This window comes from Neltuma alba, unplaced genomic scaffold (genome assembly GCF_004799145.2).
Source record: "Neltuma alba isolate B1F8T4 unplaced genomic scaffold, ASM479914v2 tig00011414_pilon, whole genome shotgun sequence".
Taxonomy (NCBI): Eukaryota; Viridiplantae; Streptophyta; class Magnoliopsida; order Fabales; family Fabaceae; genus Neltuma; species Neltuma alba.
The window spans coordinates 220,488-292,576 of record NW_021636098.1 but is presented as its reverse complement, the minus strand read 5'-3'; the positions used below and the strand labels follow the sequence as shown (position 1 = coordinate 292,576).

Here is a 72,089-nt window from a genome sequence, read left to right as displayed (position 1 = left end):
CACGTGGGACCACCTGACTGGCTGTCTCCAGACAATTCCCATGGTCACCGACGGCTACCGCCCGTTCCCCCAAAGCGACGACGAGACAGAGACTCGCCCGAGTCATAGTGGGCCCCACTCCCCGAACGTGGCCACGTCAACCTACACTCGGTTACACGTGTTTCCACGCGCTCTTGACGCAAAGTCGCGCTTCCACGTGTCCCTGCGTGGGATCTGATTCACTTCGGCTTTCATAAAAATATGTTTTTTAAGTCTTTCGGAGAGGAATGCACGTATGAACGTGACATTGTCAAACCCCTTAATTGCATGCATTTAGCTTAGCTCTCTCAGCACGAAATTTAGATATATTCCTCCTATCATTAATCTAAGACCTAATTGTTGAGTTAGTTTTGGTTCTAAATATAAAACCTATTTCTCATATTTATCAATTTTCTCTAAATTACCCCTATGGATACTTCCTCAACCATAATCAAATAGAAGAGGGAGATGGAGTATTAAGACAGATGATTATGGTGTTTTAGGAAAAATGTGTCACTTTTCTTATGATTAACCAACTTACCTAACTTTCTTAATCTAATCAAATTAGTTAAATGGGTCTTATATTAAGGATCAGAGGAGTATTATATTATGAAACTACACACAATTTTTCAGTAAGATATATATATATATATATAGCCAACTTTGTGAGATATATATAAACGGTATGATAGATATTAATAATGATAAATTAATATCAAAATCAGTATGAATAGAAAATGTATAAAAAAAAAGCTACATATCTCCGGACAATGATCGAGATCAACCTAATTTTTCTTTTATATTAAATTATTTTGACTCAATTTTGAATGATTGCAATAATTTAATAAAAAAATCATATATTGTAAATTTAGTTTCAAATTCCAAATGTTGTGACAAAAGTTTCAGCTATGGTATAAATTTATTAAAAACAAAACACACAAAGTTTTGATGAATTAAATACTAAAAGCTCGTTCAAGTTTGTTCTATTAATTTATTATATTAAACACAATTTTTCATCAAGTATTTGAATAAGAGTGTGTATATTTATAAGGGTTTAAAAATATTTTTAAGTAATATATGAATTCTAATTATAGGGTTGAAAGATAATTTAATAATGAATCTATTTTCCATTCATTTTTTTGACTAAAATGATTACTATAGTAATTTAGTAGCTGTTTCGATCAGTTCAAATAAATATTTTTTTACTTTACTAGATAAAACTCTTTTCACATATTTAATTAATTCAAATCAGCATTTAGTTGTGATTTAATTTAACAATAACTATGAAATATTATATTAAAATTTAAAATATAAGTATGTAGAGTACAATTATGAGGATAATCTAATTTTTTAACGGTAATAACAGCATTTATCATATTTGTAAATTATTTAATGCCTTTAGACCCCTAACTACGACATTTATTTATTTATTTTTTTGCCAGCCTAACTACGATATTTAAAATCTAGATAATTTACAGGTTGAAGAAATATCTTTGACTAAATCAATCAATTATATACACATTCTTTCGAAATTGATTTTATTTGATGTGACGTTAGGAAAAAATCTTTTTTTTTAAAATCATATTTACTGATCATAACAAACATAAAAATAAAAACTGAAGGGTAAAATTGTAAACAGATTTGTAATAAACAAAACTCTCGGGGAACTTTGGCTTATTTATGCAAGATATGTTCTTCTAGAAGGATCTCAAATTCACCAGTTGACCTTCTTAACCTTGGAGGGATTTAGTTTTATTCTTTCCTAAGGATGAGGTGATGTCCTAATGATGATAACATCTTGCAATTTAATAGTGTTAATGGAACATTCAGTTAAAAAAACAAAGTTATAACAGTCAATTATCGACTAGACTTTAGAATAATTTAACATAATTATTATTTTTTATGCCACAATATTTAGACCAATCACATTGATTTATTATTAATTTGTTATATATTCTGTTGGAGTTATAAAATTTTTTAAAAATTGTCAGTTTCACCTGTGTCTTTTGTTAACTAGATTTTTGTTTTGCAATTCATGAATAATGCAATGCATTTTTATGAAAATTACAGGATAAAAAAATCTAATAATATGACAGAAAGGACAAAGTGGGAAAATAACAGTTCGAAACATAATTAAATAATTAATGTTAAACATGGATTTTGACAATAATTAAATTTTTAGCTTTTACTACCCAACATTTTCTAATTGAACGTTTCTACTCACTATTAATATTTTTTCCGATACGTTAATAGAAGTACTAGTATACTGCCTTCTCTCATTAATATAGGAGTTAATTTGATTTTCAATTTGGTCCTAAATATAAAACCTAAATTTATTTTATCTTTTATATTTACCTTTTTTTTTCTCTCAAAGTTGTCCTTATATTATGATAGTTGTATATGTTAAATGTTCTATCAAATAATAGTTTTAACTAATACACATGATTAGCAAGGGTATTTTAAAAAAGATAACACATATTTATTATAAATAACTAACTTAATTAATTTTCTTAATTTTTTCAAATTATTCAACTAGATCTTATATTAAGAATCGGGTGTAATATTAAAGTGCTTGAATTGTAGAGGCCTCCTAACACCTTCCAAGGAACAAAAAATCAGATCGGATACTAAACTGGTTGAGATCATGGTTCAAGGGTCAGTTGGTCAAACCAAGATTAACTCAGGGTCCAACCGATCATATTAAAATAATATAATTTAATTAAAAATAGCGAAATATAACAAATTAATAATCAATAATAACAAAATATAAGGAAATATGACAATAGTTTGAATATGACAATAACAAAGTATAACAATATTGAAAATTTTGATCTTTATAGTTCATCATTAACTAAAATTAATAATTATTAATACCAAAATTATCATTAAAATTCATTTAAATCTATAGGGGTTAAAATATTAGGAGCTGAATGAAAAAAAAAAAAACCAATAACAACCTAATAATCCAAACTAGTTTATTACCGGTTCATATCGGTTTTTTACCGGTTTTCATCAATTCACATCGATTTGACCGGTTCGCCACCAGTTCAACTCCTCCCTAGTTTAATATCCAAACCGAACCGAATCACTGATTGGTTCACCAGTTGAACCGGCTGGTTCAATCCGGTTTTTTGTTATTTGATTTTTTCCTACCTTTACTATCTGTGTTATAGTCTTGAGAGGGGATAAATATGTTAATGGGTAGGAATTCTCTTCACTTTCTTTTTCATTCTATTCCTTTTCTTAACATAATATTAATATTTAAATAATTTATATTTTAATTTTAATTTTTTATAATTTAATATTCTAATAGTAATTTTATAAAAAATAAATTTAAACCATTTAAACATTAATATAAGGATCACAAAAAGAGAAGAGGAAAGATGGGAAAAGTATTAAAAAGAAAAAATTACTATATAGTTTCACATAAACAATTTAATTACTAAAATGTCTATTGATCATAATCTTTTGTGATTTCTTACATCGAATTTGTTATGCTATTTACTTGTGGAGAAATTTCTTAGTAATTAATGCTTTTATAGACTGCACAAAGAAAAAAGAGAAAATGATCGCTTCTTTTTATTTTTTTTTTAATCAAAGACACGTATACTAATGACTCAAAGTTATAAGGGATAACAAACTCACAATTTTTCGTCTAGAAACAACTTTTATAATTTCAAAAATATTAATAAAATTAGTTAATTTAATTAATTATAATAAATATGTATTATTTTTTTATAAACTATTACATTTAATTATGTACATTAAAACTATTTTTTGATAAAATCCTTGCAATAAATAGGATATTTCATATAGAACATAAATTTGAAAGACAAAATCGATTATAATTTTATACTTAGAATCAAATTTAATCTCAACTATCGATCTTATATCTATATAAAATAGCATTTAAAAGTAATTATAAGTACATTTTATATAAATTGAGACAAAATTCTTCTTACATAATTATCTCACATTACCTTCGTTTCTGATTATAAAAACTCATTTATAGTACCATATTTTAAACCCCTCACTCCCCATGACCATTATTTTTTTTGTTAAAACATAAATATTTTTTTATTAGAAAAAAATTTTATTCAAGTAATGGCCCAGTTTCTGGGTGGAGTGCGGTGTTTCCATTTTAACTAGGCCTTAGGTGTCATCCTCCTTGGGAAAGAGAGTGGTCAGTCAAGGCCCTTACGCGCTCAACCAGGCCCACGGTGGTCACGCGCTCTCGCCGTTGGCAGTTGGGACGTAAATTCACGCGCAATGGGAAGGCTAAGGGAAAGGAGGCTAGCAGGGATTGTTTTGTCATTTTTTATATTTATTTTTTAATATGCTTCCAAATTCAACAACCGGTGAACGTTTCCTTATGGAGCACGTTTAGTGGGAACCGAAACGTTATAAATACCCTCCATTTCTGCGTTCCATCCTTCTTTCTTCTCCTTTCTCTACCTCCTCAACGTTTTCTCGCTTTCTCTTCTGCGCTTCCTTTTCTCTCTCTGACAGATTTGCCGCTTCATTGCTTTCCTTTTTCACACTCTGCCCCCTTCTCTTTTTAAGCTCTGTTGTATTTCTCAGCTTCATTCTCATCTTCGTTGTTCTTGCTCTTACTCGGCCTACACATTACCTTCCTTTCTCTCTCTCCGTTTGGCCGCCTAGAAAATTACCGAGAAAAAGAGATACTGTAGCTGAAATATCCTTACCAAACAGTCAGTGCAATCTTTTTTCTGGTTGCTCTGTTATTCTGCTGGCTGTCGAACTATACATCGGTTCGTGCTTTACTTGGTGTTAGTTTTGTTACTGGTTTGTTTCGTTTCTGAAGATTTGGCTCCTGGAACCTGCATTCGGAGGATTATGAGTTTTCTCATTTCCTTTTTCTTCTGTTTGGAGCTCGTATATTAGGTGCGTTATGAATTTATGATTAACTTTCTTCATATTGCCGCTTTCTCTAATCGGAATGCTTTAAAAAATTTAGATTCTAAGAGTCCGGTGAGGATTCGTGTTGCTTTTTTTTTTCCCTCTTTTGTTATGGTCTGATTTTGACGGCGTAAATTGCTTGCCATGAGGAGAGTTCGGTGACGTGGAATCTTTCCTCTTGCCTTGCAGTTTAGAAGTATTCGGTCATATTTTGAATATTAGAAGCCGGTCAAAATTGGGCTTTAGTTCTTAATCTTCGTCGGCCTACACATTTCCGTCCTTCCTCTCCCTGTTTGACTGCCGGGAAAGTTACTGACATAAGATTCTTTAATTGATTATTCTACCAAGCTGTCCGGGTATCTACTTTTTTCTTCTGGTTATTCTGTTGTTTTATTGGCCGCCGAACTATAATCAAATCGTGCTTTAATTAGGTATAAGTTCTTGTTTGTGGTTTATTCCCTTTTCTAACGTTTGGGAACCCGGAACCGGCACTCTGAGGATTATGAACATTCTCATTTCCTTGTTCCTCTGTTTAGAGCTCCTATATTATGTACGTTACGAATTTATTTAATCATTTTTTCATCTTATTTCCCCTTTTTTTGCGCAAGAATGCTTTTCAAATTGAGATTCTGAACGTTTCCTGGTTAAACTTTGTTTTTCCCTTCGGGTTATCGTCCGATTTGGACTGCGTATATTGCTTTGCGATTGGAGAGTGCCGTGACGTTTTGGCCCATGGAATCTTGCCACTTACCTCTGCAGTTGATGATTATTCAATTATAATTTAGAAATATTAGCTTGTCAAAATCCGGGCCACCTGTCTTAATTTAAAGATTATGAGTAGTATGCTTCCTTTTTCCCCCCCCCCTTTCTTCCCCTATTCTAACATATAATCATCTTCTTTGACTGGTCTTTAATTGATTGGTTAATTCAGTTTTTTTCAGTTTTCCGACCACAGGATGGATACTGTCGAGTTTGGACAAAAAATTCTGATGTGTCTTCCTTGGAACTATGTTTGATTAAGCTGATGTGATTTGTTGATTGTTTTATGCTTGATTTTTTTCTTTTCGAAGTCTGACAGTTCCTTGTCCTGATCTCGTAAAGTATTTTGAACCATTTAAAAGAAAAATAAATAGGGAAAAGTCAATTTCCGTGAACTCTATATCTTTTCTTCGTCTACATCCTAGTGTTGTTCCCCCCTAAAATAGGGAGCAGTTTCATTTATGCTGGGGGGGGGGGGGAATTCTGGCCTTTGTGTTAACAGGCTTCAAAGAACCATTACATACACAATTGTGGATTTTTTTTTTCCCCTTCGGTTGTCATGATGCTTATTTGGGATCACAACAGAAGTATGGTGTTCTATATATAAATGGTTACTGGTGATAATCTATGTCAGTTGTCTTTTTTATTGCAGAATCTTTATTTGTTGGGTCCATATGTATTATTGAGTCCCATGCTTTGTAGGCCCGTAATGTGTGGTTGCATAGTTCTTTCCTGTCCACTGCATGGGGTAGGACAGCTTGACAATGTGTACATAACTATTATCTGCTTAGTTATGTTTTTCTAAGGAAATTTCACTTGCTCACAACGAGCACAATATCTATTTTCATTGTCTTGATGGCCTTTTTTTCTTTTTTTTCTTTTTCCTTTCCTTCATCCTTTACTATTGTTGATTTTTAGCTTGTGGTGTAGGTGAATTTTAGTCCTGTGTGATTCCTTCTTTCTGCTTCATCATGTTCTAGTCATTCTTGCCAGTGATTTTTACTTTGTTTTGCTGAGCAAGTTGATGGCTTAGTTATTACTTATTAGGAGAAGGTTACGCTTTTCCTCTGCCAAATAGCTGGAGATATTGGGTCATTTGTTCTATTTAATCGCTATTTACTATATGATAATTAGATTTCATCGACTTTTTCCACTTTTGAACCCTTAACATTATTCATTGTTATCATTGTGAGTATATCAATCCAAAAATTTTTCAAGAAAGTAGAAACCCTTGGTATCAAGCATGGAAATCTCTGTTATGAATTTAACATGTTTTCTAAAACTGAATTTATCTTCCCTGGAGTTGGGAATATGAAGTTTATTATAAAATATATGAATTATAGAAGTAGGCGTACCAGTGTCATGCGCAATATTAGTAGGGTTCAGTGAAACTTCATTTGAAAAATATTTATTCTTATCCTTTTGTTCTTTAGCAGCCATATATATTGATTTTTAGAAATAACAATAGAGAATAATTACTTAGAATGTTTAATTTACTTTAACCTTCAGCATAATATTTATATTGTCATATGGGACTGCAGAATTTCTTTACAATGGATTAACTGAACTGTGATGGTACGTACTGTAGATGCATTTTTCTTGTTCAAAGACAGATAAACTACTCAATTATGGTTCAAGGTGAGCCTCAATAATATTGAGTTGTCCATTAAGGTCTATGCCTAGTCTGTGGATTTCAAATCTTAGGTTTACTGCTTGTAGGATGAGATCCTTACTGTCCTCATTTGGATTTTAGTGAATTGGACAGTTTTAAACCAATCAATTAAGCAAGAACCCATGCAACTTCCTTCCTTTTTTCCTTTTCTTAATTTTCTTCCTTTGTGTTTGTTTTTACATGGCCAAGTGGATTCATGCTTTGCAATTATTCTTCTAATAATAGAAGTTCCAGTACCTGTCTTCTTTACTTTTTTTTCATGCTCCCCACTTTTTCTGGCTGCTTCATATGTTCCATAATATAATTGTCTATGCATGTCAAGCGTCTTTGTCATTTATTGGTTTGTTGTTGACAAAAGCATTTGCATGTGCACTTTTTGTAGTCACATCCGCTGAATTTTCTAGCTGCTTTTCTATGCCTACTTGAGGCTGCATGTATTTAATGCCCCAACCAAATTCCTCTCTCAAAATATATGTCTTCTGGTAGGAGTCTTCTTTAATTTTCTTTTTTGCTTATGGTAAGATGGAAAGGTAAACTTGAATGCTGTTTGTTTCAATAATTCTGCTGCTTGTGATTCAATGAGTTCATAGAAAATTGATCATATGATCATTGCTTTCAGGAGCTTGGCAGTTGATGGACTGTTACCCTAAGAGTAGTGACAAGAAAACATTGAAGAAGTGGTTTTTTATTGATAAAAGAGTTGGTTGAAGTGAAAATTTGATATTGGCTCAATTGCCGATCAATACGCTACTAGTTTCTTAAATTCCTGCTGCTCTACAAATTAATCTACAAAACTGGATCCAATGGACCTGAAGTCAAATCATACTCCTGTTCTTACTGATGCTGCACCCATAACGAAATCGAGATTGGGCGTGCATTCCAGTCTGTTGCCTTATTCTCCAACAGGGGCAGCTTTTCCATCTGCCCTGCTTCTGACAATCCCTAGGAAGAAGGCAGGATTTCTTGATGATGTTCGTTCTAGTGGTTGGCTGGATGCCATGAAATCATCTTCTCCTACAGCCAAGAAGATAACAAAGGATATTAATCATGGTTTTGCATCGTCTGATGCTGATAGCGCTTACGCTACCTGGCTGGTATTTCTTGTTTCTGCAGCCTATTGTGTTTGATTTTAGTTTCCATTTGTATAATTCTGGATGGGTTGTTTATTGTATTTCATTTTCTATGCTTTTCAATATCACAGCTAAAGTATCCATCAGCACTTACGTCTTTTGAGCAAATTGCAAACTATGCAAAAGGCAAGAGAATAGCATTGTTTTTGGATTATGATGGAACTCTTTCACCAATTGTGGATAATCCTGACTGTGCTTTCATGTCTGACAATGTGAGTAATCTTCTCCAGATTTTGGGTCCAGTATTTGAATTGGGAGCTACTCTTCAATTGTTCTTATTTTGCTGAATTTGATTTGGTAACTTCTTTAGATGCGTGCTGCTGTTAAAAAAGTGGCAGAGCTTTTTCCCACTGCAATAATTAGTGGAAGAAGCCGTGACAAGGTATTTGGCTTCTCTTGAACAGTTTATTGCAATTTTCTTTCTCTTTTTATTCTTCTGTAGCTATATGCATATTTGTGCTCATGCGGAACATTCTAACCTTCTCCACACCACAATTTGCTCAGGTATATGAATTTGTAGGACTAACTGAACTCCATTACGCTGGTAGCCATGGGATGGATATCATTGGTCCTGTCAGACAATCTGTATCTGATAACCATCCTAATTGCATTAGGTCTACTGACAATCAGGTACTAAGGTTCAATCAAAGTTTTGATTTGGTGTTAACTTTTACACGTTATTTTCTCTTGTCTTCTCAAAAAGGGCCTCTTTTAAGATCTTTGAAAAATAATACAGGGAAAGGAAGTTAATTTATTCCAACCTGCTGCTGAATTCTTGCCCATGATTGATGAGGTGGGTATATTTGAAAAATCCTACAGTGAATCAGCTTCCAATCGTTTTCTCTATTGGACTATGGCATTCTGACAAACTCATGTTTGGGCAGGTGTTTAATTCCCTTATTGAATGTACAAAAGACATTAAAGGTGTAAAAGTTGAGAGCAACAAATTTTGTGTCTCTGTACACTATCGCAACGTAGAGGAGAAGGTAAAGGATCCTGTTCTTATGCTTAATATTTTGCTTAGGTACCTATTGCTTTTCATAAAAGATTAACTGTTCTTAATTAAAATGCAGAATTGGAATATGGTGGGGCAAAAAGTCCATGATATTCTGAAAGACTATCCACGCTTGCGATTGACCCATGGGCGCAAGGTACCAAATCAAACTATATTGAATTATGAGTAATCACACTTACCTTGAATGCTAGATTTTAGAAAAATTGGACTGCTATACTATAATTAAATGAGCAAATATTTGGTATTTTATTTTGTTTGAGAAATAAATTGTATGCTAAAATATGGTAGTAGAGTGCAAAACAGTGATAAATTAACTTAAAAGTTATGAAGATGATAATTATGATGGAAAATTTTAATTCAGTTGTGGAATTTTGAAGCAATCTATCCTATTTAGATTATTCAATAACCTTTATCAATAACCTTTATTCCCTATTTTTCAGGTTTTAGAGGTCCGACCAGTGATCAACTGGGATAAGGGCAAAGCTGTCACATTTTTACTTGAGTCACTTGGTGAGTTCATTTCCTATTTGTTTACCTCTGCGTCACTTTATGGAATGTCAGAGATATCTTTGTTTTGCAGCAAGTGACATTGGAAATATATTTACAGGGCTTAGCAACTGTGATGATGTGCTCCCTATATATGTTGGAGATGATCGGACTGATGAAGATGCTTTTAAGGTATGACACTTGACATGCACTAATTTATGTCCCCGAAATGTTTTTTGCTTTCGCCCTTCTTTCTCTTCCCCCCTCTCAATTTTCCTGATCAACTAAATTTTAACAGGTTTTGAGGGAGGGGAATAAAGGTTATGGCATCCTAGTTGCTTCTGCACCGAAGGAAAGCAATGCAGTCTACTCTCTCCGTGATCCATCAGAGGTATTTCTCAGTTTCAACATAACAGCTTAGGAGGAGGGGGGGTGTGTAAAAAGAACTTGGGTCAAAATCGTATAAATTCATCCAAACTTCTCTGGCAGGTATTTTGTGCTCTTTCGGTCCTAAATATAAGACTTATTTTATAGTGTAATTTACACTATAAAATGATTCTTGCATTTAGGACCAGAGGGAGTATTTTATCTGTAAGGAATAGGCTGCTAGCAAAATACACTTGAAATACTACATAGATCTTTAGGTCAAGCACATTGGCATTTGATGTTGGACAGGATTGAAAAATAAAAGGGCTGAACAAAGCTGATCAAAATCAAATATGACGGAGATCTTTTTTTTCCAGCCATGCTTTCCCATTTTAATCAAAGTGGTCATTTTATTTGATGATCAGACTATGTATAAGAAACATACTTAAAGAAACTCTGATCTTACTCATGCCACCATGAAATATCCTTACGCCTGAATACTGATATTGTTTACCCATATAAATCTTAAATTAGTCAATTATTTAAAAGATTCATAAATCTCAAAAGATGACATGATTATCATCATCATCATATAAAATGATAAATCATCTATAATCTTATCTTCACGCAATGTCGCCTTAACTTCTTCCCTGATGTTTATATTTGCAGGTCATGGAATTTCTCAAGTCTCTTGTGTTTTGGAACTCAGGCCTCCTTAAAAGTTACATATAGGGAGGAGAATATAGTCTACTATATATCTAATAAAGATAGTTTTATGTTTCAAGATTTTTGGGTCTCCAAGCAAAGTACTCCAGGAGGTTTCTTGGAGCGGATTTCAGCACAGAAGCCTCTCATGGAAAAGCATAGTCTCTGCCTGTAGTAACTGTAAATTCTTGGCTCATAATTATTTCATAAAGTATTACAGAAATATGTGCTGAGGGTACTTTCCTATCAGAGTATATTAATGTTCAATTCATCTCACTTTCTTTGTCAATTTTGGTCATTTTCTCTGATTGTTCATTCATGGGTTCCACGAGAAACTACTCATTTGTTAATTCTTTTATATGTAGAATGATATACATAAATTACATTTTTAAATAAGCTTAGTGGCCATTGCGTGAATGTTGCCTAAGTAAGGGCTCCCCTTTACCCACTCCCATCTCTTTTTATGTGTCCCTCTGCGATAAAATTACTAGGGTAGACTTTGGCAAAAGAAAATTCTTCTTCTTCAGATGCTTTCAAATAGCTAAACTCTCTGAACATACTTCAGCGTTATGCTAGGTCTAACTTTGGTAATGACTATTTTCATCTATTAATTAGTACTACTGCTATCTTTGAAAGAGCTAATTTTGAAGAAACACAACATCAAGCTTATTGTGGCTTTCCCATTTTTCTTCGCTCACGTTTTTTGGTTCCATCCATTTTTGTATTGTACGGTTGATTGTAGAAATTTAGTTGTCTGCCTCCCCCCCCTCTCTTTCGCGGGCCAAAAGTAGAACTATAGAAGAAGGAAATGAATACCATTCAGCCTGTCAACTGACGCCTCATCAATTGGGGGAGGGAAAAAAAAACCTCCGAAAAGTGTCAACCTCCACTAAGTAAATGGTATTGTCGCAGATTATATGTCTATCGAATTTAACTTATAGAGATAAAAATATCTTAATAAGTAGGAGAATTATAGGAAATAAAAATTTAACACAGGGGATAAAAAGAAAATAAATCATAATCTTTGACGAAAAATTTAAAAAAAATATTTAAAATGACAGATCTGATTTTAATAGATTTCGTACAAAAATATTCCAAACCACTACAAGAATAATTAGCATTATATATTTGTTATTTTGAAATTTAACAGGTATGTTTTTGTCATTTTCTCAACTTTTTTTAAATAAGTTTTATATTTAGGATTAGGACCACAAGTATATAGGAAAAAATGATGTAATAACCAATAGTACTTTCCTAATCCTAAATGTAAAACTTATTTTATAATATAATTTACACTATAAAATGAATCTTATATTTAGAATTAAGGAGTATTTTTTTACTTTTCTTTTTAAGTGAAGGGGTCTTGAACTAACCAGAACCTTTGCCTTCCCTGCTTCCCAAATCCACATGCTTTACAATAAATTCCAGTTACTAACAAGATATTAAGTCCCTTTGAACCAATACACACATCTAGATATATTTACTTTTATTATATTAGAGAATTTAAAAGCTAATCAATTTCCATAGGTTCTACCTTTTTTGAGAAGGCAAAATGATTATCATTATAGTAAAATTAACAGTCTACATCACAATATTAGTTACTTGAAAAAAAAAGTATGAAAGAAACGGTAAAAAAACCTATAATCATTACACTTAGAGATAATTACTCTAGAAAACAAAAACAGGAGATGTTTGTTCACTGTCCAATCTCCCTTTCGAGGCTTTACGAACATGAGTGAGATCCACGAGCTGCTTCTTGAAGCAAATCAAGATGAGTTTAGAACCTTCCTTGAACAAGTCTTTTCCCATGTGTACTACCCATAGCAAGATCTGCCTCAAAAATTGGTCTACCTTCCATAAGTTCTACTTACTACTTTTGCCTCATAAATTGATCACATTTTTCTCTAATGGAAAAAAGTAACTCTTGATTGGTATAAAAAAATTAAAAAAAGAAACAAGAAAAAGAAAAAAAAAGGTTGCCTTTTGTTTCCAAACACAGCTTAATGCATGGGAATCATGCAAATACCTGTAAAAGCGATTAAATCACGAGCATAATCATCTGATTGGCGTGAAACCCAGCATTTCATGTCCTCTTGATCTCCCTCGTTTCTGTTCACAGTTTCTAGAATCTCGTAATTAAGTCCCACCTAAGAGAATTAAATATAAAAAAGTCATTTGAAATTATGAAATTATTCTGAATTTTCAATGGACTTTTTTGTAATAAATTTTATTTCTTTGATTATCAAATTGTCCTTATTATCATTTTTCTTAAGTTTACATTGACAACTGAAAGAGTAGTCGTTGACAACTTAAGGTACAATGATTGACAACTATCGCGGTAGGCATTGACAACACATTTTCTCAGCACATCATAAAATGTAATGCATGAGTTGTCAATACCTCCGTGAAGTTGTCAATCCTTGCACCTTAAGTTGTTAATCACTGCTTTTTCAGTTGTCAATACAAACTTAAAAAAAAAAAGAAAAGGTAATTTGATAATTAAACAAATAAAATTTATTGCAATAAGGTTCTTTGGGACTTCAGAATAATTTCAGAATTTTAACGAATTTTTATATTTAATTCTCTTGGATGAGACCTAATTACAATTTTTCCATCTCTTTAACCAATTTAAAAAACTGGTCAATTCAATCGTATAGTCCCTTTGGGTCGTTCCTACGGTTCTAGAATGATTTTGGGGTCCAGGATAACTTCTTGAATGTAGATCCCGTCGGGAGTTAACTTATTGGATCTCACAAGAAATTGTAATGCTTTCCAAAATTATACTTGTTAAATTCCCAGAAGACCACAAATTTCCAAGAAGACTAAAATGTTATTTGATATTTAATTTTAACAGAGGGTTAACTGGGAAAAATTGATATATAATATTAAATAAGACATATATTTTGGGACAGGAAAAGTTTAGAAAAAAACGACTTATATTTTGGGATGGAATGAGCATTTTGCATGAGTTTTTGGGGTATTTAATGCCTTTTTCCCGGGGGTAAAAAAAAAAAAAACACCCTCTTGCAAATTTCTGATAATTATATAGAGAAAGTATTTGTCTTGTTAAATTGGTGTTGATTTGGGGTAACAAAGATAAAAACATTTTCAATTTCAAAATCATTTTAATGGGATACTAGCTTTTCTTAATTCCAGTTAATTCTAGCGAGAGTGGTGAAATTAACCTACATTTGTGGGCAGAAGAATATATAGTCGATAAATAATTTTGATTAATATAATTTTTTGTTTCTAAAATTTAAAATCAATAGTTTTGATTTTTAACATTTCACCTCTTTAGGTTTGGTCTCTGAAATTTGAAACTCAGGTCTTGATTCCTAAAATTTAACTTTATTTTGTTCCTCTTAAAGATTTTTAATTTCTGGAACAGTGTTTTTTAAAGACCAAAACTATTGGTCTTAAATTTGAGGAATAAAAACTAAAGTAAGATTACATTTTAAGGATCAAAACTGTTGGGTTCAAATTTCAAGGAATAAAATCAAAATGAAACTAACAAATTTCAAGGACTAAAGGTATTGACCCATAATTTCATGTACGAAATTGTATGTGTGTGTGTTATACTTTTATCAGCCAAAAGAGTGTGCATGTCTATATTCATATACATACAAAAACACATTTGAATTTTTTTTCATTTTATTTATGTTATATCAAGAGAATTTCACCCCCGAATTTTTTACGCATACATCACAAATATGGAATTAACCTTAAGTGACTCTCTATTTAATATTTTGATATATATATGTGTGTGTAAATTAATCCTTGTTCAGTTGAAATACAAGTTGTATATCATGGATCTACATGTCCCTTTGGTTTTATTTTATTTTTTTGTTGGAATTTATAGTAGGCATTATCGAAAGTTTCATGCGGTAAACATTTCATCTATTTTAAAGATTATATTTTTACCATTTCAACTGTTAATTTAATAATACCACTCTTTCAAGTAAATGTCATTGAGAACATCATTTAGTTTATCAAAAAAATAATTTTAACTTATATATTTTTAAAATTTTAATCATATTTCAATTTTTTTATTAATTAAATTTATTTATTTAGTAATATTTTAAATTTGAATCACATGTTACTTAAAATAATATATCTACACATATGCATAAAAATCAATTATAAATTTAATATAATGAAAAATAAAATATTCAATATAATTTTTGGTTTTTTATTTCAAGGTAAATTTTATTTATTTAAGTATAATATTTTTAAAATGTATTTAAATATTATTTTGCTTAGTTAATTGTTTCAAGTGATTGAAATTAAAGAGTGGGAATACCTAAAAGAAAAAATGGCATAAAAAGAAGTTAAAAATTGTAATATTCTAATTTAGGCATCTAAGAAGTCAAAATTTCAAAAGAAGAAGTGATGCATGGTCTGGTATTTTACAAATGTAGTTAAATGACAAAAATATTCTTGTATTAAAAAGTTTATTAATAAATTATGAATTAATAATGACAAATTTGAACAATAAATGAAAAAATGTATTAATAATGATAAGTTATTTATTAATAAGTTATGAACTGATAATGACAAGTGTTGGACAACCAACGACAAGAAATATACTGATAACGACATGTTTGATATATTTTTTTTAAAATCTGATACAAGGATATTTTACTCATCTGACTATATTTGTAAGATATCAGATCAATCACCATTTTTTTTCCTGATATTTTGGCTTCTTAAGTCTTTGAATGGGAATATGGTAATTTTCAATTTCTTTTTTTATGTCATTTTCCTGCTCCTGATGCTATTGCATTTTCCGCTTTCATTTGTATGTGTCAGAGCACGTGGCATATGCCAAAAAAGTTGGGGACTTGGGCGTAGTTTTGCCGTGTACGACATTTCATCCGGACGAGACGAGGGATTTCAATTTTTGAATGAAAATCCCAGCCCCAGTCGTGTAAAAGACAACATTGTTGATACCTAAGAACAAAAGCAAAATTAATTTTTTAATCTTTCATTTTTTTAATTTTTTGGTAAGTCAGTTATTCAATTATCACTCGATATTCAAACTTTTGATTTAGTCGTGTCTCAATCCTTAATTTTTCACTTTTCTCAAAAAAATAATCCTTATCATCTTTAAATAGGAGAATTACAATCATGTCTCAAGAATATAATTTAATTATCCTAAAGTTTATCAATAAGTAAAGAATAAGCAATGATAAGTTTCAAAATAGAAAATGTCAACAGATTTAGACTGGTTACTTATCACTAATGCTTTTTAATAATTAAATTACTTTTTTAGGACTTCTTGATAATTCTTTTTTTTTTTTTAATAAATTAGCCCATCTTGAAGACTGGACAATATATCAAAGTTCTGTATACATGCAAACATAAATTTCTAATTCAATTATAGGTAAAGGGCAAATTTGTTATGAAAGTATTTTGTTGGGTGTGCAATGCACAATGTTTATATGAAAGTTTAAAAATTGTATAATATTGCATTATAGTACTATATTAAAACTTGAACCGGCTTGGCTGGGTTAGCCTAAGAACCGAATAACTCGATTAGTTTGGTAGGTTAACCTAGTTGTTTTTTTTTAAAAAAAATTGATAATTTTTTTAAAGTTGTTTATAATTAGTATTTAGTGATTGAATGATTGTTGGAAGAAATATTTTGTTATCTTATGTCTATTTTGATATTTTGCTAGAATGAATATTTAGTAATTTTGATAGTAAATATTATGATTTTAATTTGTCAAAGGAATTGCAAAATTTTTGAAAGAAATTATAAGTATATAATTATTTTATTAGTGATTCGAGCTACTGAATTGATATTTAGTTCTTAATAAAAGTTTAAATTAAATTTTTATTTTTTTCTCATTGTTTTGACTTTTGGGTTTACTCCAGTCTATCTTACTGATCCTTGACCTATTGTCTTAACCGGTTGAATCACCATTTTAGTTTTTAGTACCTTACGGTATAATAGTAATACTTGATGCTAACTTGTAATTGAATAATATTAACAAGGTTAATAAAGGTAATTTTGTCCAAAGAGCTTTTATGAAGGAACAAATTTCAAATAAGAAGATATAACAAAAATTAATCAACCCATTATAAAGTAAAGTTTATTATTACAATATGTGCTTCTTTTAAAATCTAGAAAAATGGAATTTACACATATAAAATTCTAAATAATGTAGATTAAGGGAAAACTCCATGAGTAGATAATTTTTATAGTTTTTTTATTTGTAAAAAAGATTATATAAGTTTGATCTTAGACATTAATGTAGCTTGAAAAATCCATTTTTCAATAAAGAAAAATTGACTGAAGTTGGGTCTCATGTCTTTTTAGAATTATAATGGTTGGCTTCCACAATTTAAAAAATATTCACAAAGATGCTTTCTCCGTTGGGTATTAATGCAATATACTTTTGAGCATTTCATTGTGAATTTTTTATATATTAGTTTGTAGATTTTGTCCATTGTATTAATTTTTTTATCAAAACATTTTTTAATTAATGTTTAATCTTTTTGTTCAATTGTAGAAAAGTAGCAAAAATATTGATATATTTATTGTTAATAATTAATTTTAATGATTTCTTAAATTCTTGAAAAATAATTAAAGTTAGTCTTAGATATAAGAATAGATGGAGTATAAATTATTTATTAATGGAGACTTGTTTACGCAGTGATTATATAGACCTCTTTTTAAAAGTATCTTCTCTAATATTTAATCATCAAATTTTACAAATAAAAACTTCTCTTGTGGCATGGTGCCATGAAGCAAAGATTTTTGGATCATGTATAATAAAAAATTAAGGAAAAAATATTTAAAAATATTTTTTATCTGTGCAAAAAAGACTTATTTGGTAACCATTAAAATCAAGTAAATGGGAATTTTTTTAAATAAAAAATAAAATATAATGCATTATATAAAAGTAGTAGGTAGAGGAAGATTAAAACATGACTCTGATGCCACATGTTGTACATACCATATGAAAATAATTATTAAAATTAGATATGTACTATTAAAAAAATTTCTTTTTAAACCACCTTATCTATATTGGTTGTTACATCAATAGTGTAATAAATGGAGTAGTAACATTTTTGTAAATAACAGTAAAAACTTTACATTAGCTTAATAAATGGCTAGTGTAACTGTCATTATTTACCGCAAACATTCCTATGACTATTGCAAAATTTAATATAAATAATTAAAAAATAAAGTTAACATGATTAATATGATTTTTTAAGTGATAACATGAGCTTATTGTGTTTTAGCTTTCTATTGTTTTCATTACTTACTTTATCAAGCAGTGTTCATAAATTGATAGTTTACTACCTATGAAATAAGAAAATTGCATTCTATTAAAGGAGTTTATATAGCAAGAGATTAGATATAACATGCCTTGTTACATTTGAATGAATTATATTTTTGTTTGTATGAATGCATTAGTCTAGCTTGCTGCTCAATCTAATTTGAAATTTGTATTTGAATACGTCATAAATTCTAACACATGACACGGCTAGCAAGAATGCCTGTAACTTTTATATAAGATATTGCTCCAAATCATGATTAAATACTTAACTACTTAGAACATTTATAATATTGATATGTTTGTTTGGACATTTAGGTACTTTTATAAGAATTACATAGTCCCCAATGACCTCAGTGAAAAATTCAAGTTCATTAGTCCCCACACCTTTGTTAACCACGGCTTTGACATGAAGCAAGACTTATCGAGAAATTTGATGGATATCTTCATTTCAAAGACAGTAAAGAATAGGGACATTTTCTTTTTGACGCCTTATTGCCAAAGCCCAAAGGTAAGTATACTAAATTTTCTTAAAATTTTTTTATTTTATAATAGTTTTTAATCGTTCTCATTGTTTTTATTATACTTAGGGGACACTGGATGTTGATTGTAGTCAATCCTTTTGAAGCTAAGGATTTGGTATTTTGATTCTCTTAATGATGATCTAATCAATCAACCATATATGCAATTACTATTTAATAGGTATCTTGAATTTGTTTTTATCACATTGAATTTAATTTTTTCTTTCTATCTAATTTTTGACAATAATTAATATTTAATTTCATTGTATTCTTAGAGCTCTGTGATTATTCTACACAAATCAAGGCTTAAGATGCCCTCGGGTCAAAAGCGACCTATTCAATTCCAGACTCTGATAGTAGGTAGAGGAAGATTGAAACCAGATTTTGATACACCGTATAATAGATACCATGTGAAAATAATTAATTAATTACCTCTCAATCTCTCATCATGTTGTGCAATTTAAGGCAATAATCCCCAATGTTATTGATATGGAATATGGATAACTAAAAACACAAAACACTGTCAGTGGAAAAAGATACCATAGTTTCAATACAATTCATTCCCTAAATTTGAACTTAGTGTAGCTTATTTATAATTTTGACTCAGTTATAACTCAATATTTAAATTTGATTCACTACAACTTAGTCTTTATAGTTTTAAATTTTTAAAATGTTAGCTCCTCAACTTTATGAAATATATAGTTTTATTTTTTAAAATATAGAGACTGAATATTTTAAGTAGTTCAATTATAGAGACTGAATTACAATAAAATTAGCATTATAAAGACTGAATCATACCGAGATAAAACTCAATGATTAAGTTATAATCATATTAAATTATAAAGACAAGTAGACTAATCTTTTCAAAAGAAAAGGTAAAGTACAAATATCTACTTTATATATAAAATCTTGTAATGCCCGGTGATGTCAAAACGGGTTGGGTTAAGCAGTTGAATGACCACTTAATTGACAGTTAATATTATGATAATGATAGAAGAGGGGCATTATAAACACTATTAGAAAAAACAGAAATAGAGTTTCACAAACAAATTATTTACAGAATTTATTAACATCTGATTTATGCAATGTACATTATCTTCAAACTGACATTCAACCTATTTGTTCTCTACCTTTGTGAATTTAATTATGAGAAAATCCCTTAAAAAGACAGCTAAATAACCTAAATTCTTATTTAGGTCGTTAAATTTGTCAAACCCCTAATCAAGTTATATGACCTAAAGAGGAATTTTAAAATTTTATGAAATGACTTTAATACCCCTTTCATTAGAAATAAAAAAAAATCTAAATTAGCATATTTCATTTTACAATTAACACATTTCAATTCTAAACTAAAAACTTTTTATCTTTATAATACATTTACATGAAGCCTTTAATAAAATTTTATTTATTGCAATCCAGCTTAAAAAATTACACAGTTAACAAATTTCAATTTTAAATAATTAAAAGCTTTATATCTCCATAACACACTAACAATAAATCTTTGAATAAAACTTAATCACAATATAATCTTTAAAATCAACATGTTCTATTTCATCGTTGATATTTTTCGATTCTAAATTAACAACTTTTTGTCTCCATAAAACACTTGCAATAAATTTTTGAATAAAACTTAATCACAATATAACTTTGAAAGTTAACATGTTCCAATTTATAATTAACTCTTTTCAATTCTAAATTAACAATTTTTTATTCCCATAACACACTTGCAGTAAAACTTAATCACAATACAATTTTGAAAATTAACACGTTCAATTACATAGTTAACAAGTCTTAGTTCTAAATTAACAGTTTTATATTTGCATAACACGTTTGTAATAAGTCTTTGAATAAAACTTGATCACAATACCTTGAAAATTAACACGTTCTATTTCACTGTTAATACATTTTTATTCTAAATTAACAACATTCTATCTTTATAACACACTCGCAATAAGGGAGAAAAATTTAATATAAAAACTAACTCACCACTACTTACTTGATCGATTTTTCGATTGCAATTGTATATGTCAAGTTTCTCTCATTCAGAGTTCTTAGGCAACACGAGAATGATACAAATTCTCATCTTTCTAGATTTCTAATGAAAAGGATATTAAAGCCATTTCATAAAATTTTAAAATCCCTCTTTGTGTCATGTAACCTGATTAGAAATTTAACAAATTTAACAACTGAAATAAGAATTTGAATTATTAAAGCGTCTTTTTAAGGGATTTTCCCTTTAATTATTTTAATGACACAATAATCGTGGCTGCATTTTTTAGATTTCTTTGAAACTAAACATTGATGTTTTATCAAGGAGAATAATATTATAGGTAGTTTTACTGAAACTTTTTATGTGCAATTAGTATTGTCGTAAAATTGTCAACATTAAATACTTGAATCTTATATTTCATTGTCTAATTCATATATAAGAAAAATAATATTTTTAAAAATACTCCATTCGGTTCAAAATATAACCTAAACTTTATTCGAGGGATTTGATTTTTTTTATAAGATAATATTTACTTTTGTCTAAGCATCTAATAAGTTTTTCCAATTACGCTCCCACACATTCTCTTTTTTTTTTATTCATTTATTACGTCCTTTACTTATATATTCTCTTTATTAGCAAGGGTACATTTTGAAAAAAAAATGTTTTACATATTTATTATTTTAAACTGATTTTAACTAATTTCTTAGTAAATAAGGAGATAAAGTTTATATTATATTTTGAATTGGAGGGAGTAAATAACAAAAGTTAAATTTTCTTTACAATAGATTAAAAGGGAAAGAATATAATAAAATATTTTTTTAGCAGTATTAACTATTTTAATATGTATCATCTTATGCATCGCATGGGGGAGAAAATTCTAGTTCTATTTTAATGCTGCCAAACTAAGCGGGCCAGTTTGTCTTCGGAAGTGGATTGTTTATCATTCATGCTCTATTCAAGTTGGTCAAAAAAAAAAAATTAATATATTCAATATATTTGGTGACATCTTTTAATTATTTTTCTCCTTTTATAGTGATTAGATTATTCATAAAAAATATTTGTTAGTCCTGTAATCAAGAATTTTCATTTTAACAAAAAAAAGAAGAAGCAAATCTCTCAATGAACTCTTATATATATTTTTTTGGTTACAATGAACTCTTACATTTAATAAAGAGGGATTGCTACTATAACTAGGAAAAGAAGACTCGGGAATAAAAAGCAATGAAGATTAGATGTTAATTAAAAGGTTTTTTCCACAAAATTATTAGTGACAGTTCTTATTCTCGCTTTTATGGAAAAGGAAAACCTTCATTTTTTTTTTGTATATCTCTTATGGCGAAAGAAAGCTTCTAAATCTAATTAATTACATATTGAAGCATTTTACAACTTTTAAAAAAATTATTGATCAATTAGATTAACCCAAAATAAATAATTTTAAGAGAAAATCTAAGCAACTTTCTCTTCCAAAATAGGAAGGTCGAACAAGTTATGTAGAATGACTAAACATAGATAACATCATTAAGTTATGGTTTCAACCATAACAGAATAAGTGGAGGGTTCTCCGGTCAAAAAAAAAGAAAAAGTGGAGGGTTCAAAATCAAACAGTTGCCCGTAAGAAACATATGCTTGACATATATCTATTAAATATTCATATTTTCATTATATTTTAATCTCAGTTGGAAAATTTGATGGCGAAAAGGTAATAATATAAAATAATTCATAAAACACAGTTGCGAAATGATTAAGTAAGGATCAATTTAATCGATTAAAATAATATAATTTAATTAAAATAGACTAAAATATTCTTAATTTAACCCTGAAAATATTTAAATAAAAAGAGATTAATTCAGAAATAAATCGAATATTCATATGTAGAACACATATAATCTAATAAAATAAAGCTATTAAATCTAAATATAATGAATTGCTATGTTCCCCACTCAAAATGACGGCTGTTTAAGGCTAAGTAAATGGAGGGGAGAAAATATGAAATGTAACCCAGTCAAATCATTCAAATCTAGAAGTTTTGTTCCATGATTTTAAGCTGGAAAAAGTGAAATGGATTATTTGGAGAGATTGAGACTCTATTTGGAATTGCTTATAAATGACTTTTTAATTATGATTTATGGAATACGAGATAAATATGTGAGAAAAATTTTGTCTCGATTTACATGAAATATATTTATAAGTGTTTTTGAACGCTATCTCAAATAGGCCATTAATCATGATCCCAAACAAAGCCTAAATATGATAACTATATCAACAATTTCTGCCATAGACGTTATTCTAATCAGTTATATATGGAAGCTCTATTTGAAAAATAAAATAAGGCTTGTAAAGTATAGCACTTAACCTCAAGTCGAATGACTTGCGTGTGGGTGACAAATTTAGACTTAATCTGTGAATACTTGATTAGTTCCGTTTTGTAATTAAATTAGGTTAATATATGTTTGGCTGAAGTTTGAGGTGAATTAAAGAAAGGGAGAATTGCAATCTAGTTCCAAGAAAAAACATAATTACCAAAAAGTCCAAATAATAATTTAAGTAGCATGTAATAACAAATCTCAAAGTAAAAAATGACAATTTCTAATTTATGATTAAGACTTGTTGATGGTTATTTTTTTTTCATTGGGACTTCATTGTAATCCTTCCTGAGAGAATTGCAATTAAGTCTCAAAGAAGAAACATAATTACCAAAAAGTCTCAATAACAACTTAAATAGCTTGTAATGACAAGTCTTATAGTAGAAAATGATAACTTCTAATTTGTCATTAAGATTTGTTGGTATTTTTTTTTTATTGGAATCTCATTGAAATTCAATCTTTATTATTATTTTTTTGCCAGAATTCAATTCTTAATTTATGATTCAAAGTAATATTGTTATATTGTATCAAAAAAGGTAATTTATTATTATGACAAGGTGAATTAGTCACTATCTAGGTAATGTGAAAGGTATATGTCCTATATATTTTGTTATTAAACTTACAGATTTTTTTTCAATGGTGAAATTTTTGGCACCAGCAAGCCATTGATCCAAGTAAAATTGACTGTGCAAGATCTTGGAAGCGGAGACAACTTTTTTGGGAGAATTAGCTTTAATTGGGCTTGATTATATTTGAATTTAGTCTTGTCAGATAGCCATATCAAAATGAAAAAAAATTGGCAAAAAAAAATCAATGGTAAAATAATTTAAATAGAAAATTAACTTTTCAATTATCAACTTGTATATGAATGTTGGCAAAAAAAAAAATTGTATATGAATTTTTGATATTATATTTATAATACATAATTATGATGATTTAAAAGACGTTTTTGTTACATAGATTTGAACGTTATTTTAAAGTGATTTTTTCCCCATATATTTCAAGATGGATGGGTACACATATATATAATTTAAAACACAATAAATCTACCAACAAGTTGTTGGTTTATATGGTAAGGGATCTCATCCCCTAAGGAGAAAGATACAAATTTGAGACTTGGAAAGCAAACTTAGAAAAAAAAATCTATTTAGCCCATGATTAAAAAAAAAAAAACGACAAAATGTCATAGAAGAAAAGGCAAGAAATAAGCATTGAAAATCTTTCTCAATATCCAGCCTTGTACTAATGAGATTATTTTTAAATTTTTTTAAAAGCATTGAATTTGACTTATTAATAAAAAGTATAAGAATCAATACAATTTTTAGTACATCAAATTTATTTTTATTTTGTTTTTGGTGATTTAAGTTTTTTTTGCCTAAAATATTGGTCTATCTAATTTAATAAAAATATAAACTATTTTACCTCTTGAGTCTTGAGAGATTAAAACTCATATGATTCAAAATTCAAGGGATTAAAATCAAATTTTAGGCAAATTTGAGGAACAAAGATTGTATTAACCGAAGGTATATATTTAATTAGTAATTATTTTGTAGCTAGGAGAATTGTATTAATCAATAAAGAATCAGATTGGCCCACATTAATTAAGAAAAAATAAATTATAATTAATTATCTATAAAGCCGTCTAATAACCGGGAATTAATAAATTCGATCAATAATCCAAAACTTCTTCAAACCCCATGAATTGCGTGGAGCCTCGTTTAATCTATCAGGGGGTGTTTGGATAGAAACCAAACCATGGTTTCAGAAGTGCTTTTACGGATTACGAAGTAAATATGTGGAGGAGATTACCTCGTTTTGCAGAAAAGTGCTTCTGAAACCATGGTTTTGGGTTTCCCAAACACCCCCTGTGGTCAATATTAAGATTGTGTGCAAGAATTAGACAACAAATTCAAATTACAATGTATTTTGTTCCGCGTAATCATCCACGTCATCCTATTTGTCCCCCTTGTCCATAATTTCTCTATAGAACGTATATATAAATATAAAATTAGATGCGCATTTCCTTATATTTTGTTCAAATAACATTTTTCTGTACCTTGAGCACGTGATTATCAACTTGCATAAATTTTAATATTATTTAATGTATTTTTTTAAATAAATATTAGTGATTATTTATGTTGTTTATTTTTGGGCCAACAAACTGAACATATTATTGAGTTAAAACTAATAATTATTTTGTTCACCTCATGACTTATGAGCTTAATGACTTGAAGTTTTAACTTTTACCATTGTTTTTCATTGACTTACATGGAAATGTGCAGCGCTTACATAATTTATTTTACAAATTTTGTGATATATATTATATATATATATTTACGTATATAAAGCGCATTTTTTTTAAAAAAAATTATAGGGACTTCTATTGAACTTCGTTGAAAATAGATGGGATTATTTTTTTAAAAAAAAGGTTACATAGATTCTGTTTAAAAAAATAACATAAGGCATTCTTTAAATTTTATTAAATATCATTTCATTTTAAAATTTATGTCTCCCCAATTTTATGAAATCTGTGCGTGTTTTAAAATTTAATAAAAAGCTTTGTAAGTAGTTTCAAAAAGATTCAAAATGTATTAGAAATTAATTTTTACAATTCAAAAGAAATTTGTAAATAATTTCAATAAAAAACTTAGAAAAAAAAATCAATAGCAACTTATGTCTTTCTTCTGCTCATGTGTGTCAAAATTAAGAAAACTATACAATGTGAATAAAATTAAGAGAAAGTTTGTATTAATTTTAAGCATAAACTTGCACAAGCGTGTCAATATGTTATGTATTACCCATTGTAGATTTGACTAATGAATGGTACTGTTCATAATTTATGACCAGTAAATAACTTGTTAGCTTTTTTTTTTTTTTTTAAAAGCGTATGGCTCGAGATCTCCTTGTCTTTCGTTTAAATGATGTTCACATGGCGCTCTCTCTCTCTCTCTCTCTCACACATATCCAATTTTGTTGAAACCGCCAACTAACTTTCCCATACCTCTTCAATTGAACACCCCCCCCCCTTTACAACTCCCTCATTCACTAAACAATCTTCTCCTATCTCTTCTCTTCCAGATCCTTTCATTCTAAACTTATCACCTTATGATAATATCACCATTAATTACCCACCTTCCTCTCTTTTGTGTGTGTGTGTGTGTGTGTGTCTTTATATACAAAGTTCTCTTCTTCTTCTTCATTGAGCATCGAAACTCACCTACCAGTACACAAAGCTTGATTCAATGGAGGCCACCGAGCATGCCCACCAAGTGCGCAATCCCTTGCTGGATGCGCCGCCACGCACAGCAGAGACTTACCGGCGGCGATGGCGGGGCGTCATGGTGGCGGTCTTGTGCTCGTTCGTTGTGCTGGCATCGGTGGTTGCATTGGTGAGAAACAATAGGGAGCAGAGAGAAGAAACTACGTCGTCTGGAGAGAGGTGGCGGATTCCGAGAGGGGTGGAGGAAGGAGCATCAGCCAAGTCCAGTCCGGCACTGATGGGTTCGGATAAGCTTTCTTATAATTGGACCAATGCTATGTTCTCTTGGCAACGAACTGCTTATCATTTTCAACCCCAAAAGAATTGGATGAACGGTATGTGTATTTTTACTGCCATTTGTTTTATTTTTTATGTGTATATTATCTTGTAATCTCATATCTTACTACCATAAGTAATATTTATATGTAATATAGGACATTATTGCAACTTATTTTTCAAACTCTATATAGCTTATATGGCCAAGCTCTTCAGCTCATTCCCCGCATTAAAATTTTCCACGTCATGGTATAATTTGTGGCTTTTATTTTTGGCTAAATCATACGAAACTCTTCTAAATTTTGAGTTAATTTCACATAAACTTCTTAATATTTTAAAGTTTAAATTTGACCTCGTAACTTTTTTCTTTTTCTTTTTTCTTTTAACCATGAACTCTTTGTCATTAAGTGATCGTTATCTTTTTTTTATGGAAATTGCCATGTCATATTAAAAAAAAGACACATGACATCCTATTCAAATTAATAATTTTATAAAACCCCTTAGATTTCAAGTCAATTGCATGAAATTTCCTGAACTTTAACATATTAAATTAACATTTTGAATTGTCAAGGTGCATATGCAATTGGTCTAAAATTCAAGAGGTTTTTATAAAATTGATAACTTACGGATGTTGCGTGTCTTGTATTGATTTAACGTGACGATTTCTCTAAAAAAGAAATAATAGCAAATAAAATATCAGGGAGGCCATGTTAAATCTAGACTTTAAAATATTAAGGAAATTACATGCATCTCGCTCAAAATTTAGGGAAGTTTTGTCTAATTTACCCTATATATACATACACGAACATAATATCGAATTTATAAAAAGACATTATTTATAAATCATGATCATCTCAGGATATAAAGTACAAGCAGCAGTACAGATAAACATGAGTCCTACAAATTTGAAAGGAAACCAAAACTCTTTTCATGCTCATTTTTATTTATAAAATGAAGAAATAATTTTATTCAGAAAAATCAAATATCTTAAGTATCTTATTGAAAGAAATCAATAAAATAAAATTAGCTTACATCATAGATAAACCACATATTTTTAATTTACAGTCATCCTCGAGAATTTGAGCACAATCATCGGCGAGTCAAAATTTTGGTTATTTATTGATTTTTTTTTTTCATATTTGAAATGATTTGTCAGAATTTGAATGGCAGGTGAGATCCGCCTGGTGGCTGGGGGTCCATGCTTTAACCTTCCAAATTTAGCTATCATCTAACTTTTGTTTTTTCAGCATATTGATTGTAAATAAGTTTGCCTTTTAAAATTAAAATTACTAGTTGAAGAACAGAATATGTTAAACTATATAAGAATTATAACTCAAGCGCGTAAAATACTTGGGAGCACATTTCATGCTCATAATTGTGATTAGCATGAAGTGCTTACTTCAATTAATTTTTTATTTTAATATATATACAATTTAAAATAAAGATAATCGTACAATTGACACTTTTTTAAAAAATAAATTTATGATTGAAAAATTATATAGTAAAAATTTTAATATGAATCATTCATATCAGATTTTGAATTATCTAAATTGTATTATAATGAACAATGAATGATGACACGTTTTCTTTTATTAAACTAAAAAGAAACTTCATGTTTTGTATAGAGTTTAATGGGAATCTCATTGGTCGTGACTTGTGAACAAGTTAATTCTTATAATAATATATATTGATATATTGATATTAATATTAATGTTGAATAAAACATGAATCTTATAATCTTATGCTTCATATGAGATTTAAATAAGAATTCTTTATAGTATTGTATAGATGATAAGGACTAATATAGTAAATAATATGCCACATGCATGATACTATTGTTTACAGTGCATAATAACATATAAATTTTTAATTTATAAATAGCATAGTTTTTTATACTTATATACACAGACGATGAAGACAAACATGTTAACTAACAATCTCTCTCTGTTTTTTTTTTTTTTTTAAAATGGGTTCCTGTTTGGTGTGGTGTCCGTACATATCTCTTTGGTTGGTTCTTCGTCTTCAGATCCTGACGGTACGTATCTCTTTAATTTTTTTTTTTTGGCAAAAATGTCTATATATTTTTCTGTATTTATTTTAATTAATATATTATTAGAAAATCCTTAGTAATTTTTTTGGCCAAAAGAAAAATCTAGTAAGTGGTCTATCAAGTTAATGTTCACTACTGCAACAGCCATAAAAATTATAATTATTTTAAATGACCAAACGGAAATTAAAATAAATTACTGAATTTCTTAAGGTTTTTTTTTTTGATGAGGTAGTAGTCTCTAAAAATGTTACGTAAATCAATCTATTATCAGTTACGTAAATAAAAATAAAAAATAAAAATATATGTGGTTCTAGATCATTGAAGATATATACAAGTTGTTGACCAATATATACACCAATTAAGATTAAAAAAAAAAAGGAAATTATTGGCCACATTAATTTGATGGTCTGAACCTTTTTCCTTTTGAAGCCACTATCATGCATGTGACTTTGCATCTAACATATCCCCCTCATTATCGTGCAATATCTTTTTGAAAGAAAAATTTATATATGCAAAAAACTTTGCATAAGATTTTGTTGGTAATATAATATACCAATGTCATTGATTTAAATATTGAGCGTTTTCTGTTTTAGTAATATTTTTAGTTGTTATATAGTTTATTTACTATTAAATATAGAATAATATTTTATTAAATAATTATTTAAAATAAATCTTCTTTAAATAATTAATTTGAGTATTTTTGCAATCGTAAAAGGATCTAATAAAATATTAAGCTTAATCCCCAAAGTTATAGATTAAGTTTTCACTATTAGCCCATGATAATCGAAAAATTTGGGCATGAGAAGTATATTTCGCCAACGAGAGAGTCTAATCTCTTTCAAAATATTGCCCTCCGTGGCTAGATAGATAACTTTTTCTTCTACATTTTATTAGATGAACCTCAAAATAGGGACACTGACCCCAAAAAAAAAAGCTGGAATTTTGAAAATACCAAATAAGGAATGTCAAGAAAAATTTGTTGACATTTGCAAATTTAGATATGTCAATATTAAATAAAGTTGTGTTATCAAACTTGATTTAGAATTTGTAATTTTCAGCTTCTTTTTTTGTCATTCTCTCCCCAAAATATGAAAATTTACTTTATTTTATATTTAGTTTTTGGTTTGTTCTCTTAACTTCAAAATGTATATTCTTAATTTTACAACCTTAAAACTGTTGACTTAAATAATTTTTTTTGGTAGTAATTATGTTTGTTTTGAAAACTAAACTTAATATGCAAATATTTAAGAATATTTTATTAATATTTAAGAATATTTTATTAATATTTAAGATATCAATATCATTATTTTTTATTAATATTTTTATGATTAAAAGACTAAAAGTATTATTTTTATAGTCATGAAACCAAATTGAAATCATGCATAAAGTTAAAGAATTAAAAGCGTATTTTTGCTTCTTCTTTTTTTCATTTTATATGCATATTCTATATTTTAATTGCAATGGAATTATGTCGACATTTTTTTATTTTTAAGATATAAAAAATTTTCCTTCTAAAACAAAACGTCTACGTTTCATTTAGTTTTAATTTCAATTTCCTATGCATAACATAATTTTCTGATTGAATACTTGAATAGCTTTACTCATTTTATTTTCCCATCAACATAATTCTCAAACAAATAGGCACATGTGCATTTCTTTGACAAAATAAATGAAATTTGTTTAGTTTACATTGGCTGGTAATTAAATATTATTTTTTATCTAATTAATTACTAACTTCTTTAAAAGCTTTTTTTTTTTTTAATTTTAAGTTTTCAATGGAAACTCTAACACGACGCATTATGCAATTTCTTTATTTTGAGTTTGGATTTTTATAATGAAGGTGTGAAATCAAATTTGAATTGTGAAAAGTACTATGGAAAACTCCAAAACAAGTAAACAACGAAGTTTAGGTTCTATCTACCAATTCGCTTACATAGTTGACTATTAGATAGGTTCGTCGTCATGTAAGCTTTCAAACTTTTTATGGTCATGCAAATAATTTTAGGCCAATCTTTATTAGGACAAGCACAAGCACAAGTCTATGACTAGATGCAAATTTTTTAACACTTTTAATCTAATTCTAAATATAAAATCTAATCAAGGGATTTGGTTTTTTATCTTAGATTTAGCAATTCACTTTATATTCTATCCTAACTTTATAATTTGTTTTTCAAATTATCTTCATTAATTGCAGTTATTGAGAGAGATCTTCTTGAAAGAATACTTGCTAATGCAAATGATTAAATAGGTATTTTAAGAAACCCATCATATATTTCTTTTAAAAGAAATTAACCTAAACAATTTTCTTAATCCTTATAAAATACTATTTTCAGTCTTTAATATAAAAGTAAGATAGCTAATTTAGGAATATTAAGATAATTAGTAAAGTTAGTTATTTGTAATAAATTGATGTTATATTTTCTAAAATATTCACATTAATCATGTGTGTTGAAATTACTTTTTTTTAATCAAAACTTCTTAACACATGTTAATTACTATAGAGGCTATTAGAAACAAAATGGATAAATATTGAAGACAAATTAAATTGATTATTGTATTTAGGACTAAATTAAATCTTCAACTAATATATATTTAGAGTTAAAGATAGTAGTTATTTAGCTTTTTAAGTTCAGGAGCCGTGGAAAAAACACGAGCACAATAAAACAAGATAAAAATTAATGTTACGTGGGGATTGTTTCATGTGGTGGCAGGTCCATTGTATCACATGGGGTGGTACCACCTATTCTATCAGTACAACCCTGATTCGGCAGTCTGGGGCAACATCACATGGGGTCATACTGTATCAAGGGACCTGATTCATTGGCTCTACCTTCCCATTGCCATGGTTCCTGATAGGCCATTTGATATCAATGGTGTATGGACTGGATCAGCCACATTATTGCCAGATGGCAAAATCATAATCCTCTACACAGGTGACAACGCTGAAAAGGTACAGGTACAAAATCTCGCTCACCCTGCCAACCTATCCGATCCCCTTCTCCTCCATTGGGTCAAATATGCCCATAACCCAGTTTTGGTGCCTCCAACCAACATCGGCCCGAGAAATTTTCGTGACCCATCCACCTCATGGATCGGGCCAGATGGGCAATGGCGAGTAACCATCGGGTCAAAATTAAAGGAGACAGGCTTTTCATTTGTTTATAGGACAAGAGATTTCATCCACTTCAAGAAAAATGTTCACCACTTGCATTCGGTTCCTGGTACGGGTATGTGGGAGTGCGTGGACTTCTACCCGGTTTCACTAAATGGGTCTAAAGGCTTGACCACGTCAGCATATGGCCCAGGAATTAAGCATGTGTTAAAGGCTAGTATTGATCATGCTAAAGTGGATCATTATGCACTTGGGACTTACTTCATTGAGAATGATACATGGATACCCGATAACCCGAAAGAGGATGTGGGTATTGGGTTAAGAGTGGACTATGGAAGATACTATGCATCAAAGTCATTTTATGACCCGGTTAAAGAGAGACGTTTGCTTTGGGGTTGGATTAATGAAACAGATACCAAAAATGATGACTTGAAAAAGGGATGGGCATCTGTTCAGGTATGATTTTTATTGATTTCACATTTTGTTTTGGGTTACTTGAAATATTTTGTCGGTCGCATATAACACTCCAAAGTATTTTGTGATGCATTAAATATTTTGAAATATTTTTTTATGTCTATCTAGTACTTTAAAGTATTTTATAGTTCATTCAGCATCTTAAAATATTTTTTTAGATGCATCCAACACCATAACAAATATTGGAAATTTTTTTTTATAATGCTTGATACACATTTATTTACTGAAACTTTTGAAGAGTTAATGACGAAATTAAAATTTGCTCATTAAGTAAAATTAAATCACTAAATATTTTACTTCAAAAATATTTTACACCTTAACCCTTTTTGTTTCTATCACTATTTTTACTTGCAAGATCTTTCTTTCTCTATCACTCCAAAAATATTTGAAGTTCACATGATGGAGATCAAAGTATCAAATGTAGTCTCATGAAGGAGCCATACTTTTCTCACCTACGCAAATTGAAACTCAAACAATCTTTTTCCTAAATGAACAATACTTATGTGTCAATTATCCATTGTTTGTGGCAGACTATTCCTAGATCAGTTACATTTGACAAGAAAACTGGAACTAATATTCTTCAGTGGCCAGTAGAGGAGATAGAGAGTTTAAGGCTAAGAAGGTTTGAATTTGAAGGCATCGTCCTCAAGCCTGGCTCAGTTTTGCCCTTGAACATAGGCTCCGCAACACAGGTAATAACATCAAGTTTTGAAAAACATTCATGTTTTGTGTTTTCATTCAAAATCTTTTAGGGAACACATAAAAGTTACGAACCCAAGGTGTTTCCTCTAAGGATACCTTATACTAAAAAGAAGGATTTTAGTTACATCTTGCTTTGGCCACAAGATGTTTGTTGAATTGCCTCAAAGTCTGTTGACTGACTATTTGAATTTGAAATTAGCAAACACATTTCATGTTTTCATTCAAAAGTTCATTGACAAACACATAAAACCATGAATTAAGATCTTTCCTGTAAAGATGCCTAATAAGAACCACCATTTTAGTCACATATTGCTTGGCCCTCAAGGTGTTTGTTGAATTGGTACAATTGAAGAGTCTACTAATGAACTGTTTGGATTTGTTGGAAACTTGATCCAGCTGGACATATTTGTTGAATTTGAGATTGAACCGTCGGGTTCCCAAGAGATTGATGAAGACATTGAGGGCTGTGGTGGTGGAGCTACTGATAGAAGTGCTTTGGGACCATTTGGCCTCTTGACTATAGCTGATGATACACTTTCTGAGTTGACACCCATTTATTTCCGTCTCTCTAATACAAGCCATCAAAATTCAACTACTTTTTTTTGTGCTGATGAAACTAGGTATGTACAAACTTTTATTTTTTGGTTCTGATTTTCCTCTTTCTTTGAAAAGAAATAATTCGATTAAGATGATGTTAGAAGCTTGGTATATTAGTTTTATGGTGCACCCATATTGAGAATGCATTAATTACTGATACTACTTTAGTATTATACAATACATAAAGCGTTTTGCCCTCAAGTTTGGTTTGGATGTATATTGAGGATAATGTGCATGTCATATTCTCTCATATGGGAGAACAAAACAAGTACCAGATCAAAATAGATATTATATATCTTTTCAAATTTTGTGTGAGAGAAGAGAACTCACACACACAAAGCAGATGATCCACAAGTAGTCATGTTAAGAAAGAAATTACACATAAATAAGGTGGAACATAGAAGAAGCGCTATGCATATACTAAATGCTAGAAATTGACATGATGCTGATCTATGCCTATGCCACAAATGTGCTGGGGTGTTGGATCATGTGGATCATCATCGGATTTGTGTGGATTTATACTGATGCATAGGAAATTAAAAGGATTCTTGGAGAGAATTTTCTAATGTTATTTGAGAGGAAGTGTCTATGTTCCTTAGCGTCTTGTAGGTTTCTGTTTCCTTTTATAGACCAAAAAAGTAGTTTTTTCTCCATTTATTTGCACCAGGAAGTAGGTAACTCCCAAATTTTTTGGGTTTATGTTGTTGTTTTTCCCAAAATTCTCTTCACTTTTGCCACATGCTAACATTTTGTCATTATAACTTTGTTAAAGTAACTTCCCTTCCCTCTCCAAAGCCGTTTGTTGGGCTTAGACCAAAAGTGGAAATACAGTGTTAACCATACTAAGTATAATATACATATATGACTCTATAATATTATACAATGTTTAGTTGTAGTAAGAACAAAACAAGTATGAGACTAGCAATCTCATTGCTTTTCACTAAGTTCTCTATATACAAATGCTATGGAGAATTCATATTAAGTTTCATGCATTTGACAATAATACACATGATTGCATTAACAACTATGGTATCTTAGTCTGAAATGATTTTGTTGGAATTGCATGAATTTTGAATTCATTTAGAAACCTAAATCAGTATTTGGGTATGTACACAGAACCAATAGCTTGAATATAAATTGTTGGATTATGCAGGTCATCTAAAGCTCCTGATGTCACAAAGACAGTTTATGGAACTGAAGTTCCAGTGCTCAATGATGAGAGACTGTCAATGAGGGTATTGGTAAGTGAAAATCAAACACCAACTGCTCTTATGTATATATACTGGAAATGTCTTTTGAATTTAGTTGTTAAGACACACACACACACACACACTCTTAGCCCTTATGGTTTATAGATTTCACATAATGTTGAAGTTAATGAGAATTAATGTCTTCAAACTTTGAATGCGATTAGGTTGACCATTCAATCATTGAGAGCTTTGCTCAAGGGGGGAGAAGAGTGATCACATCTAGGGTTTATCCAACAGAAGCAATATATGGAGCAGCAAGGTTGTTTCTATTCAACAATGCAACAGCCATTAACATGAAGGCCACCCTCAAGATTTGGGAATTGAACTCTGCTTTCATACGCCCTTTTCCTTTTGATCAGAGTCAATGAAAGGCTCTAGTACTAATATTATGTGCATCTTATTATGGTAATATTTATTATTGTCATGGGAAATATAAAATAAATGGTCATAATCTTGTGGTGGAAAGCTAAATCGTTAGTACAATAAATTAATTTTAACCAATTAATCCCTTTTCAGATGATTGTCAATCTTTTTTATTTTTTAGGCCAAGCACAAGTATTCTCCGCCTAAATGTAGGCACCTCTTCAAATGAGAATTCAAACTTTAATTCGCAATGTTGTGAAAGACTAATCTCTTCTATTAGGTTTGACAGTCTCTGTCAACTTACCAACAGACGAAAAGGATCTCATGCTTCTAAATTGTTGAAACTCCTTTCAAAAAATTAGAAATCAATAGAAGCCCAATGCATACTTTTTCTTTCTTTTTTTTTTTTCAAATAAAAAGCACAGTATATGATCACAATAAAACCCAACGCATACTTGGGCCATAATCAAACATCAAGATACAAGCTTTTTCTTTGGACCTGAACTTGATACAACTATAATAATATTTACTATTATTGAAGATATTTTTTTTTAGAAACATGACTCACACATTTATTATACTTATCATATAAGATTTGAACTTATAATCTCTCTATGAAAAATAACTTGATGATAGTGTTTGGTGTTAATGTAAACCTTGACTATTATAATTATAAACTTGAATCCATTAATTGATAACGTGAAGCCCAAGACGCAATTCATTCAAACTCTATATGAATCACATAACTTTAGATACATGAATCACATAATACTATGAGTCAGGTTCAAAAGTTTAGATAAGAAACCAGGTCCCCCAAAAAAAAAAGGTTTAAATAAGACTTGCTTTATTCATTGATTGATTGATTCGTGGATGATTCTAATAAGTCAAAGATTCGTTGAATAGTGTGAAATTTTGTCTTTTAAAAATGCGTCATTAATTAATACCCCAATAATTCACACGCTATACAATTTTCTTGTATAGTTATGTAGATGTTGTTTTTTCATTCTAAGATGTTTTCTCTGCGAGCTTGGAGACCCAAAATGGCTGCCAAAAGAAACACGAGCTCTCCTGCAAATGAGACGCTAGGTCAGTCTCTCTTTCTTCCGTCCCTCGTTCCATGCCTAATTGGTTCGGCTTTGTTTTTGGTTTGGACCCAAGAAAAGCTCGCAGTTCAGGCCAATATAGTCATTTCCAGTTTTCCTGATTCCTTTTGCAGTGCCAGTGATGGTGAGCGGAATTATTAGGAATTTCAGTATCTTCCAGACGCAGCGTTTTCTGAAGCCGCTTCGCGACAAAAACGGGGTGAAATACTTCTAGAATCTTCAAATTCTTCTTCTGCATTTGAAATTTTCTGCGATTCTTAGCTTCAACTGCAAGCTTTTCTTGGTTCCAAACCAAAATGTCCCGATCGGAGAACGAAGTCGCGGCCGATGATGCATCAAAGTTCAATGTCGAGTTCAGGAGCCATGACGATGAAGCGTGGTACTCCGTGAGGGTTGTGCTGGAGCAAGAAGAAGTTCTGAGACTGAAGTTCCTGAATTTCGGCGACAGTCACGATAAGTTGTTTGAAGCTCAATGCTTCAATAGCTTGAAGGAGGTGGAAGAGTTCGAGAAGCGGTTCAGACCGGTTTCGTTGCAGCTCCAAGACGATGAGTGCCGCAGCATCATACCAGGAACGACCGTCTGTGCTTGCTATCAGTATAACTCTGAAGATGTTCGCTTCTACGACGCTACCGTTGTTGCGGTGAGTACTCCTCCCATTAGCGCTACAGTATCATTTCTTTTAGTGTTATTTTGACGGTGGTTGTGGTTATTTTATTATAAAAATTATATTTAGAGAATTTAACTCAGAATTGAGGTGCGAATCTATTAATTTAATATTTTCTCACGTGCGTCTCACATAAGTTTTGAGCGTAACATAACATATAAAATTCGCCTGCTTTAGTTTAGCGTGGTTTATCATAAAAATAAGAGACATGACATTTTTGCTCCGTAAACGTTAACTCAAATATATTGATATAAAGAAGAAAGATTAAGATGCAAATTGGTAGTATTTTCTTATGGACATTTGAAAGGGTTCTTTGGTGCAACAGTACAGATAAACGTTCTTAGATGGAGGGCTGGTTTGGATGGAAACGAACCATAGTTTTAAAAGCGATTTTACGGTATACGAAATAAATATGTGGAGGAATTTGTCTCAATTTGTGAAAAAATATTTTAAAAAGCACTTTTACAGCTTCCCAAATACTGCTAGAGTAAAAATGACGTCCATTTTTTTATACCTAATGTCCGTTACGTTAGTAGGATGGGACCTACTTGATATCTATGTATTATAAGGTTTTGGATGCTAGCTACATTTGATGGGCATGACATTTTTACTTTATTTGAGGAGGATCATGTGTGCAGATAGACTCAAGAACGCTTTATGGTCTTAAATGTTTATGAGGGAATACTTTATGAATAAATTTGCATTTTAACCCAAAGAAACAATGTCCACTGAGACTGAAATTGAACATATCGCATTTTGTTCTCTTAATCATATGCATATGTTTAACCTTTTTTTGTTCGAAATATTTTTGTTTTAAGGGTTAAGATGTAGTTTTATCCTCAAAATATTTTTTCAGTAACATTGAACACCTTAATTTGATATAACTTTGCTCTTAGAGTATTTTCTTAGTAACACTCAATACCTAAAATAATTTTTGATTAATTTTTTAAAAATGCATTTTCTCACTAGCAATGAGTATTTTTTGGTGTAATCGTGGACATGATGTTTTTGGGTGTTGAGAGTTATCAATAAAATATTTTGAAAAAATTGTGCCAAAAATTACTTTAAGGTGCTTGAGTGTTAGTAAACAAAAAAAAAAAACTTTAAAGACAAAATTACAATGAGTAGTGTTGTTGAGAAAATATTTTTGGGTTAAGGTGTAAATTTGTCATGAAAGTTTTTACTCAGGAGTGTTAGTTATGCTGAAGTTGTTTGGGTGCAACTTTGTACCAAAAGTTTAAAATTGTAGCAATATTTCTTCTCACCATTAAAAAACTAAGGTTAATAGTTAACATTTTTAATGTTCAATGGTAGTTTTTAATTGGTATGGGGCAATATTACTACGATTTTAAATTTTCGGGACAAATTTGCACCTAGAAAACTTACGGGTGCCTAGCATTTCTGGGCGATAACTAGTGTTACAATGCCTAGATGTGAAACAACAGTAGAAGAAATCCCTAAATTCATGTTTTTTGCTGATAATATATTTCTTTTGGCTGAGTCAAAAGCAGAGATTAATTCTCTGCTTGAGTTGTGGAGAAAAACTTCGGAATCAAAGGGTTTTCGCTTGAGTAAGACAAAATATGTGCATTGCAATTTTGATAAGAGACAAGTTTGAAACGATCTAGAGGTTCAATTTGGAGATCAAATCATCCCACAAGTAGCAAAGTTTAGATATTTGGGATTAATTAGAGAAAAAAAAATAGTGAAGTTGATAGAGATGGAAATAATAGAATCCGAGTTGGATGGTTTAGATGGAGAAAAACTATTGGAGTTATTTGTAATTGAAAAGTACCTGATAAGGTAAAAGAAGAGTTTTATTGTACTATATAAAACTAGTAATGTTGTATAGCAGTGAATGCTAGGCTTTTATAAAGTAGGGGTCACCAGGATGAGAATACTGAGGTGAATCATAGTTATACAAGAAAAGATAAAATTCGTAATGGATATTTATGTGGAAGAGTTTGAGTGGCACCTATTGAAGAGAGAATGTTAGAAAATCATTTGAGGTGGTTTGAACACGTTTAAAGAAGGCAATTAGATGCATTAGCAAGGATGGTTGATCAAGTAGTATGGAATCTTCTTAAAAAAAGTAAGGAAAAACCAAAGAAAGCATTAAATGAAGTTATTGAGTGAGATCTTTTAGTTAATAATCTATTTAAAGATCTGGTTATTGATAGAATATTATAGTACTGTTTGATTCATGTAGCTGATACCACCTAGTGTGATAAAACTTTGTTGTTGTTATATTAAAGGCCTACATTTTTGCTAAAAAAGAATTGAGTAGATCATTTTTAAGCCCATGAAATGATAAAAAGGCTCGGAATAACCTTATGATTGGGTATTAAAAGAGATGCTTTGGAAAGCTCTAAAAGAAAAGGTGTTCATGTTTCTTATATTAGGGCTGTAAAGGAAATCTATGAGTGAGCAGCAACTAATGCAAGCATGCTTAGGTGAGACAGAGGGCTTCCTTATGGGTATTGGTTTACATAACGAGTTATCCTTGTGTTCTTATCTGTTCAACATGATTTTAGATGCTTTAACTAAGCTCATTCAAGAGGAAATGAAATCCCAAGTGCATGCTCTTTACTAATGACATAATCTTGATTAGGAAGTCAAGAGAGGAGGTTAGCTCTAAATTGATTTGTGTTACGGAGACAAACTTTAGAATCTTGAGTAGGAGCAAGACATAGTACTTCAGAAAGAAAAATGTCATTGGCTAATCCTTTATATAAAGAATGTTAGTTTAATACTACTTTTGGTTCTTAAGATAAGAGCTAGATAACTAATTTACAGATATAAAGAAAATTAGTAAGTTAGTTATTTGTAATAAATAAATATTTTCTTTCATAAAATACTTTTATTAATCATGTGCATTGGAACTACTTGTTGATGAAAACTCTTTAACATGTTCAATTACATTACTTGGGGGCAAAATAGATAAGGATTAAAGACAAAGTGGATTGGAGTTTTATATTTAGTACCAAATTAAATCTCCAACTAGTTCTTATACTAAGGATTTGAGGTAGTATCATGAAACGGCAGATGACCAAGATGAAAGTGAAGACAATTCTTATCACGTGTGGACTCAAATGACTTCAAATGAAGAGAAGAGGGTCACAAACTTTGGAGCTTACTTCATTCATTTTACTCGTCAAGATAATATAAACCATTATTCACCTTACCAAGTTTTATTATCCTCTTCATTTCCTGTTCTTCATAATATAAATGAGTTGGGTGAAAGGCTACACTGCAATATGAGAATTGGTTGAGTTTGTGTCAAAATAAGATTCATGCGAAGTTTTGGAGCATGAATGCATTTTTAAGCATCTGCTTCTGCAACGCCTAAAGTACCTAGATTTGGCCTAAGCTATATTTTCATCTCTCTTCAGTGGGAAATGCGGTGGGGTTGCTTTATTCTTTAACATATACTCTGTTGTTGGTGGCTGCTGTTCTGTGCATTCAAGCTATTGAATGGCCTACATCTAATGACTAATTTCTCAACCTATTTAATATTTTTCTTCTCCAACTTTTCTTGAGCTGAGCAATATTTGATTTTACTCTTAAAATGACGTTAGTACTGCTGAAGTCTAAATTCTATTAGAATGCAAATCTGACTTATTGGGGTGGGAAGGTATTTCCAGGAATGTCTTACATGCTGCCTTCTTATTTGCTTGATCTGGTAGGTGCAAGAGAAGGAACATTCTTTCAACGGAGGAGAGGAAGAGTGCTTATGCACCTATACACTTCTCTGGTTACATGGACCTGTAGCTGGAATTTACAGTAATGCCACTGTAGCAGATGTTTGCAAAATTCAGCCAACTTCAGGGCTGGATCCCGTAGTGGCTTCATTTCTGAAGATTGCAAGGGAAAGAACTAAAGTTACTGCTAATTCTATTTCATTTTCCAAGGGAGCTAGTGGATTGGAAGTGGTACAGCCCTGCAATGGAAGCCAAAATATTAAACAGAAAAGTAGTTTTCTTGAGCGCCTATACATGGCAAGTCATATGCCTCTTTATGTTTGTTGAAAGCGCTAACTATTACTTCTTTCAGTCCTAAATATAAGAATTAGTTATGAGGTTTACTCTGTTGTATGACCTCAATTTGTCTTCTAAGGTTATAATGTTTTTCACAAACTGTCCCTATTGAATGCACATTTAAAGGGGGGTTTAAGGGGTGGTTTCAATACAAATGATTAAAGAGAGTATTTTAGGAAAATCAACACACATTACAACTAGTTTCTTTAATCTCTATTAATTAGTTATCTTGTTACTATTTTAAGATTGAAGGGAGTCGCTTACATTCTGACAAAATGTATTCATGTTGCATGTTCTATTTTGTGGTTATTTTTTAGTGTGTAATATCTTATTTGGCTGTGTAGGATGCTCGCTGTACCAGGCGGTCAATCAGTAAAAATCCATCTTCATGTGAAAGTTCGTATATGTCATATTCACCACCATTTTTCTTATTCATTTAACTTAAATGTGATGCATTTTCTTTTTTGTGTTGTTTTTTTTTTTTTTTTTTGAATTAAAGCAGATAGGATTGCCAAGCTTCTTAGCAAAAGACTGGAAGATAGAGATCTTGGTGGGAAGAAAAACTTATTTATGATATTAGTTGGGAATCTGGATAAAACTTTATCTCCACCAACAATTGAAGAATTCTTATACAGACACATCTCTGTATCACCCAGAGTGTACATTTTTCCGAGTTTATCGTCGGAGTTGTTTACTAGAGGGGCCTTTGTCTTTGATAGTAAAGGAGATTTTGAAAAGCTTCACAACTTTTTGAACGACCCCACTCAGATAGTGATGTCTTCAACAGGAAGGTGTGTTTGGAATTTACAGTTCCCTTTTTTGGTGTACAATAGATTACAAAAATAGGCAGATTTACCATGCAAAGCTCTCCTTTATAATTGCTTCATCTAGTGGACTGGCGCTATATGCAATCTGCTTTTTTTCTTAAATGTTAGTTTACATTTAAGAGATATTTCAAATGTTGGACAGTCAAATTGGTCATGACATGAGCTAACTTTGTATTTGAGAGTTAAAAATTCTTGCAGGTTTACGAACTAGTTATTTGTCATGCATTTCAATGTAAGAGCTAAAAGTATTATCATTTTGTGTTGAAAATGGTGGCTTTAATTGATTTTAGATTCTTTTGTGTTTATGATATTGATTTTCGTTAGCCCAATATATATTTGATAAACATGTTATTAGCCCAATATATATTTGATAAACATGTTATCTTCGTAATTAAATATTATCATTTTGGTTTATAGTATTCTAGTTGATTTAGTTGTTCTGCAAAATGGTTGTCTGTGTGGTCAATAATGTAATCGTTATGAACTGATTATGAAACGTGAATTTTTAAAATTAGGCCATTTATTTGTGAAGTGGCGAGAAATGTACCTTTATCTTTTTCAGGCCATGGGTGATGACTGAAGAGGTGGTGGGGCTTAAAAACATCAAAGCATCAATAGGAACATTAATGCCTGCATCTAAGGTAACATCGTATCTCGCATCTAGCCAATAGAAAATTCTTTTAGAACGCCTTACGATTTGTTCTTATGGTTTAAAGTGTCATTCAACGCCTTTGTGATTTGTCTATGTTATTGCTTAACCACCTCGTGCTATTGATTTAAAATTTGGTGGAAATAATTATGGCTAATAAATAAATGATTTGTTTCACATGTATGGAAATTTTTGTGGTGTTTTAATCCATTATTCGAAGGGCTAAAGAGCATTCTTGCCCGGAATAGTTTCATGAGGAGCACTGGCTATTGTAGATTATTCATTCATATAATTTGTTTCAATTAGATTTAGGATGCCACACAAGTTGTTTGTGAGACAACTAAACAAGCTATGAAAGAGTTTGAAACGCTCGGATGTGTTAGGTGGCTAGTTTACCCAAGAGAGGGGTGAATTGGGTACTTAAAGTTTCTGTACAGATGATAAAGAAGTGATAGCACAATATAAGGTCTATGAAACAAAGTATAAAATGTGTATATACTTGCAAAGTAAGATAGTGAGAGATGAGGAGATCAAACACTAGGTTCATTTGGTTCAAATTCTCAACTTGAGCCTACATCCAAACCCCAAGCTCCTCACTTGAGATTTTCCACTAATTCCACAAGTTCGATTTGGGTACTTGTAAAGCCACAATACGTTCACTTGACCTCTTTTCTAGGCCAAATAATCCTCACTCCCTTTCAATGGAGTAATCTTTTCCTGATAATCTTGTCTCTGGATAGACGCCTACTGTATATTTTGGAAATAATTGCAGTAAAGTAGTAGACAACTAATCATTGAGTAGGCAAATACTAAATCTTCCTGAGAGCATCATTCAAAGTGTTAGCACTACACTCAAGACGGGGTGAATTGGGTTATTATAAAAATGTGAATGAAACTTGAAATCAAAGACTTAAATAGTAAAGAGATTTCAATATATTTTATCTATGTCTAATCCCCAAGAACCTCTTGAGATTTCAATATATTATATCTTTCAAGTTTAACATGGTATTTGAGTTAATGGGTACTTGTGAAGCCTTTGTACTCACTTCAGATCCCTCAAGTTTGTAATGTAACGTTCTTGCAACCTGTAATAAATGATTGCAATGACTGAACTCTTACTTTCAAGAATGAGTAATGATGAACGCTGAAGCATAGGGAGTATAGGTGTTGGAGCTGTGAATGTGACATTAATGAAACAGAGTTTCAGCCCGTTTAATTTTTCAAGGTTGTTATTCTGTCTTAAATGCTCTTTTATTTATAGTTGAAGCTGGTTGAATAGCCATTAGACTCAACAATCTTTCCATTGGAGCTAAAGCGTGTGATTGTTGAGAATTATTAAATGCATCTGTCTGTTTTCATAATAAATTCATTGCTTTAATGTCGGTAAAATGTGTTTTAATATGTTCTGATATGTTATATGACACTTAGACACATTTAGGGAAGGTTTGGAATAGCTTTTATTAAAGTTAGATAACATTTGAAAAATCCAAGATGTTGTTATGAGATACAGAGCATTCTGACTCGGTTGATATAAATCTCACTCTAGTTGGCTATGAACTAAGGCACAAAATCTTGATGTTTTTAAATGATACAATCAAGTAATGTCATCGACGGTAAGTGTTTTAGATATTTGAGAGTGATAGCCATAAGATTAAGTCAAGAATATTGGATGGCTCAAGTTTTCTTATAAGCAACTTCCAATTAGAATTAACTGACTCCAGTTGTCTATGAAGAATTTCTAGGGCGCGGTGCTTGGCTTGGGTTGACCAAGGAGTAACCTCAGGTTGGATAAGATTTGAGTTACACTAGAAGAGAGTAACTTCAGGTTAGAACAAACTTGACTTGATTTGAGCAAGGCTATTCTCAAAAATGGGTTTATGGCTCGAGTTGATAAAGGTTAACCTCAGGTCAAGCAACAACCAGTGACCGATAAGCAATAGCAACTTGAGGTTGAATGCTACTTGGCTCGAGTTAACATAGAATAAATTCAAGGTTAAACTTGTAACTCTAACAGCTATATCACAGTTTATTAAGCTCAATTCAATAGTAGATTATGGACAAGTAGGCGACTGATGAAGCCATCCGAAAAGTCATTTAGCTTTGTAAGAAATGGCTAGGTGAATGACCTTGAATAGCTTCAACAAATTCTTCATCAGAATATTTGACTGTGTTAAGGTAAATGACTAAGCATGGTTAATACAAAGATATTGCTCTAAATATTGAACTTGTGTAGACGATGAAGTATACAGGTGACTGAGTTGATTTTTGAGAAATCATTCTCAGTTCAAATAGAATAGTAATATTCGAATATTAACTCATAGATTTCTGTTATGAACTTCTGATATCTTAGAAAGTCGAAATCAAATACTTCAACAATGAAACAAAGTTTTGTCAAATCCTTCAGCATGAAACTTGACAAAAAGCATAGTGAGAACAACTCCGAGCTTAAACTATAACAACTACTATTACTAGTAAAGATGATAAAGATTTATGAATCCAATCTTCACCTGTTGATGCATTTTTCAACCACTTCAAATGATCTGATCTGTTGAGCACAATTTTCAAAGTTTTGTTGTCATCAAAATCTTGATCGTTCACAGGATGCTTAAGCTTAAGCCACAAGGTGGAAATTAATCTTGGGCCAAACCTCAACATAATATATAAGCTTGCTGGGAAAGCATGATTTATCCTGTTGTTTTGGAGTTAGGACTGAGAAGACTGGAGAAGGGAGGAGAAGTGTTTTCAATTTAGGCATTTTAGTTCAATTATTCATTTTTCCTTGTTCCTACCAAGGTAACAAAGTTGCAGATTGCTTAGCAGTTGTGTGTCTTTATCAGTTACCACCATCCCTTTTCTGAGGTCCTGTGATAGTGTGAAGCCTATCTTGGTAGCTGCTGTAAGGGATGTATAGGCTGAGGATATGTAAATCGTGTTTTGCTGGTTTCTTCCGTTTTGAGTTCTGTTTCTCGTCCTTTGTTGCTGTCATATGTATGTTTTTGGATTGAGTTGTTTGCTCTCTGTTTTGTGTCCCTCTCTCTTTTATTTTTGTGGTTCTTTTTTATTTTTGGGTGTTTTGTTCTTTGGATAGATAGGAGTATTTTTAGGCCGCAAAAACTGTTATATGTATTATTTATATGTTCAAAAAATCTATGGCAAATCATACTGTTCACAATGTGTGAACAGTCACAATTAACACGGTTCCTCTTAGTTGTTACTTAATTCATTCTAATCTTGTTATGACTGTTTGGAATATTTGAAGGCTAAGAAAGTAATATATTGTCATTTAAAACATTTTAGTTTTGATTGATAGGAATGTACTTGGATGTTTTATTTTGTGAGAAGTTCCACTTTGCCTCTCTGCATTTATGCTGTGAGAATCTTCTTGTTTTCTTGTTATAACAAACCCGTAGTATAAATAGCATCAAAAGGCGATGAACTGGAGGCTCTGTTCTCTTATTAGGCTAAAGATAGTCCACTTGATACAATTACATGTAATTATTGTTGGTAAATTGTTTGAAAGTTTATTGTCGCAATCTTTGATCTGAATACACTTAGTACTTTGTCTCCTGCAAATGAACAAGTTTGAAAATGACAAATTTGAGCCCAACACAATAGAAGTCATCTAGACATATGTTCTCATCATCTAAAGTTGTGTTTTGAAAGTTGATCATACGGAAGTTAAGAATTATCAATTGTCTCTTTACTGCAAGGTGTAATCAAAATGTTTGATTCAGAACTGAATTGTTCAATAACTTGCGAAGGATCGTGGGCTCTAAATATGGGATTTGGAGTGGGTTTTACACGTAGTTATTGTTGGTAAATTGTTTGAAGGTTTATCGTGGCAATCTTCCCTTCATTGTGTAGTCAAAATTTCTGATTGAGAATTGCATTCTTCAGAGCAAGACATTGCAAGAAGAATGTGATGGAAAGAGAACTGATTTAAAGGTTGTTCGTGTTGGAACTCAAGAGTTCAAGATGGCCAGTGACCTTAGGGATATTTTCATGGAATTTTCTGCTCACCAAAGGCAACTCCACCAGCGGCTCGCATTTGAGGAGAGAATGGTACTTTGCGACTTTTGATATACTTGATCCTATCTGCCTACACAGTAAATAGTAGTGCGTAGAATGCCATTATCTATACATGCATAGTGGTCACTTTTTTTTTTTTTTAATTTTTCTAGTCGGTATGTGAATGTTTACTCTGTAAATATCACAATGCTGTTAGGGATGGATTATAGCATTATAGCATTACACCATTATATATACATTGGATTTAAATCCTCTGTATTTAATTAGTCAATGCACGATGTAAGGAAGTGAGGAGATGACAGTTACATACATTTTCACTTTTCTGTATCACTTCTTTTTAGAAATCTATAATATTAAGATCACAGTTGATATGATTACTTATTATCATATGAGATTAGACAAACCCATGGAAGTGGGATTGGGGAATACTATTTCCTTCTATGGTACTTCTCAATTATACTTATATGGGTTTGTCTATTTTCATATAACGAGCAATTTTTCATACTAAATACTCTTTTAATAAATTTTTTTTAATTTCAATCCCTATTCATGCTTTTTATTTTCAATGTTTCATATCAAATGGGATCTAGAGCTAAAGGTATCTAAACATTTTCACTTGTATGATCTCAGCTTCCTGCAATCTTCAGGTCTCTCCACCAAGACGTTACTTTGAAATCAATTCACTGTCAAGTCCATTGGCTGATTCTGGATCTTTCGTCAACGGGGCAGCATTTGTTTTATGATTTTTTAAAATATTTTATTAAAAAAATTTAACAATTTATTTTCTCAAATAATATAATGTGTCTCACTTCAAGATTATATCTAATAAAATTAATTCATGAATAATAAATTTACCTCTATTCAAGATTATCTACTACATTTAAACTATGATCAACCTCATGCATTTACCCAATAATTAGATGTAGGGATTGCACCATGATTACATAGAGAAGACACCAAAATTGCAAAAAGATTATATAAAAATTAAAGAGAAACTAAACTAAAACAATATATAGAAAATTTATGGATTATATAAAAACATTTCACGCATATGATTTGGTCCCTGACCAATTTAACTCGCGTTTAAACAATGTTAATCTAAAGCTGATGTACATGTACATGATTAGTATGGGCATTAATTGAATAATTTTAGGATTGGTTCTTTCTTGTACAGTTTTCTTTCTAGTATATATTCTGGGCTTGTTTGGAACTGCATATTAGGTATTTATATACTTATACCATATTCTGTAAATTATAACGAAAAAGCCGCTTTTGAAAAATCTATCATCATTCTAAATGAGCACCTAATATTTCCCGTATTTCATTGCATTCTCTATAAGTCTTTTCATTTTATTATTATTTATTTTTACCCCATCACCATTTTTTAGATTTAGATTGCTTGAATCTACTCAACGAGTGAATTAACCAAGGGGTCTAATTATAGTACTCATTTCGCTCTTTATTATAAATATAAAAGCACTTAATAATAACTTGACATATAAATTAATGCAATTAGTTAAGATCAGTTATTTGTTATAAAATACTAGAATTACTTTCAATAAAAATCAGTATTTAGGCAAGTTTGATTAATTAGTTAAGAAGTTTTATAAAGAGATGCTAGGTGGAAAAAATTAAGCTTTTAGACAAAACGCGTTATAATATAAAACATGTCGTAGGTCCTCATTGCTCCCTCTCCTCTAATGTATAAGAGTTACTTAAGTAATTTAGATAAATTAAGGAGTTTGATGAATTAGTTAATCACAACAAATATATAATCTAATCCCCTAAAATGACCTTATATAACATTAGATTATGTGCCTACAATTGATCTGAAAAAACAATAAATATGAAGGATAAAATGGAGTGAATTATTATATTTGTGACCAAATTCAATCTCTCATTGCACTTGGCTGGGTTCATTAAACATCTAGTCAGGGGTTCAATTTTTAGTGATATATATGGAGAGAGCTTCGTGGCCAGCAATAAGGTCACTTCCGAAAATTTACGATATGAGAGTATTAGTCACTATTACCCGTGGTGGATACTTTGAACCAGTTTGTGTGCTCACCACTTCAAATTCATTAGATTTGGATTGTCTAGATGTCCAGATTTGATTTTTTTTATTTGTTTAAAATAATTATTTTAATGGGTATAGAATCTAAAAGAAAAATAATCTTTTAACTATTATTTTTTTAAAATTTTTTTATTTTAACATAATTAATTAAAAATTTTAAATTTGAATTGTTCAAACCAAATTTAAACGGTCAAGATTTAATAAGTTTGAAATGCTCATCCGGGTGATGAGCACTCCTTCCAGAGAGTAATAGCATTGAAAAGAGGAAATGATTTAGATGCATTAGTTTGTAATTCCATTGATTTATATATAAACTTAAAATTCATTATTAGCAAAAGCCATGATCGTCGAAGTTAATGGCAGGAGGGATGACGAAATGCCAAAGCCTCCTAACCTCACTAACTTTATATTTCAAACACAGAAACTCTTTGGCGTATGTTCTCTCCACCTTCCTATCCATGTCATGAACAAACACGTGCGTCACCCCCGGGTTCTTCCTCCCACGTGCCATCACCGCCGCCGAATATATCACCGCCATCCTACCCGGCAACGACCCCTCATACCCTCTCGGCCCGTCGATCAATATAATGTCCCAATCCTTACTATACACCTCTTCCGGCATGTTGTTCAGAGCCAACTTACACCCTTCGTTCCCTTTCAATCTTACCGTAACATTAGCCCCCCAACAATCCTCTTTGTAGGAGCTGAGTAGAGCGTCCGCGTCGGAGAGGCGAGTCCCGTAGCGCATTATTCGGACGTCGAGGACCGGGAATCGGCGGAGAATAGACCGGAGCCACTTGGGGTCTTCCTCGAGGAAGAGAGTGGTGCCATGAGGGTTGAATGAGTCCCACATGAGAGAGTCATGACCGGAGCCGAAGATGAGGAAGTTGCAGGGAGCAAGGGAGAGGAGGATGTCGAAAGGGCCTCGGGCCTCAGCCAGAGATAGCTGGGGAGTCACAGGAGAGGTAACGTAGTGGAGGATGGCGACGAGGGGGCTCGGAGTTTTCTCAAACTCCGCCGCAATGAGGGCGTCGGCTTTGGTGAAGGGCATGTCGGAAGAGTCATAGCACAATAAGGAGGCGTTGGAGGATGATCTTGTCAGGTAGAGAATGAGGAAAGTGACGGCGACGGCGCCGATGACCAAGACGGTGGTTAGTCTAGGCTTACCGATAAGAATGGAAATGGGAGGTAATCTCTTTCTGGAGGAGTCCTTTCTGATGTACTGCATAGTGCACAGTTTATAATAATGTCAGGGTTTAATTTGTGTGAAATGTGAGGGAAGGAAAAGGAATAGAATGAAGATGAAGGTGAGGAGGAAGAAGAGTGATGTGGAACATGGAGCTTAATTCAATCTAAACGTGGCACTTTCTGGCTCAAAGTTGACTTTATATTATAGTTTCTAATATTAGTACTCACTGGACCTCGTCTCCGTTCTTCCCTCCCAAATTAACGGTATATCAACCATTTCGTTTTATCACAATTTAGTTGGTTTATGATAAGTTAAAATGAACATATATATGAACTGATTTGATTATTGCATTGCAGCTCTATATACTCCTCCGGTCCTAATTATAAGACCCAATTGACTTATTTGAGGAGATTAAGGAAGTAAGTTAAGTTGGTTATTTATAATAAATAAGTGTTGTCATTCCTAAAATATCCTTGTTAATTAAGTATATTGGCTAAAACTATCATTATTAGAAGGATTATCTTGAAAAAAATGCATAAATATAAGAGACAAAATGGATTGGGGTCTTATAATTAGGACCAAATAAAAAGTCAAATGAGGTCTTATAATAAGGACCGGAGGAGTAAGTTAAAATGAACATATATCGGGTTGGGTTTAACAGAAAGAGTTAATATCTTACAACGTAAGAAAAACTAAGGTTTAAATTCTCACTAGGAAGATATCTATATTTAATGTCTGATGATGACTTGAATAATAAAAGTGATCTTCTAAACCAGTTTAAAAAGTTTGAGTTTGATTTTTTTTTAAGACGGGTTTGACAACCAGCCTAAAAATATATTTTAAACTGAAAGTTATTTTTAAACATGACGTAGCTAAAATAGATGTAAAAGATAGGATTTTTAAGCCGCTTATGGCCACGTTAGGTCTTAAAGTGACAATTTTTTCAGATAGATTGTGGCCATAACTAGTTTTTTAAAAAGTCTACCTTCTAGAAATTAAAGCTTCTTTTCATTTACCCAGAAACAGCTAAACACATTCATATGGTTTGCACTCCTAGCCAGTCCTAGATATTAAAGAGTGTCGGCTTATGTACAACATTTTTCCTTGGTATATATATTTTGAAGATCGCAGAGCTATTTCTGAAGATTATTAACTATTGTCATTATTCTTTCGTCTTCTGATGCATGTTAATAATAATGGAGCATTTGTTCGCAATTTCTCCCATTCTGCATCATATGAATGGCCAACTTCCCTCACGTTCCGCCATTGGAATCTCCTTGGTCATACATAGAATTCAAATCCACCTTTCAGAGGAAGCAAATGAAACAATATAAACAAATTGCATTTTAATGTACTGATAACTTGGCCATCATCATTAGGGATCAAAACAGACTAGGCAGCTTGTCAAGAGTGTGTAGTCTAACCTAAATAGAAACAGGCCCAGGCCTTTTTAAAGGCCTGTTTAGCTTAACAAGCCAGTCCTAAACCTTTTGAGAAGCTTGTTAAGTCTGTTAGGTTGGTCTGGACCTATTATAAATTTATAATTATAATAATAAGATAAAATTAGTTTATGCTATTATTTTAATGTGCTATTTCAATTTATTTCTTTTATACGTAGTCACTGTTTCATTGAATTTTGAAATTTAATTTGTAAGTGAAGATAAGGATATTATATAAAATAGTAATATCAATAAATAATGTGAGCTTTAAATTTTAAAAGTATAGATAAAATAACAATGAAACAATTTATTTTAGAAGGATAGCTAAAATGAAGGGGAAGAATTGACAAATTAACTAACTTATATGTTATGTTAATCAAATTATGATACCCATTTATTCGTTGTAAGTTAATGATTTTTTCTGCCCATTTATTTGTCTTAATTTTAATTTTGTACTTACATCTAGTTTTATCTAAATTTTAATATATAATTATAACTTGTTTTCAATAATATGAACTATAATTAAGATTTAAAATAGTACATATGATATTAAAAATTAAATCAAAGACAAAATTAAAAAATAATTATTATGCATTACGTATATTTTGCTTTTTCATTAGTCTATGTATTTTTTTTATGCATTTAAAAATTTTTAAAATTACAGGCCTTTTTATAAGCCCAGGCCAAGCCATGCCAAACTTTAATAAAGGTCAAGTTTAGGTTGGAAAAAAAAGTTTATAACAGGTCACAGATGAGCTTCAGACCAACTAGTACTTACAAGCCATACCTATTAAGGATAAAGCATGACCTATCCTATTTCCATCCATATACATCATATGCTGAGCATTTCTTGGTTCAATAACACCTCCACAACTTCTCGCATAATCGTGGGTCCCTTCTCTGTGGGGGAAGGAGTTTGTTAAAAAAATGGATCATTTTGTGCTTATGTCCAGATCAGTTCAATATCTAACCTAATGGCCCAAAAAAAGGTGCAATATCTAGCCCACTCTTGGAATAAAGAGGTCCTCGTCATGAGTGATGTTGATGAAAAATATTTTTTAATCTTTTTTTGGGAAAATTTCACTAAACCCCATAGTAACTAATTAATATCAGTCTACCTCTAAATTTTTTTTTTGAAATTTCACTACACTCTCAAAGATCAAAGAAAAGATGAAAACACCTATGCTTTATTTTGAAGTTGTAAATTTCCTTGTATTTTTTGCAAATCATCAAAATTTGTATTTCAAATCTTCAAATTCTTGTTATAAATCACCAAATTTGAGTTGTTCATTTATACTAAAAGAAATTACATTTAGAGTTGTGAATTTTCTTAAATTTCATGCAAATCTGTGTTGTAAATCATTAGATTTTTGTTATAAATTGCTAAATTTGAATTGTTTTATTCACCTATAAAATTACAAGGATTACAATGCAAATTCAGTGATTTATAATAAGAATTTGGTGATTTGAAACACATTCAGTGATTTACAACTCAAATAAAAGAAGAGTATTTTTGTCTTTCTAGACAAAAAATCTTGGGTATCGGAATACAGTGAAATTTCAGTCTTTCTTGTGTTGATTGATGTTGATAAGCTATTGAGGTTTTTTTTTTTTTTTTTTTAAATTCTCTGTTTTTTTTACCAGATTTTTAATTACTTTTCAAATTGAGGTGCGATGAAGAGCCTCTAAATTTTAGATAATCCTTAGCGCTGTTTTAATTTCAGTTAAGCAAAAAGAACATTTTATATAGATTTCTTGTTCGCTTTTTGTATAACATGCACGTTCTCATTGAACTAGAAAAGAAAAAATGTTAATAGAGAATGGAATGTATATGTATCCACAATTATGTATTCTTAATGAATGTTGTAGTTTGCTCAATAAACTCATTCTCTTCAGGCTCTTTCTCAATTCTCTTGCCTCTCAAATCTTCTTTCAGCTTTCTTACCCTCTCTTCTATCACTGTCACCATTATGTCTCTCAACCGTTGCAATGACCGATTGGTTTGTCAAGATCTTGTCCATATCATCCTCCCCACTTAAGGATACAAGCCACCAAGAGAAAGGAGAAGTCAAACACGCACAAAAGTAACAGTGAAGCTTACATGAGACTATTGTATATTGTCACTAAATGCAATGTGATGCAACACAATTCTCTAAATATGGTACCAAATTGTATGATCGTTTTCCTAAAACTCACTTCAAATTAAATCACAGAACATTCCCTGCTACTTTTCTGTGTGTTTGAATTTCTTCCTCTCTTTTCTTGATAGCTTATATCCTTAGGTGAGGAGGATGGTTTCCTGATGGCTTATATCTTTAGGTGAGGAGGATGGTACAGAAAAGATCCTGACAAACCAATAAGGATGATGGACAGCCCATTAACCCAGTGAACCAATCATCCAACTGACCTCAATTCAATCAAGATACTCTGCTGCAATAGCTAAGTGACGTAGGGGTGAGATGGTAGAAGAGAGAGTGAGAAAGCTAGAAGAAGATTTAAGAGGCAAGAGAGTTATGGAAGATCCTAAGGAGAACGGGTTTACTGAGCAAACCATGGGAAATTTTAGGACCTACAATGGTTCTACCGAGGGGACCAGGGGTGATAGCAGTTCCCAAAGACAGTAAGAATCAAATGAGATTGTAGTCTTGAAAGTTATATGGAAGGATATAGAGTGCAATCATCCAAAGACTTTCACATAAAGTATGGATTCTAAGAGAGCAGAGGCCAGGATTCACAAATTGGAGACCACATTCAAGGTTGCTGGCCACAATACATACCTAAAGGCACAGGTAGCCATTGTTTTGTTACGAGACAGGGCTAAGATGTGGTGGAGGAGTGCTGGTGGCATGGATGATTCGGGAATTACCTGGGAAGGCTGGAGGTTTGAAAGAATATATTGGTCAGTCCTTCAGTCCCCATGAAGTATGGAAGAGTGGATGTCTCTAAACATAAAGAATGCCTTGAAGAAGGGAGACTTCCTAGTAAGTGGAACACATCGCCATTGGGCAAGGAGTGTTGTATGGTGGTGAGGAATATTTTTTTCTGTGGGAGATTCAATCATTATTTCAGTAGGGGATGAATCAAAATGGGAATTAGTCAAATGTGAAGGAACCTGTTAACATCATTGTTTTTATAAAATCCTCTCAACTTTATGATGTTTGCCCTTGATTTTATTCTACTCTGCTTAGTTTTTGTGTATTGACCTTCAATTTATATTTACTATAATCCTTTGCTTTATTAAGATTTACTTAAAAAAATATAGGTTTTTTTTTTAAAAATGCGTATAAAAATATGATTTTTTTTTAGAATTCATGTGACCCCATCAGGACTAAAAATGACTTCCGCACTAATGAAGAGTGGGCGCTAATTTTTTTCCCTTGTGTGTGTGCATTCTAGTGTCAATCTGGTGCTTTTATTTATGAGTAAAATATATTGACTATTCTTTTATTTTATCTAAATTACAGAAATTTTTTCTCTATTTAAAAATGTATATAAGTCTTTCTTAAAATTAAAATGTGTATTGCCACAAACTTCCTTATATTTTCGAGATTTCATTTATATCTACCCAACTGTTAGCTGACAGTTAAGTTTGTCTTTCAAATATTTATTTTAACCAAAATATCCTTTTTTAACACAAACTTCATTTAAATATTTATATCTAAAAATATTTTTTGATACAGCAAGAAATAATTAAAATACATGTATTTTCAAATTTTTAATATGTTATAAAATTTATTATTTTTTTATTATATTATAAAATCATATAATTTAATTCTTCATGAAATATTGAAACTTAAGATTTCTTTTGAATGGTTAGAAAATATTTTAAATAGTTATCTTTTCATCATATAACATAAATTATGTGATTTTGGAAAATTATATAAAGCAACTAAATTTATAATTTAAGTTTTTTTAAAAAAATTGTTGCAAACATTTAAAACTTATTTCATTGATTTTATTATTTATTTAAAGAATTCATCAAATTTCTATTCAATGTTTTTTTTACATTTGCATTAACTAAATTGCTTAATTTTCTGGTTATAAAAACATTAAAACAAACAATACTTTGTAAAAATAAAATATAAAATTAAAGTAAAAAAAATTTAAATTCTTCGCAATTGTTTTAGCTAAAATTTGGGAATTTAGTATTATGAAGGGTAATTAGTAAACAAAATATATTTTCAACATAAATTTTAATTAAAAATTTTTTAAAAATATTCTTAACGGACCTTAATGGTTTGGACTGTATGTTTCCCAAAAACTCTGTTTAATTAAAACAAAATGTAAAGAAGGTTAAAGTATTAATTACCTACCAAACTTTTTGCCCGTAGGTGTACTGTTGTCAAGAAATCTTTTTCTCACCAAGTTAGGTGCTAGCGTCCTTCGCGGCGGAATAGACTACTAGAGAGGATTTCATCCAAGCCTTCGCCCTACCCAGTGGGACTTCCTTGATATTGGTTCTGCTCCATTTCATGTTTATGATGGATTTTATCCATTAAGATATCTATAAATTGATTCGTGTTCAGATTTTAATTTACTTTCCTGCCTTTGACCTGTACAATTCACGCTCTTCATTTTATATAAACAACTCAATACATTCCTATGGTTGCACTCCTGGAAAACGAAGAGTGTCAGTTGTACAGCATCGATCTTTCCCAGCACTGGGAAAAAGCAGAGCTATTTCTGAAGATTAATTGTTCCAAATCACAATTCTATCATCTTCTGTCAGAGGAGCATTTGTTGGCAATTTCTCTCATTCTGCCTCGTTTTGTGCTTATGACCAGAGTTCAATATATATCCAGCGCATCCTTGGAACAAGAGTTGCTCATAATCCAAGATGTTGAAAAGAAATTAAAACTTGAAAAGAAGCTAGATATGTTAGCCAACATATCAACAACGTGAAGAAATATGCAGTGGATTTTCACTTTTGTTTTCTAAAATTTAGTTATTTAGTTCTTATATTAAGGATCAGAAGTAGTATCATGATTTATCTTCTTCCACAGATTATGTTATGCTATTTACAATTTATAAAATAATGTCAAAATGCTCATATCTATTATCTATAGCAAGTTTATAAGCATATTCACAAGTGCATGCATGTATGTATTTTAACAACTAATAATGGCAAAATAACAAGTATCTATATTCCATAGGTAAATTTATAATTGCATGTACATATTTTGATAACTAATAATGATAAAATAACAATTGTTCATATGAAAATTTACAAATCCTAATTTACCTCATAAAAGCTTATAAAAAACTAAATTTAGAAGTGTATAGATACATTTTAACAACTAACAATTGTAGTTGGCAAAAACAAAAATCTAAAAACTAAAAACGTTAAAGTGACAATTATGATTGGAGAACAATTTTGTGTATAAAATAAAAGTAAACTAATACATAAAATCCCATATATATATATATATATATATATTATATGACATTGATGTATAGATGAGAAAGAAAAAGGTGAAACTAATCCAGGCTCATCTATATATAATATTCATCTTTCTCTAAAATTAAAATTATTATTTTGTCAACCCAAGGCCATCCATAAAGATACCTTATCATGCCTACCACTTGATCACTATTCACTACCACTACTATGTTTGTTAATTCCTTTCCATCCCCATTGTGAGATATAATTTCCACAAACCAAAACTTTGCCATAATTACTTTATGACTCATTTATTAACGTTACCATCCATTTTCATTTCATTGGCTTCATCTCCACATGTTGCACACTTTAAAAAGTCGATACCCATTTTGCTCCTTGCATCTTCACTTGTCAAACCACTAAAACACGATCGAATTTAATGGCTCATGTTTGATGGAGTCACTAAAAAATATTAATAAGGATATTAGTTTCAATAAATTGTGACATTTTATCTTCTTTTTTTTTTTTTTTTTGGATATGACAGAGGTACCTACAACAAAACCCTCACATCAAAGATGAGATTTGAACTCATAATCTTGTGGGTTTTATATATTTATGTTTAAGATGTTAGACCTCCCTACACAATGATTGTTTTATTTTCGGGATATTTAGATAATAACCAAATCATAATTTTAAAAGTAATTTTACTATATACAAAGTAAGTATATGACAAGAATTTTGTCTCGATTTACATAAAAATATTTTTTAGAAGTGTTTTTTAATTTAACCAAACATCCTCTTGGTTATTTGCTATATTTGACTTGGAAAAAATAACCCATATTCCTGCAATCAAACATGGAGACTGGTAATCTAATTCCTAAGTTATTTTCGTCGTCATAATGAAATGTTTATAGACCATCCAAATTATCAGATTTTAAATTTTAAATATGTAATTTTTAATGATAATTTTTTGATATGACAGCTAAAAATTATCTATTTTATTCTATCACCATTAAATAAAAATTATTCAAAATTAAAATAAAAATGATATCAGTACTTTCTACATTTTTAATTTGGATGGTTTAAATTTTGGGCTGTGTGTATCACTCTCGATGGGTACTAAATCGATTCCAGATACTAAATGCCATATAGATATTCCAAGAATCCAGTCAATAGTATCATTATCCAAGTGAAGCAATTTGAAAATTCATTATTATATAGTAGTGATCCTACTATATAAAAAACTATGTTTACATTCGTAGCTCATATTAAAATATTGCCTTAATTAATCAGAATCAAAAGTTTTTCTTTTTAGCTTACATGAAATGTTTTTTTTTCATGCTGTATAATGTTTAACACAGGATATCTCTTCTTCAAAGAAACAACTTGATTTTTTTTATTTTAAATATTATCATTTGGTATCTCACACTTTTGGGGATTCTATTATTAAGTATTCAAATAACTGATTAATTCGATTCCGGGTTCATGGCTCAACTCGTCACTGGTATAAACATTTGCTAATTTCACGATATTGTGGCCCATTCTCATACAATCAAATGAATCATTGAATGATTGAGCATAATTTATGGGGGTCAATTCACTATTATCCTTCCATGGATGAGCCAAAGTGTTTACCCGATCACTGAAATAAAGCGCACTAAGCCACATATGCTTGATGATTTTGTTATTGACCATTCCCATAGAAATTAATGGGCTAATATTTGGCAGCCAACCCAATTAATAAAGCTAAAAGTAATAATTTATACATAATCCCTTTTCAGATTATAATATATATTGTATTTGGTGTTTTCCTTAAAATTATGTTCAATTATTCTTACATCTCATTATATAAAGAATTTTCCACTAATTCAGGACCGGACTTAGTTTAATTTTGAAATAATTGAAAGTATAAGCTAGTGGAATAAACAAAAAGATAATCTCTTTACTTTGTCTTCTAAGTCAAAGTTAATCGCTTCTATAGTTCTATTACATATGAGATTGCAAATTTATTTTTGACATATCAATGATGAAATATTAAATATAAATTGATGTCTAGCAAAAAGATATTCTTTTATTTTTGTCAAAAATCAACCCATAATCCAACTCAACTTTTATTATTAGGATTATTTTACCCTTTAAACAAGCGAATCTTCTAACCTTGTATTATTTTATACATGCAAATACAATGGAATTGCACTATTCATGTACAGTGTAATGAACAGTATTAGGAATAATTATTTTCCATATTCGCCTTTTTCCAGATCCCGATTGAAATTCTTTTTTCGTTTTTTGCAAATCTCCCTACCATTACTTTTTTTTTTTAACATTATCATATTATGCATCTTTTAAGAAAAATATTTAAATTTCAAAAATAATTTTTATTAATTTAAATATATGCAATTATATTTTATAAATGTTTTTTGATGATATAATTTTCATTGATTTAAATTTTGGCCAAAATCATTTATTCTTCTTATTCATTCAATATTTAATAACGTAAATACTTAGCTTTCATGAATCAACAATATTTATTTAATAAATTATTTTACTTCCATGTTTCATTTTATTTTATTATATTTTATTGTTTTTTTATGTTATTACTTCATTTCTACATTCCAAACACTAAAACTAAAATTTATTTGACTAAAAAATTTTACAATTATGACATTAAGATTTTATAAATTAGCTTTCAATTATTTTTTTAATAAAATGCTATAAACTTATCCCCTATTTATTTATGTAAATAATGATATCCTTGTTAATCGTCTTTTTAAATAAATGAGTGAAATACGAAAGTCTACAAGTGATATTGTTAACATTTTAAAGATGAAGTGTCATATTCCTTTTATTTAAAGGAGAATTACATATAAGTCTCACATGAAAGATTAGTTACCAATATTACATCCGCTTGTAAATACTCCTCCGGTCCTTAATATAGGATCCAATTCTTGAGTTAGTTTTGGTTCTAAATATAGGACCCATTTCTCATATTTATTAATTTTCTCTAAATTACCCCTATGGATACTCCCTCAACCATAATCAAGTAGAAAAATGAGAGGGGGTATTAAGAAAGATGATTATGGTATTTTAGGAAAAATGTGTCACTTTTCTTATAATTAACTAACTTACCTAACTTCCTTAATCTAATCAAATTAGTTAAATGGGTCTTATATTAAAGACCGGAGGAGTACTAAAATTTGACATGTGGATATTAAAATTTAACTTTTTAAATTAAACTATAAAAAATTAATTTTTATTTAGAACCTGATTATAATTTTTTTCTTTATTTACTCCCAAAAATCAGGGAATAATCCTTAAGATTGCAGAAAAAGCGTCATTGCCCGTTTATAAAACGATGTAAATCAAAAAAAAAACATATACTAGAGTACAGTGTCATTTACAAAAAGAAAAAGAAAAATACTTATATTAACAAATTAATCAAATGAACGCAAATAAAATAATTAAGTGATAGGCAAAGACAAAAATCCCAAGTCATACATTTGAGCATTTATTCCAAAATGCCCCGGTAGCGAACAATCGCATCACACCACAGAATCATAGAATTTAATGTATGCGACAAAAAAATGCACATGCACTATTTGATTGGTCAAGAGCGTATAATAAACACCCAATCTTCATTTTCATCTTTATATATTTGAGATCCTTCGTTTTGATCATCACATTATTATATTTCCTTGTGAAATTACCTTTTCAATCGTTTTTAATTTCCGGATCAAAATTAGGTCCTGTTATTGATCCGTGATTAAAGAATCAGATTGCATTGAATAGTCAGACTAACTCACGGTTGAATTTGGACTAAAGGGTCATTTTCATGGTTGAACTGGGATGGAGTAAAGTTGAGCTGCCATTGAATTAAAACTCAAATTAATCCGAAAACTGAACAGATTAAAGATTAGACGGGGTTTTTGGGCATCATGAAAAATACTAAGAAATTTTAATAAAAACCTGAAGCAAATAAAAAAAAAAAGGTGACCGTATCAAAAAAATCCGATAGCATAATTATACCCCAGGAGTTTCACAAACACAGTAATTAAGACATTTGGGGGTACTAAATTGGGATTTGCAGGTATAGGAGTATGTTTTTGTCTTTCTCCTAATATTTTATTAGATTTCATATGATACATAGGATTTGAGATATAATTAATATTGAAATTATCATCCAATCCAGAAGCATGAGTCCTGCTCCTAAGATAACCTGTAGATAGAGGGATCTATCTAAGGATTTGAATGACCATCGTGGTATATTTGTATTTGTCGCACTGAACAACCGAGTAATAAATTGTTTGATCCGGAGATATGTATAAGGCTGAAGGATACTTTTCGTTTTTTTAATTTTTATAAAATTTCAATTTGATTTTTTAACTTTAAAACGTATATTTTTAACTTTTAATCCTAAATTTTTTTCAAAAAATGATGACATTAAGATTTTAAATGTTGATAAAATATTCTCAAATACTAATATATTAAGTTTAGTTTTCAAAATATCTATAATTGCTACAAAAAATCATTATCGAATCCTAATGATTCTAGGATTAAAAGACTAAATGTATACTTTTTAAAGTTAAGGGACCAAATTGAAACCTTGTATAAAGTTAAAAAATCAAATATATACTTTAGCTTATGTATAATTAAACTATAATCTCTAAGTTCTTTTTTATAAAAAAGTAATCTTCTTCAGGGTGTCGTCCATAGATATAAAAAATAAATTCTTTTGTCTAAATTTTTAAATTTACTTTATTACTTTTAATTAAATTAAACTTACATTTTGAAACACCTAATTTGAGTGCTTGTTTCCTATGACAAAGGGCATTAGGGGTATGAGTCGTGGGCGCCTAAGCAATTAGTATATTTTAACTAATAAAATTTATGACAAATTCAAGCTACTATTAATAAATCTTGAAAAAAAAATAAGTCACTTGCTCAAATCAAAGCTTATCTGCATAATTAATGGAGAATTAATTAAGTAGGATTAGGGTGTGAGGTGGGGCCCGCCAGGGTGGATGCATGTGGGAAGATTGGCCCTTCTTTTCAGAAATCTGAACGTTACAAAGAAATGCCTCACTACGCGCCCAAACTTGTTCCCCCCTCTTGCCGTTTCTTCCCTCCTCCAGTTCACCTGCTATGCCCGGTCGTCTTTTTACTGAAATGGCATGAGGTTATTCCATGCCGGAAACAGAAGACAACAGACCCAAATATTTTCTTCTACACAAAATATAAGAATTAGATCATTAATTTATAAAGATTAAAAAATTAATTAAATCACTTATTTATAAAGAAATGTTTTATTTTTTTAAAATAGTTTTTTAATTATTTGCATTGAAAACATGAAAACCCCTTTTAATTTGATCAAGCAGTATGAATAGTTTGGGATTATAAATTTTGAAATTAAAATATGTTGAAATATTACCTTCAGCACCAAGACAAATCACTAAACTTATCCTACATTTAAGGTTGAATGGAGTATTACATAAAAAGTTCAGAAAAGGATGGTATTAGTTTAATTAGTAATTTTAGGTTGGAGTTTTAAGTTTTCAATTTTGTTAAAAATCTTTGATATATCTTTAATTTGACAGTTCGAAAGTAATTTTCACATAAGTTGATTTAATGCCAAATGAGAGGAATAAAATTAGGAAACAAAAGTATAGTAAATAAAAAAAAATTTAACTGTAAATTTTAAATTAAAGAAAAAATGTTTTATAAGTTACATAAAAATCCAATCATTTACAAATGGCATATGATACTCCTTCGGTTTTAAATATAAGACCTTCATACTAGTGTGTAAAAAGGTCTTATATTTAGAACCGGAGGAGTATATAAGAGCTTTATATTTAGGACCGAAAGAGTATAACTTATTTCTACCCCTATACAAAAATATGAGTATGCTTTAATTATAGTTGCTGTTGGCTTATTGCAACCAAGATATTTTTTTTTTTAATGAAAAATGAACAGGACTAAGGCGAAGATAATTACACAACTGATTATTCACATAGCTTGGTTGTTTACGGGCTGAACCGGTAGCCAGTCATTGACCAATGCACAGTACTTTTCAGTTTTCACAAACGAAGACATGTGGGAGGCGGGGTATTTTATTCCTCTCGCACGCAAACCAGTAAAACCACCAAATGACCAAAGACTGGCAAAGAGCGCTCTCTCTCTCTCTCTCTCTATATAGATATATATATATATTATGTATTTAACCACAAAACCTCTGGGACTTTCTTTCAAACCCATCAATATGGCTCTTAACCGCTGCTCTTCCTTCGCTCTGTTTTCGTTTTTACACATTGCTCTGCTTTCAGCCCTCTGCTTCGCGGGAGACCCTTACGTTTTCAGTGAGCTTCATTTCTCCTATATCACCGTCTCGCCTCTTGGTGTGCCTCAACGGGTTCGCTCTTTTCTCTACTCATGCTGGTCCTTTGTAAACTTCTGTTACATTCTTCTTCTTCTTCTTGTTATTCTTTTTTCTTGTGGTTTATGATCATTAACGTTGGTTTTGATCCTTCTCCGGGGCTCGCTTCGCTCGGGATTGGTGTTTTTCTGTTTGTTTCTCATTTTTCTTTCCAGAAATGGCGTGTCGTATATGCTGGGAAATTTTGCTTTATTGCATTGCTGATTGGGGTTTTATTTTATTTCTTTCCTTTTCTTCTCTTATTCTCTATTCAAATGCTATCTAATATTTCTTAAATGTTAAAATACTGAATGGATGGATTCCAGCTGTTATTCTTGTAGAAAATGCGCCCAACGCTATCGCTGTACAATCCTTTTTCATTTCTTAAATTTGGACTCCCGTTTTTCATACGGTTCGTATTTTCTGTTTTGTATTTTGTACTATTTTAGCTAGTATTCAGTGAGCTCGTGCTTTTTTAGCATCGCTGAATAAGTCTAGACTGGCAAGGTAATCAACTTGCCAAATATTTGATCCGTGTAAAACTGAAATTGATATTGGAATTTCGTTATGGTCACTGTGGGATTTCTTAAGGATTTTTAATTCCTTTTTCCGTCTACGTATTGTTCTATTCTTATCTCTTTTTCTTTCCTTAAATTTTTGATGCCGTTCTGTTTTCGTCCCTGGGGAAAAGAAAATATTGTTCTCTTGCTTTCAGACGAACGAGTACAACAAACTGAGTTTTGATAAGAATATGTCTGGCTTCACTGCTCCATAAAATCTGACTGCAGGTCATTGCCGTCAATGGGAAATTCCCTGGCCCTCTTATCAACGTTACTACAAATAACAACGCCGTTGTTAATGTATGGAATGAATTGGATGAAGATCTCCTCATTACTTGGTTGGCTCCGTTTCCTCTCCATGTCATTTTACACTTCTCTTGTTCAATGATTGTGATTTAACAAAATTGTCACATGATTGTGACAGGCCTGGTGTTCAAATGCGACGTAATTCATGGCAGGACGGTGTTCTTGGCACAAATTGTCCAATTCCTTCCAAATGGAATTGGACATACCAGTTTCAAGTCAAAGATCAGATTGGAAGCTACTTCTACTTCCCTTCTCTTGGTTTTCAAAGAGCTTCTGGTGGCTTTGGCCCCTTAGTGATCAACAAAAGGAAAGAAATCCCCATTCCTTTCGCACAACCAGATGGGGATATTGCCATTTTGATTGGTGACTGGTTTACTCAGACCCATACAGTCAGTAACTCTCTTGGGTTTGTTTTTTATGTTTTTGGATCATTCTTTTTATCCTTTTTTATGAAAGCTTTTGGATTATTCTGTATATAATGGTGATGGGTTTTGTTCTGATTGGTTTCTTTTATACCTGCATCTCTTAAATTTAGGCCCTGCGAAAAACACTGGACGAGGGAAAGAGCCTGGGCATGCCAGATGGAGTCCTTATTAATGGAAAGGGGCCTTATCGTTATAACACTTCTCTGGTACCTGGTGGTATTGAGTATGAAACAATTAATGTTGATCCAGGTATTATTATTTCTATTTTCTCCCTTTGATTTGCTACACATGTTATGCTTTGTTTTTCCTCCTATTAAAGATACTGCCGTTTCATCTATGTACTTTGCTTTTCTTTCTTCCATCGAATGGCCATCTTCCCAGTCGGCAATTTTCATGCACAATGATCTGTCTTTGTAATTTTGATGTTCAAAACACTTTAACCTATTTCTTTCTCCCTGTAAATTTTCTTATTTTCATTTGCAAGGGTCTCCCTTCATTTCCTGATTGCTATTGCTGGGTTCTAGTGCTAATGTAAATGTGATTTTGCTGCTTCTTTTGCATGTATCTTAACCAATCTGATTTGACATCTTTGGATATTTTCTTGGTTATGCTTTGAAGAAGGCATTTAATCAAGAATATTGTAAGAACTCAGTTGGTGTAAGAAATTCAAATTATATTGGAATTATGCCACTTGGCAATAACTGCATTCCTGACCTCGTTGGTACTGAAATATTAGGTTATATCTTATCCTTTAAAATGCTATCTAGCAATCTGCACGGTAACCTTTTGGAACGGTTTGCATACTTATTGGGATTAAAATTATATGTGGCAGGCAAGACTTATCGGATTCATGTTCATAATGTGGGAATTTCAACTACTTTGAACTTCAGAATTCAGAATCATAATCTCCTCTTGGTAGAAACAGAGGGTTGTTACACAAGTCAATCAAACTATACTCAATTTGATATTCATGTTGGGCAGTCATACACTTTTCTGGTTTCCATGGACCAGAACGCAAGCACAGACTACTATATTGTTGCAAGTGCCAGGTTTGTTAATGAATCATTATGGCAAAGGGTTACAGGTGTTGCAGTTTTACACTATTCCAATTCCAAGGGACCAGTGACCGGCCCTCTCCCTGATCCACCCAATGATTTTTATGACAAGGAGGCATCAATGAACCAAGCGAGAAGTGTCAGGTTTGTCACTTGGAATTTGATATAGTTAACATTTCAACTAGAGGGATTGGTTGCTTGAATTATTCTTCTGAGTGCAGAAAACCACATATATGTCGATTTTGCATTATTAAATCTCAATTTAATGCCCATAGTTGAAATTTATTAAAAAATCAAACTATTGTCATAGTGATTCATTAATTTGTTTTATTTACTAAGTATATGAGGGTAGAGTAGTTCATCATTGTTGGTGACCTATATGAATTGTCCTCTTGGTTTTACATTTGATATTTAGAAGAAGAATTATGCCTACAATATCTTTAAAAAATTTGGGAGAATGACAATTAAGGGCACGATAAAGAAATTAATATAAAATGAGGATTTGTTTGCAACTAAATTTTGAAATTTACAGCTGAAACTTTTTATGTTTACAACTTCAAAGTCCTCATCCTACATTAATATTCTCATAAGGTCCTTAATTGCTGTTCTCCCTAAAAATTCTATCATAACAGGTATGCTTACTTGGTATAATTTGTTCTATGGCTGCAAGTAAATAAAAGGCAGCCGTTTCCATCTTGATCATTTCATGAACTGGTCTACTGCATGTTCTAAGGTTCCTTTGTTGATTAGGCAAAATACATCTGCCAGTGGAGCTCGTCCCAATCCTCAAGGGTCCTTCCGGTATGGCTCCATTAATATAACCGACACTTATATGTTGAAGGTTCTGCCTCCAATGCTTATCAATGGCCATGTTCGAGCTGCCATCAATGGCATTTCATTTGTTAAACCTGAGATACCATTTAGGCTCGCTGACCACCACAAGTTGAGAGGAACTTATAAACTTGATTTTCCCAGTAAGCCACTGAATAGAGCTCCAGTGACGGACAGATCTTTAATTAATGCTACATATGGAGGATTCATTGAGATTATATTGCACAATAATGACACCACAATACAGAGCTTTCACATGGATGGCTACTCCTTCTTTGTTGTTGGGTAAGAGCCCCTTTTCTTTTCCCTTGGTGTCTTAAAAGGTATGATAGTGTCTGCGATCACTGAGTTCAAAAGTTTTGTGACTCCAGGATGGGCTATGATGAGTGGACAGAAAATTCCAGAGGTACATATAATAAGTGGGATGGAATTTCACGCAGCACAATTCAGGTTTGTTTTCCTTTGGAAAATATATCCCTTTGCCGGAACAAGAAAGCCATACATTTACATATCCCATGGCCATATTGTTATTGTGATTGTCTTTTGCAAGCACCCGACTTCCTGGGATTTTCTTTTGTTGAGTACACACCTTTTTAGCTCAGCTTCGAAAAACTCCTGAATGAATATTTTCCCATGGTCAAATCTTGAAATTTGATGAGCAATTGAATCGATCTTCATTGTTTGCTCTTCTCGAGCGTCCTTCGGATTTGAACGCTTCTCAGCTACTTAGAAATGAGAATAGCCTTTTTCCATATGAAGCCGACTGAATGTTAGAAGTACCTCGAGCTTCATTGTAATTGTAGTGGTACATTGTTAACTGTTATTTGACCGTATAAAAAGTGGTTTGTGAGACCATCAAGAACTCTAGTTCCTGGTTTTGAGATTGTGCATGTATATGTTAGCATCTTCTTTATCACTATGGAGCTCAAGTGGTTCAATGATGGAGTGACACTCATAGTAGCCGGCACTTAAAATTGCACCTACAGATGCTTTATATTCATGCTCCGTATCTCTGTGATCTTTTTCTTAATGACTGCCTGATGTGTTGCCATGCAATAATCTCCAACCATTAGGGGATTTGAGTTCTGTTATGTGTTGGGTTTGAAGTGTCCGTGTTCCCAATGAATAGGTTTTCCCTGAAGCATGGACTGCAATCCTTGTTTCTCTTGACAACACTGGGGCATGGAACCTGAGAGCAGAAAACCTAGACAGGTGGTATCTAGGCCAGGAAACATATCTGAGGATTGTCAATCCTGAAGAAAATGGGAAGACAGAAATGTCAGCACCAGATAATGTTCTATACTGTGGACCCCTCAAGTCTCTTCAAAAGTATCCAATCCTTCCAACCCGTCACTTGATTAATTGTTTATTATTGAGTCATTTAATATTATCATCATAACACGAGAAGAAAAATATTGTTGAGAACTCAGTAATTTGACATAAAATGTTTGTCTTTTTTTTTTTTTTAAATGATTTTTTTTATGAATTTTGCCTGCAGGGAGCAGCACCACTCTTCTGGAGCTCATACTTTTGGAGTAAACTTGAAGCATTACATGACGATGATGCTGGCACTTTTCACTGCCATTTTCTTATATAGCTAAGCTTCACTGCTGTATGCCTGTGAGGTTAGCGTGTTCACAGTTTTACTGATGTGTTAGGGTTTTGGAGATCTGTAGAATAGTATGCCCAAAGGGTTATACTAATTTTTAGGTCTAAAGAGTGGTCTGAGTCAAGATTTTCTTTTGGTTTGCCCTGATTTTCTTTTAAACCTAGTTGTTAATCGACTAAAAGATGAATCAATGATTTAGTTGGGTTTGATCATTCTTTATCTATATTCAAAAATCAGATTTGTTTAGTTCTTTAGACATTCTATAATGTCTACTCAAATTTAGTCAATGAATGCATCCTTTGCCCATGTTTTTTCCCCGGCTTTTTTACTCTCTCCGCCTTCTAGATTTTTTTTTTTAAGAAAAGAGAATAAATTGAGCTGATCAAGATGGCCCAACTGAGCCCACTAAAATGATGAATTCTGCTCATAACTTCAGAACCACTTGGTAAGCCCAAAGGAGTGATGTAACCCTTAACTGTTCACGTCACCACATTGGTAGGCTGAACACAGTTTATCCCATCTTGCAAGACCTTGGAAATTTTTTTCCCCTCAGAATAATTGATCACGTTAACTGAAAAAAAAAACAGATAATGTGAGTAGTTTCATTGATGAATTTGTTGAAAAAAAGCATGTTTACTGGCAAATTTCAAGCTTAGTTTCGAGAAAAAAAAAAAAGGAAAATACATGTTAAATTTCAAAATGACAAATAGGATATTTTGACAGATTTTAAGTAATAAAAATCATTACCAGAATATTTACCATGACCTGTTTTTTTAAAATTCAACAAGTATTTTTCTATCATTTTTTTCCCGATTTTAAAGGCAATGTTTTAGCAAGAAATTAATTTCAAATAAAATTATTGAAGGAAATTTAACTAAAAAATGACTAATAAATGAATTCCTATATCATTCGAAGCAGAATACGCGGACAGCTTTCGCGTTCACACCTATTTCATGCTGCTTGGTTATCAAAAATCAAGTTTCATTTGGAAGTTTCATGGAAACTTCACACAAAACCTGACATTCTGAGAGTTCAAGCTGTTGTTTTAATTTGTTATATCAATTAAATATTTTATTCCAAGAAATTTCTAGTCGGATTGCTTAACTTGTATAGTTCAGAACTTCAGACATAAAACATAGAATTGTTTGTATTTCATATATTAATTAGCGCAGCCAAGTTATTTTTCCTTTTCTTGTGTTTTTTTTTTTTGCCAACTTCTTTTCTTGTCATTTCAAGTTGTGATTGCCCTTTTTTTTTTTTTAAAAAAAAAAGGAAACATGTAATGGATTTATTTATTAAAGTAGTTCAAATTCTCATTTTATGAAGTGGTTGAGCTTAAACATGTGTGGTCTCAGCATAGTTATTTATTTGTATTTTGTATTATTTTACTTCTGCTTTTCGGAAAACGTTAATAATCCACTTTTATATTTTAATATTTGTCAGGGGCTAATGAACATCAGAAACTAGCCCTGAAAGAAACGAGCAACACCTCTGTCCAAAGACTTGTCGGTAAAAGTTCAAGGATTCCAATTAATAAACTCTTATAAACTAGAAGTATTTTATCAAGAATACAACACTAACATGTAAATACATAAAATAAATTTTCCGTTCACAACTTAAAAATAACTGAATATAACTTGGATTCTAAATAGACAAAATTCCTGACCCTTAATGTGATTCTAAAGATTTAAAAATATTCTAAAATTTGCAGAAGCATCTGGTAATCTTGGCGTAACATAATTATGTCGTGTGAAAGGAGCTTCATGAATCAAAAGATAACTTCAGGTGTTACATCCAAAGCTCTTGTAGTTAATGATGCTACAGTAGAGTCGAAATATGTACCACGCCCACGTAGGAGATAAGTAGCAAAGTCAGAATCAGAAACAAGCATCCCGGCAGTCCTTAATTAATATGATACTTAATATAAGAACTAGTTGATTAATTTAATTAGATTAAACTAATTAGTTATGTTAGTTATTTGTAACAAATAGGTGTTGTATTCCTTAAAATATCCTTACTAACACTTCGTGTGCAATTATTATAAAGATTATTTTAGAAAAATAGATACATATCAGAAACAAAGTAAACTTATATTTAGAATCAAATTAAAAATCAAACTAACTCTTATATTGGAAACCGAAGATAGTAATTCAGAAACCAATGGTCCTTTTAAAATAGTCAAACACTGATATTCACCTTTTTTAAAAAAATAAAATTGAAATCTGATTATGCAAAAGAAGTAAACGAGCTTGATTTTGTGCGAACAATATTCTGCTGCAAGCCATATATGGAACGTGATGATTTGTGCTTAATAACTTGACCAATAACAGGTTCAGAAAGAGAAGAAATAAGAATAGAGACAAAGCCAAACACTGGTCAAGGTGGAATAGGTTCTGTAGTTGCAGTGATGGAAGGAGGAGGTGGATGTGAACCATCTAATAAAAGGAATAATTGTTGACCATTTAATTAACTATATTTCAATAATTGGGACCAAGTTCGGTTCTTTTTCGCCCGGTTCCAAATTATTAATTATCAAGATCTTGTAAAGCTACTCTACCTAGCATGACGATCTTCCAGAGAAATTTCTTTTGTGTTGTTTTAAACCTGCTCCTGTCTAGGAGGAGAAGTGGAGCTCTGCGTCCCACAATCGGATGGATGCAACTCTGAACTGTTTTTTCTTTTTTTTTCAATAGACTAATAGTTCTCTGTGATGCTTTGATGGGACCCACGGAGACAAAATATTGCTAAAAAGCGTGGAATTTTGGGTTACCCTAGAAACAACTGTTGCTACAAAACAATTCTATGTGAGAGTCTTTGGGTTTGATGGGACAATATTGCTAAAAAGCGTATACCCTTAGGCATGTATATAGGTTACACCAGACGACACCTTAGTTAACCCGAGTTTAAACTCAGAATATGAACCTACCGATAAGCTTACTTTTAGGCTTTGGTTTCGGCCTTCTAATAGGTTTCAAACCTTTTTCAAAAGTTTTTTTTAAAAACAACTTCAAATTTTATTAACTTTTATTTAAAATTTAATAATTTTAAATTTTTTTTCTTATTTACTATATAAATAAAATCAAGACAATAATTAAAAAATAAAAAAAATTATATATTTATATTTAATTTTTTTTAAATGTCCTATAAATAGGATAAAAAAATATCTTCTCTTTCTACTCAAAAAATAAGACCAGAGAAATACATATTTAAAAAGACCTTATGTTTTAAGTTTTGAATGTCGTAAATAGGCTTTAAGCTCACTAAAAACCTATACAAATATATGCTTTGGCATGTGTTAATAAAATAAATTTTGAAAAATTAGTCAGGTGAGACTTGCAAACCTCCTACCAGGCTTTAAATTTAAAAAGCCTAGAGCCTGTTTTCATCCATATTAATCACCTAACAATAGACAACTCTAGAAGAAAGTGGTTCTATGTGGACCCAAAACTCCACTTCTGTCCCAGGTGTGAAGTTACTTAATATATAAGCATATAATGACCGCATTCCAAATTCAGAATACCAAGTGTGGACGTCCCTAATAGATCAGTGAAGATGAACGCAGACATGGTACCACGATTGCTGGAACGTCTAACGTTGTTTAGGGTGAAACTAGTGACCTCAATGCAGGTACTTGTGAGCAAGCTATCCACGTTGCTATTGCCGTGGCCTGAGAACCAGAATGAGTATAATAGTCTCAGCCGGAGCTTAGCTGCCGAAGCAAACAACAATATGATGATGATGATGAGGTCTTTGAATGTTTGGTTTATTCATTACATCCCTTTTTTGTATGTATGCATTTTCAAAATTATAGAGGTGTTTGGATAAAATCAAAACCATAATTTCACAAGTGCTTTTATGGTATACAAAGTAAATATATGAGGAAATTTGTCTTGATTTACAAAAAAGTACTTCTAAAAAATAATTATTGAGCTTTCCAAGCACCCCTATATCCATCACATATTTCAATTCCTTTTCTTATCCACCAACCCTACTTTTGTATAAACCCATAAGGAAAAAAATTAGACCACACGTAATTGACTAACTTGATATAATAAATATAAAAAATTTGATCAAATTACTCATATTTTTTTCTTTATTTTGTATTTTTGACCTATATTGTTAGTACTATTTTCTTAAATGATTCCAAAATAATAATAATTTTTTTATTTCATATGTTGATGAATTTTT

The 72,089-nt window shown here is 31.1% G+C and overlaps 5 protein-coding genes across 10 annotated transcripts; 4 read left to right on the top strand and 1 right to left on the bottom strand.

The window, feature by feature from the left end:
* Positions 1-4,744: 4,744 nt before the first annotated feature.
* LOC114713069 (trehalose-phosphate phosphatase A) lies at positions 4,745-11,498 on the top strand. Of its 6 annotated transcripts, XM_028897647.1 has the most exons (13): positions 4,745-4,923; positions 5,128-5,294; positions 7,989-8,463; positions 8,571-8,711; positions 8,810-8,881; positions 9,004-9,129; positions 9,236-9,292; positions 9,384-9,485; positions 9,573-9,650; positions 9,955-10,024; positions 10,122-10,192; positions 10,299-10,391; positions 11,036-11,498. In XM_028897647.1, exons 3-13 carry the CDS (start codon positions 8,173-8,175, stop codon positions 11,096-11,098), a joined length of 1,164 nt encoding a protein of 387 aa, XP_028753480.1. In that variant the 5' UTR covers positions 4,745-4,923; positions 5,128-5,294; positions 7,989-8,172; the 3' UTR covers positions 11,099-11,498. The 6 variants fall into 6 exon arrangements, with proteins under 6 accessions (XP_028753480.1, XP_028753478.1, XP_028753484.1 ...); XM_028897645.1 differs by lacking the exon at positions 5,128-5,294; XM_028897648.1 differs by lacking the exons at positions 4,745-4,923; positions 5,128-5,294 and adding an exon at positions 5,329-5,488.
* Positions 11,499-26,385: 14,887 nt separating this feature from the next.
* Positions 26,386-35,416, top strand: LOC114713047 (acid beta-fructofuranosidase 1, vacuolar). Its single transcript, XM_028897626.1, has 7 exons — positions 26,386-26,825; positions 28,793-28,801; positions 31,528-32,384; positions 32,933-33,094; positions 33,501-33,724; positions 34,855-34,942; positions 35,116-35,416. Exons 1-7 carry the CDS (start codon positions 26,474-26,476, stop codon positions 35,317-35,319), a joined length of 1,896 nt encoding a protein of 631 aa, XP_028753459.1. The 5' UTR covers positions 26,386-26,473; the 3' UTR covers positions 35,320-35,416.
* A 1,297-nt stretch (positions 35,417-36,713) lies between these two features.
* LOC114713058 (uncharacterized) lies at positions 36,714-47,406 on the top strand. Its single transcript, XM_028897636.1, has 7 exons — positions 36,714-37,058; positions 40,769-41,080; positions 41,464-41,515; positions 41,622-41,910; positions 42,509-42,587; positions 46,493-46,657; positions 47,255-47,406. The coding sequence occupies exons 1-7, from the start codon at positions 36,714-36,716 to the stop codon at positions 47,396-47,398; spliced, it is 1,386 nt and encodes a 461-aa protein (XP_028753469.1). The 3' UTR covers positions 47,399-47,406.
* Positions 47,407-49,026: 1,620 nt separating this feature from the next.
* On the bottom strand, positions 49,027-49,926 carry LOC114713057 (probable methyltransferase At1g27930). The gene has a single exon (XM_028897634.1). The coding sequence runs from the start codon at positions 49,924-49,926 to the stop codon at positions 49,027-49,029; it is 900 nt and encodes a 299-aa protein (XP_028753467.1).
* Positions 49,927-62,962: 13,036 nt separating this feature from the next.
* Positions 62,963-68,197, top strand: LOC114713056 (monocopper oxidase-like protein SKS1). Its single transcript, XM_028897633.1, has 9 exons — positions 62,963-63,112; positions 63,904-64,013; positions 64,100-64,370; positions 64,517-64,655; positions 65,239-65,605; positions 66,212-66,577; positions 66,664-66,742; positions 67,422-67,621; positions 67,791-68,197. Exons 1-9 carry the CDS (start codon positions 62,963-62,965, stop codon positions 67,891-67,893), a joined length of 1,785 nt encoding a protein of 594 aa, XP_028753466.1. The 3' UTR covers positions 67,894-68,197.
* Positions 68,198-72,089: the final 3,892 nt, after the last annotated feature.

Bases quoted from the DNA above. Each gene is read 5' to 3' on its own strand.
- LOC114713069 (XM_028897645.1), top strand. From the start codon at position 8,173: ATGGACCTGAAGTCAAATCATACTCCTGTTCTTACTGATGCTGCACCC. The intron at 9,130-9,235 runs GTACTAAGGTTC...AAAATAATACAG, and splicing joins TTAGGTCTACTGACAATCAG to GGAAAGGAAGTTAATTTATT. The intron at 10,392-11,035 runs GTATTTCTCAGT...TTATATTTGCAG, and splicing joins CTCTCCGTGATCCATCAGAG to GTCATGGAATTTCTCAAGTC.
- LOC114713047 (XM_028897626.1), top strand. From the start codon at position 26,474: ATGGAGGCCACCGAGCATGCCCACCAAGTGCGCAATCCCTTGCTGGAT. The intron at 33,095-33,500 runs GTAATAACATCA...AACTTGATCCAG, and splicing joins ACATAGGCTCCGCAACACAG to CTGGACATATTTGTTGAATT. The intron at 34,943-35,115 runs GTAAGTGAAAAT...GAATGCGATTAG, and splicing joins GACTGTCAATGAGGGTATTG to GTTGACCATTCAATCATTGA.
- LOC114713058 (XM_028897636.1), top strand. From the start codon at position 36,714: ATGTCCCGATCGGAGAACGAAGTCGCGGCCGATGATGCATCAAAGTTC. The intron at 41,516-41,621 runs GTTCGTATATGT...GAATTAAAGCAG, and splicing joins AAATCCATCTTCATGTGAAA to ATAGGATTGCCAAGCTTCTT. The intron at 41,911-42,508 runs GTGTGTTTGGAA...TATCTTTTTCAG, and splicing joins GTGATGTCTTCAACAGGAAG to GCCATGGGTGATGACTGAAG.
- LOC114713057 (XM_028897634.1), bottom strand. From the start codon at position 49,926: ATGCAGTACATCAGAAAGGACTCCTCCAGAAAGAGATTACCTCCCATT.
- LOC114713056 (XM_028897633.1), top strand. From the start codon at position 62,963: ATGGCTCTTAACCGCTGCTCTTCCTTCGCTCTGTTTTCGTTTTTACAC. The intron at 63,113-63,903 runs GTTCGCTCTTTT...ATCTGACTGCAG, and splicing joins CTCTTGGTGTGCCTCAACGG to GTCATTGCCGTCAATGGGAA. The intron at 64,014-64,099 runs GTTGGCTCCGTT...TGATTGTGACAG, and splicing joins GAAGATCTCCTCATTACTTG to GCCTGGTGTTCAAATGCGAC.